The sequence below is a fragment of the Sorex araneus genome, chromosome 5 (genome assembly GCF_027595985.1).
Source record: "Sorex araneus isolate mSorAra2 chromosome 5, mSorAra2.pri, whole genome shotgun sequence".
NCBI lineage: Eukaryota > Metazoa > Chordata > Mammalia > Eulipotyphla > Soricidae > Sorex > Sorex araneus.
Window position 1 is genome coordinate 7,941,532 of NC_073306.1, and position 72,089 is coordinate 8,013,620.

The 72,089-nt window shown below is 40.7% G+C and overlaps 2 protein-coding genes across 4 annotated transcripts in view; both read left to right on the forward strand.

Annotated features, from left to right (window-relative positions):
* DEPDC1 (DEP domain containing 1) overlaps nt 1-3,983 on the forward strand; it is a 21,690-nt gene extending 17,707 nt beyond the window's left edge. Inside the window, exons 10-12 of the mRNA XM_012932456.2 lie at nt 510-686; nt 2,117-2,302; nt 3,843-3,983. Of these exons, the coding sequence (XP_012787910.2) occupies nt 510-686; nt 2,117-2,302; nt 3,843-3,983 (504 nt within the window). The remainder of the gene's footprint in view (nt 1-509; nt 687-2,116; nt 2,303-3,842) is intronic.
* A 13,746-nt stretch (nt 3,984-17,729) lies between these two features.
* On the forward strand, nt 17,730-49,734 carry RPE65 (retinoid isomerohydrolase RPE65). 3 transcript variants are annotated; one of them, XM_055139782.1, is made up of 14 exons: nt 17,730-17,740; nt 21,779-21,861; nt 24,396-24,546; nt 27,163-27,270; nt 27,376-27,517; nt 32,518-32,665; nt 35,038-35,119; nt 35,354-35,486; nt 35,592-35,731; nt 37,318-37,447; nt 46,084-46,198; nt 46,308-46,402; nt 46,508-46,619; nt 49,583-49,734. In XM_055139782.1, the coding sequence occupies exons 1-14, from the start codon at nt 17,730-17,732 to the stop codon at nt 49,732-49,734; spliced, it is 1,602 nt and encodes a 533-aa protein (XP_054995757.1). The 3 variants fall into 3 exon arrangements, with proteins under 3 accessions (XP_054995757.1, XP_054995755.1, XP_054995758.1); XM_055139780.1 differs by lacking the exon at nt 17,730-17,740 and adding an exon at nt 20,639-20,649; XM_055139783.1 differs by lacking the exons at nt 17,730-17,740; nt 27,163-27,270 and adding an exon at nt 20,639-20,649.
* The last annotated feature ends 22,355 nt before the right edge of the window (nt 49,735-72,089 follow it).

Consider the following 72,089-nt stretch of genomic DNA (forward strand, 5'->3'; position numbering starts at 1 on the left):
TGCCAAGCTGAGATAGAATAAAAAGCCGTAGGAGGGAATAGAAAAAAATATTGGAAAGGGTAGGAAAACCTGGAGAAATAAACCAGAATATCTCAATTGTCAATTTGCTGATTATTTATTATGTAAATTAGAATTTTGATATTCAAATTATTTTAGAATGAGGGGTGTTTGTATACACCACTGATGTGTGTATGTTGTATATTTTTCTGTATTAGTATAAAAAGCAACTCTCTAACAGTATTTAAGTGATATTAATGGCAATCCTTGTATTTACTGATAAAATTAAAGAGAAGTTTAGTTATCTTATATTGCTTGGAAATATGTTAAGGAAAATTGAACAGGTTTTTTTTTTAATGACATTCTTTCTTCATTTATAATGTTGCATTTGTATGCTGAAATCCATTTAACGCTTAATCTCAGTACTTTAGCATACAGTTAGCTAGAAATTTCTAATAGTTTAAGTGAAACCTTAGACTTATTTCAAAACACATCCCTTCATATGTTTCTAGATGATACACACGTTTTCTAGGTGTGTGCTATGCTGTGCTGAAGAAGTAGATCTTGATGAGCTTCTTGCTGCAAGACTAGTTTCTTTTTTAATGGATCATCATCAGGAAATTCTTCAAGTACCTTCTTATTTACAGACTGCAGTGGAGAGACATCTTGACTACTTAAAAAGGGGCCAGGTAAGTTTTGTAAGGTTTAAAATATTTCCTACTAGTTGTAAGAGGCAAGCTTACTCAAACTAGGCTCATCAAAGATGGGGGTTGAGCATCTCATATCAGTTGGCAACTCAAAGGAATGTAGACAGACTGCAGATTGAAATAGCAATTCTTCTTCCATCCTTCCATCTTATATTTCTGTGGTGCTCCTGTATTTAACCAATGGCTCCTTCATATGATGAAAATAGAATCACAGGCTTGGGCTGGAGCAATAGTACAGCGGGTAGGATGTTTGCCTTGCACGTGGCCAATGGGGGTTCAATCCCCAGATCCCATATGGTCCCTTTAGCACCAGGAGCGTTTTCTGTTGCAGAGCCAGGAGTAACCCCTGAGCTCACCAGGTGTCACCCAATAGGAAAAAAAAAATATCGCAGACTTAGTTTCCTAAGCAAAGAAAAAAAAATGATCTTGGTATGGACTAAGATTGATCCCATATAAGTTCAAGGCCCAGCCTTTGGGTAGTGGAGGGTGAAGACTGGAGAGGGTCCTATTCTGGCAGGCTCTGTCTAGGTAATAGTCTCTTTCAAAAGATATGGAAAATGAGGGTGAAACAGGAAGAAATTGACACCAAAAGGGGGGAAAAATACCAACTAAGTAGTCCAAAGCAACAGATGCCTGTTTTTTTTAGTATGACTTTTTTTTTTTTTCTTTTGGATTACACCTGGCAATGCACAGGGGTTACTCCTAGCTCTGCACTCAGGAATTACTCCTGGAGGTGCTCAGGGGACCATATGCGATGCTGGGTATTGAACCTGGGTCGGCCGCATGCAAGGCAAACGCCCTACCCGCTGTGCTATCGCTCCAGCCCCACAGATTATTATGTTCAATCTTTGCCTGCTCTCATACACATTGTTTCTTTTCATACTTGCATTCTGCTATTGCCCTGACTTATTGTTGTCACTAGCCACTACGATTTCATTCACTTATCAATAGATATTCGAGACTTTGCCCATGCCTCTTCACCTCAAAAGGATATGATACTTGGATCATTTCCTTGGCAGAACATTAATATTTTACAATGAATCAAAATACTGTTCTTGGCATTGTTTCATAGATAAGAGAACAAAGTCCATGACCAACGGTAATAACAATAACGGGTGTTTTACTTAACACTTCATCGAGTGCTAGGCACATGGTGTACGTTATCTCAGGTAATTCCCTCCTAGAGGTGAGGAAAAACAGACCCAGAGAAGTTAAATTACTTGCCGAAGATTACAAAGCTCATAGGTGGCAGGCCCAGAATTTTGAGACTGCTGTACCAAATTCGCCAGTTTTCTCAAAATGTTTACTGCTTGGAAGCAAAGTACTAGGGACCAAGTCCCACCCAAAAAGCGTATTACTGAGTATGAAGATGAGAATCGTGTCCTTGCCTTCTGCCATTTTTCTCACTGCAGATCAGAAACCCTGGAGATGAACTTGGCGCTCCTTTGCCAACGTATTCTTACTGTCAGCAGATCAGCACGCAGGAGTTCGACGAACAGAAAGTTTCTACCTCGCAAGCTGCAATTTCAGAACTTTTGGAGAATATTATCAAAAACAACAGTTTGCCTCCAAAGGAGAAAAGAAAAAAACTAAAACAGGTAATGGAGGAAACAAGTTCTACAGCATAAATATTTTCTAAATTGTCGTTGTTTATATCGAATATTGGACTGGAGCAATAGCACAGCAGGTCAGGGCATTTGCCTTACACGTGGCCGACCCGGGTTCGATTCCTCCATCCCTCTTGGAGAGCCCGGCAAGCTACGGAGAGTATCCTGCCAGCACGGCAGAGCCTGGCAAGCTACCCGTGGCATATTCGATATGCCAAAAACAGTAACAAGTCTCACAATGGAGACATTCCTGGTTCCCGCTCGAGCAAATCAATGAACAACGGGATGACAGTGACTGTGCTATATCGAATATTATTTAGCTTCTAATTTCTTATTTTGGGTTTTATACCTGGATACGTAGACTAGCCTATCTACTTTTATTCTTTTTTTTTTCTTTTTTTTTCTGGCTTTTTGGGTCACACCTGGTGATGCTCAATGGTTACTCCTGGCTCTGCACTCAGGAATGACTCCTGGCGGTGCTCAGGGGATGGTATGGAAAGCCAGGAATCGAACCCAGGTTGGCTTCATTCAAGGCAAACGCTCTCTCCACTGCACTATTGCTCCAGCCCCTACTTCTGTTCTTCACCCTGAGAGTTAAGTAATAGTTAGAGATGTTATCTTTAACTTGGGACATTTTATATAATTAGAGGTATTTTATATAAACTTGGACTTGAGTGATAGCACAGTGGGTAGAGCGTTTGCCTTGTACGCGGCCGACCCGGGTTTGATTCCCAGCATCCCATAGGGTCCCCTGAGCACCGCCAGGAGTAATTCCTGAGTGCAGAGCCAGGAGTAACCCCTGTGCATCACCTGGTGTGACTCGAAAAGCAAAAAATAATTAAAAAATTAAAAATAAATAAATAAAGGTATTTTATATAAATAAAGATTCACCTGGGAAGACAAATCATTTGAATTTTTCTACATAACTCTTTAGTGATTCATCACTGAAATTCAAAATTTTTTTATAGCACAGCGGTAGGGCATTCGCCTTTCATGCGGCTAACCTGTGTTCGATTCCTCCGCCCTCTCGGAGAGCCTGGCAAGCTACTGAGAGTATCTCATCCACATGGCAGAGCCTGGCAAGCTACCCATGCTGTATTGGATATGCCAAAAACAGTAACAACAAGTCTCACAATGAGAGATGTTACTGGTGCCCGCTCGAACAAATCGATGAGCAACGGGATGACAGTGACAGTGACCGTGTATTAAAACCCATTGGTCAATGAGTTCTGGCAAGTCCAATTCGAGATCTGAAACAAAAATATAAGAAATAATACTGAATCTCTGCATTTCTTAGCATTGAAAAAGAAAAGCAGAGGGTGGAAGAGAATTGACAGCAGAAGAATCTTACGATATTAATGTTAGGTGGGGACTAAGAAATTTTAGTGTCACCTAGACCCTATTTATAGGAGGGCCTAGCAAAAGAAAAATGAAGGGATACTAATCTCTAATGATATGCATGTGGCAACTTCTTATAAAATCTTGAACGCTGACTTCATAAATGCTTTCTAACCCTTGCCTTATTTTTCAGTTTCAGAAGGAATACCCCTTGATATATCAGAAAAGATTTCCAACCACGGAGAGCGAAGCAGCAGTTTTTGGTGATAGACCTCCAATTAAGCAACCAATGTTAATTTTAAAAAAGCCAAAGTTTCGTAGTCTGAGATACTAAATTTAAAAGTTAAGTTATCTTTGTGGAACCACAGTAAAGAAGCCATATCTAGAACTAGAGAGAAAGCTAGTTAATAGTTTTTAATAGCACAAACCCTACAAGATGCTGCCAAAATAATTTTATGAGTTTTTTTTTTTTTGCGCATGTTTTTGTTTTTGTGTTTTTTTTTTTTTTTGCAGGGCGGAGCTGCACCCCTCAGTGTTTGGGGGCTACTTCCAGTGCAGTGCTCAGGGATTGAACCTGAGCCTGCAACATGCAAAACAGATGCTTCAGCCCTTTGAGCTATTTCCTCAGACCGTTAATGGTTTTTGTGGATTGGAACAAGGATTCCCCACACCATGCAGCAGTCCAGGGGGTCCTGTAGTGCTGCACCCCTACAATGACCAGGCAGTGCTAGGGATGAATGACAGTGCTAGGATGGATGTGTGCAAGATATTTGCCTTAACCCATGTACTATCTTGCCAGTCCCCCCAAAATGTGTGTGTGGGGGGGTGTTTGTTTTGTTCTGTTTTAACCAATGTGAGACTATAAGGAAATGAGTGGATCTCCACTGAACAAATAAAGTAGGTTAGACAAGCTATTTTAACTGGGAGCTATCAAGGTATGTGCTTACCTATTACTTGAATTTTGAAAAATGACATTTTCATCAAGAGTAAGCTAGAATTCTGTTTGAAAAGAAGACATTCCTGCCATGTGCTTATGGACATTAGCATGAAGACCTAGTTCTGAGAATGTGAAGAAGTTTTTGAAAACAATTCTCACCTGCTAAATGTTGCACTCTTTTGTATATTATTTTTCTACTTTTGGTCTATTTATATATGTGTGTGTTTGAAATAAGTATATATTTTGGTTTTTCTTAAATACTCATCCCAGCTTTGTCAGATACCCTTTTGTCCCCAACATCTTTTGCTTTCCGGTAGCCCTGAATCCACTAGAAGAGAGTATAAAAGGAGCATAAGGCAATCAAGTATGTCATAGACTCATCCAAAAATACTTGTTAGCAAGTGTTATGTGCTTTTTATTATTTCAGATAAAGAGAGACAGTAATGAAGAAAGCAGAAAAATATATATTTTCCCTAAAGTATTTACTTCCTAATCAGGGAGATACACCTATGAGATAAAAATAATAGATACACTTTGAAATCAGGTCATGGGGATTCCTATAACTGAGGACTGGAGTTTGTCCCAATTAAATCTGAACTTTAACTGAGGAACATACCTGTTGGTTTTGTTTTGTTTTGTTTTTTTCAAACTCTGGGTGATTCCACTTTCTAACCAACTTCAAGAGTCAGAGCTCTCGAGGTTTTTAGAAACATTTAAGTAAATGTCAAGATGATGACACGCTGCTTATTTCATTAGAATAAAATGCCAAATATAAGTTCCTCTCATCTCAATACCAGGCTGTTCTGATTATCCACTTGACTGACTTGGTACAAATTTGAAGTAGTTTTTTTTTTCCACATTTTACTCCAGGGTTACATAAAATCTATTCCTTTAATATAAAGATAATCATGATGTCCAATGACTTCTGTATTTCAGTATCATGGCATGTCGTTTTTCTTTGAAATGGATGCTCCATCTGAAATTGCTATTTTTTATGAAAAATTAGGACAGAAAATGGTAATTATATCCTTTGCCCGAAACCTTAATTATAAAATTATTGGACCTAGGGCCAGAGTGATAATACAGTGGGTAGGGGGCACTTGCCTTACATGGATGTGGGCGACCCATGTTCTGTCCTCAGCACCCCCGATGGTTCCCAACAGGAATTCTTCCTGAGCACAGAGCCAAGAGTGAGCCCCAAGCACAGCTGGCTGCGAGCCCACTCCAACTCCCCCAACCTACCGAGTCAAGTTAGAATCCTTTTCAAGGTATTTGTAAGCTGAAACTTCCCTTGTTTAAAGTGTGTATTCATGTGAATTAAATTAGCATATTGATTAAAATTATTGTTGGTTGTATAACAACATTTGTCTCATTTGTTTTATATTTATTGATATTAAACGTTAAAGTCTTACAAAAGCATTCTAAATTTTTGTCTACATTCCTGTGCGTGCAATTGAGAGTGTAGAACATGCGTTGGCATTTTCATAAGCAAATTCTGAGGTTAGGGTTGAAGCCTAATCTTAGGTTAATATTACGCCTGTGCTATTTACTATGTAAACTCAGACAAGTTACTTTTCTGGTCCTAGTTTCTTTATCATCCGATAACGTTTGATTTAAGATAATTTAGTTATGAGACAGAGATTGGGGGGCTGGAGCAATAGCACAGCGGGTAGGGTGTTTGCTTTGCACATGGGCAGCCCGGGTTCAATTCCCAGCATCCCATAGGGTTCCCCGAGCACCACCAGGAGTAATTCCTGAGTGCCGAGCCAGGAGTAACCCCTGTGTATTGTCAGGTGTGATCCAAAAAAGAAAAAAAAAAAAGACAGGTTTGGGTTTGAAATTTTGTATCTAGTATTAAGGGGAGAAATAATAAGGAAGGAAAAGTATGAATATCTTCAGGAGCAATATTCTAGAGTGACCGGAAGCACGTGGCACACTGGACACAGCTAAAGAGCTTGGCCTTTGTCCAGAGCCCGCACAGATTCCATTAAGGTCAGTTACAGATGGGTCGATGGAATTTATGTTGGCTGCTTATAGAACTTGCCTAATGGGTTTTACTTTCACAGGAAATAAAGTCATCTGGTGAAAGCAAAGCAGATCAGGATTAGGTTGCACCTTTGAAAAGATGTAGGAAATCACGTAGCAAGCTGGGGGGGATGCACCAGATCAGATCATCTCTGTTTGTATTGTAAGTTGCAATTCTGGCACCAGAAGTTACTGCCCTCAATCATCCCTGATAGCTGTGGCTAATTGTTCTATCATGATGATCTGCCCTTGCTAGAGATTATTCAGGTAAGGAAAAATGCATGGAGCGCCATGATTTCCTTTCTGTTGTTGGGAAATTTAAACTCTTGCGTTTGTTCATCTATGGCACATCAGTCATGCCATCTATCGAATGAAATTTTATCATTATTCAGAGAGAATGAAATCCTGAAATTAATAAATCTGTGCTCAGTTTCTCTTTCATTAAGCTGAACAAAATAGACACTGATTCAAATTTCTTTTCTTTCAAACTTCTTGTGGTATAATCGATAGAAATACACAAATTACAGCAGCAGTGGAATTAAGAGACAATTTATATAATATATAACTTCTAGGATATAAAAGATTTGTGAGTAGTGTTAAGGCAGAAGTGTGCAGCAGCCTTGGAGTTAAAAGGAGAGAAACAAAGATTGTTGTAATAGCTGAATTTTAACTGATGAAGACCATAAACTCAAGTAAGCCCTAGAAAAAGAAACCAAGATTACACATCCAAAAAGTTGTAAAATAGATCATTACCATTACCTTTTTAGAGAAGAATAGTATGAAGGAACTGTCTTCCTAGAATAATTATTAGCCATTCTGTCTTCAATCTATTTTGTTGTCTTTTAAATTTTGAATCTGCTGACATATGCATACAATTCTGCAGAAAAATATCCACCTTGGGGAAGTTTATCATCTAAACTGACAATAAGCGCAATTACCTTGATAAATTCCATACCAAGACAAGTTCCATTACCCACCTAACAAAACGTTTAAGACATATTATAGACCTGAATTGTCCTATGATGATCCAGAAACTTCAAGTTTCAGCTAATAAAGTTAAAGTAAGATCAATGCAATTCGGAAGACTGGCTGGCATAAGCAATTACCTACCCTTTGGCAGTGCTCAGGAATCACTCTGCTGGGGGTGGGGGGCAATAGATTGGAAAGAGTCAGGGTAGTCTGGGCTGGAGCGATAGCACAGTGGGTAGGGCGTTTGCCTTGCACGCGGCCGTCCCGGGTTCGATTCCCAGCATCCCATATGGTCCCCTGAGCACCGCCAGGGGCAATTCCTGAGTGCAGAGCCAGGAGTGACTCCTGTGCCTCGCCGGGTGTGAGCAAAAAAGCAAAAAAAAAAAAAAAAGTCAGGGTAGTCTATATGCAAAGCGACAACCCTACACTATTTCTCTGGCCCCTTTTGTCATTTTTATTTATTTTTTTTATTCCTCTCATTGTATTCTTTATTGAATCACCATTACATAGTGACAAAGTTCATGATTGGGTTTCAGTCACACAGGGTTCCAACCCTGGTTCCTTTACCCTCACCCATGAACATTTCTCCCCACCAGTCTCCCCAGCCTTCCTCCTGCCAGCAGTGTCATGATTCTTAGAAGCATCGATTGATTTTGTGAATATATTTTAGCAGGCAGATGAGTTGACAAATATAGAATTGTGTATAGTGGGAACTGACTCTAATTTCTGAGGCTCAGACTATCAGTTCTACTTGGTCTCACTGCAGGAAGCAATAGCACTGTCTTTGTGTCACTTACCCCCAGTCATGATTCATCAATTTTGTGGTCCTTTCTCTTAGAATAATTACACTGAGGCTGGAGCAATAGCACAGCGATCAGGGCGTTTGCCTTGCACGGGGCCAGCCCAGGTTCGATCCCTGGCATCCCATAGGGTCCCCCAAGCACTGCCAGGAGTAATTCCTGAGTGCAGAGCCAGGAGTAACCCCTGAGCATTGCAGGGTGTGACCCAAAAAAAGCAAAAAAAAAAAAAAAGAAGAAGAATAACATTGGAAGCAACACAATCTATGGTCCCATTGAAAGTGAGAACACCTAATTCCATGCTATTGAGAGACTGGGTGATGGGTCAAGAGAGTTTTACTGGCAACAAACCAGCAAGCAGGTTGGAAGGCTGGAAGACAGTGGACTCATGCCCTCAAAGTCACCGTCCTTGCTGCACTGTCACACGAAGTCATTTTTATTTCTAAAGAAGCAGGCAAGGAAACCCAATTTTAGAAAGAGCAGATCACAGGATGCCAGAGTGATCAATGAATACCCTCTCGGACCTGTCCCCAAGTACACTCATAACTGCAAATATAAACAGGTTCCTCAGGCAGTTTGACCTGTCTTTATCTGGGAAAGTCATTTTTCTTTTGTCTTTCTTTGTTTTGGCAGTTTTGTTCATCCCTGAGATTTTATCACCCTCTCTGTTCATCCTTCTTAACGCTGCCGTATTGGGGGCTCTTTCGGTGTCAGGCAAATGAGGCTCATCGTTGTTACTGTTTTCTTTTTGGGTCACACCCGGCGATGCACAGGGGTTACTCCTGGCTCTGCGCTCAGGAATTACTCCTGGCGGTGCTCAGGGGACCATATGGGATGCTGGGATTCGAACCCGGGTCGGCCGTGTGCAAGGCAAATGCCCTACCCGCTGCGCTATTGCTCCAGCCTCGTTGTTACTGTTTTTGGCATATCGAATAAGCCACAGGTAGCTTTCCAGGCTCTGCCATGTGGGTGGGATACTCTCGGTAGCTTGCCGGGCTCTCCGAGAGGGAGGGAGGCTTTTAGGGTGGTCTCCAGTCGCCCTTACAGGTGTTCCCATGGTTCATGCTATATTTGAATCCCATCAAAGGAGGAAATTATGAAACATGGGTATTAAGTGTCTTATGCTGTATCTGGGTTTGATCCCTCGAGTGCCAGAGATTGGAGAAGGCAGACAGAGGATCTTGCTTCTGGGTCTCGTTAAGCCTGGAGTCCAAGGTCGAAAACGTTCTGCTCTACCTGGTTCTGTGGGGCTTCACTCATGTGTGAGGTTCGGCCCGAGTGTCCGGAAAGTGGCCTGGAGCATGGCGGTGGCTGGGTAGTGGAGGTCTGTCTGGGGAAGGACAAGATAAATCCACTGTCCCTGCTCAGCAGAGATGTTATATTTTGTTTGTCTGGGTTGGCAGAAGGGAGGTTATTTGTTTTGGTGTTTTTGCTTGTCTTACTTTGAAGCTATACCCAGTGATGCGCAGGGTTTTCTTTGGACTCTGCTCTCAGAAATTACTCCCTGCAGTGCTCAGGGGACCCTATGGGATGCCAGGGATTGAATCCAGGTGGGGCACGTGCAAAGCAAAGCAGCTTACCCTTGGTGCTCTCATCGCTCTGACCCCAAGCTGTTGTTTTCTTTAAATATTTCATTCGGTTCTTGGTTTCTTTGGGGCCGATAGACCTCTAACATCAGCTGACACAGACAGAGACAAGTAAAAGTGAAGGAAGTAGAAGTTAATTGGGGTGCACTCCTAGATGAATCTCTAGGAACCCCTGATGAGGCTGAGGTAGAGCTGTGCCCTGGGAAAGATTAAGGGGGCTTTTCAATTCTCTTGGGCAGGAAAAGGGGAGACAGGAACAAAGTCCAAGGGAGCCAGTATGCTCGGTCTGGCCTGTTATCTGTAGGGTGTGGAGGTGAGGAAGCAGAGAATGTAGCCTGCTGGTTTCCCATCCAGCAGGGCCACAAGTCCTGTCTTCCGCACTAGGGACGAGATGATCTTTGATCTTGGGAATGTCACGACTTCATGACCAGCCGCCATCCTGAGCAAACCTTCCAGGGACTGGTTTCTCCACGTGTTGTCAAGAAGCTGAGTTAACCCCGTGGGTCTGCCGCCGTGGCTGAGGTCGTGAGCACAGATCTGTTGACTGCACCAACGTCCCATTGTCCTGCATTTCTCGGCTTCCTCCTGTCTCGGCTTGTCTGCCGCATTCTGTTCTCTCCTCTCCCACACGCTGCAGTGTCCTCTCTGCAGCCTCGTTTTCTCCCTCAGCTCTCAGCCACCTGGGAGAGGCCACCTTGGTGAAATGATTTTATTTTGCCACTAGACAAATCGGGCCCTTCTCCAAGACTTCTTCCCACCTTGTATCTGGGGAACCAGAAACTGTGAGTCATTTTGCTTTATACCAGAACTACCTGGGCCATCACACCACAGCGGGGATCAAAGGAGGCACACATCAAAAGGACCCCCGCCGAGAGAGGAGAGAGGAGCAGCCCTGGAGCACTCCGACAGTGCCCCGGCTCTGGTTAGCATCACTGCTTCTGTGTCTTGCATCACTCAGCTTTTCCTGTCTGCTCTCTACCAGTCTCCACAATTCAAGAATGAAACTCCAAAAAATTGATGTCGATATAAACGTTCAGCAGCAAGTATCTAAAAGAGTTAAAACGGGGGCTGGAGCAATAGCACAGCGGGTAGGGCGTTTGCCTTGCACGGGGCCGACCCGGGTTCTAATCCCAGCATCCCATATGGTCCCCTGAGCACCGCCAGGGGTAATTCCTGAGTGAAGAGCCAGGAGTAACCCCTGTGCATCGCTGGATGTGACCCAAAAACCAAAAAAAATAAAATAAAAAAAAATAAAAGAGTTAAAACGGGGGCCGGAGCTATAGCACAGCGGGTAGGGCATTTGCCTTGCACTCGGCTGACCCTGGTTCGATCCCCAGCATCCCATATGGTCCCCCAAGCACCGTCAGGAGTAATTCCTGAGTGCAGAGCCAAGAGTAACCCCTGAGCATCGCTGGGTGTGACCCAAAAAGCAAAAAAAAAAAAAAAAAAAAAAGAGCTAAAAGGATAATGTGTGCTTCTGGTTTATCCCAGAAATGTAGTTTGTTTATTACCGGATCAATGTAATTCCCTATAGAAGCGGACTGAGAGTTACTCGTGTTGATGCAGGCAGGTAGATAGGGAAAGGCCCTTGGCAATGAAAATTGAGATTTAACAGAGTCTCTGGGAAGGAGACTCTTAAGACTTGCAGATTCAAGAAAACAAAAGACCTGGAGGAAACCATCAGCGGACCCTGAGGATAATGGACCCTCCCCAGGAGGTTCCCCAAAGAAGGCCATCACCACTCCCAACCTCCCTGGTAACCTTAGCAACGAACTTTTACCTGGAAAGAAGCCCCACGTGGGGGCAGGTTGGAGAAACCCTATAAAAGACACCTTGAACAAAGGAAGCGCGCGCATATGCTGCCTGAGCCCATGTGCTGCTTGCGCCGACGTGGCCGAGCACATGTGTCGCCTGTATCTCCCCTCTTGAGATGTGTACTTTCATGCTTTGATACTTTTGTGTGCAAAGCTCGGTTATGTGTAGGGGCTTCCTCCCCCCTTGGAGAAGCCCGCGTTCTCCCTTGAGCACGTTATTCTTACTATTTCTCTCTCCCACTTCTCCTTCCCCCAGAAACCTCTGAATAAAATCTATTTACTTCACTGCTTGTCTACTCCTGAAATTCTTTTCCGAGAGCGAGACAAGAACCCAGTAACCCTGGGTCCTGGGTGTTAGAGGCGGTTGGAGAGAAAGTGACCTCTTTCTCCCCGCTTCACATTGTTAAGGCGCGGATCGAAATCTCCCTATAACGACAAAGAGACTCCAGAGACTGCAAACAGCAAGCAGGGTTTATTGTAAGACTGGCTAGCCAGGGTCCAGCCGCCTACGCGGACACACAGGTCCAGCAGGTTGGGCCAAAGACCCTGAGCTTCTCCAAAGGAGATCTTATGTAGGCCTTCCCCGGCCGTTACAGCAGAGCCCGCACATTTCATAGCCAATAGATTTGTAATATTTCAAACTCTCTTAACCAATCCATTTAAAAGGACATCACTCCTTAGCCTATGGTTTTAGAGATCAGTATTCGCGCCAATATTAAGGAATGTCCCGGTTCTGGGGGCAGTCCTGGGTCTTGTGATATGCGTCGTGTGATATGGGTCTTGTTATCTGGTCTGACCACCACCCTTCTTCCGACCCAGGGTGCCTGTATCCAAATTCCTTGCTCCGGGACAGATAGACAAGTTATTCTAGAATGCGGGCTCCTGTAAAAAGAGTCTTAAGAAAGCTAAATAGATTCCTGTGGTCTGTCCTGGGCCAGATCCTCACAACATAAGTCACCAGTGGGGCCCACCGACATCAGTGTGAGTTAAGTCCTATCACATGTGAGAAATAACTAGGGTCAAAAACCTTAACGTTGAAGTGGGGAAGAAATTTTAAAATAATAAATACATTCTTATTAGAGGAACAAAAATGTGTGGATATTCACTTATTATTAACAACATCCTCCTGTTCAGATGCCTATTCTATTGTCTCAGAATGACCCTATTTTAATAATTCCATGACCCAAAACGGAACAGATTGCTCATGCCATTAAAATTATTCTTTGTCTGATGTTCATGTGCCTGGAGTTAAGAAGATAAGTCATTCCTAATCCACATTTGCTGTTCTTTTGTCTAAAATAACAGTTCTTTGACTCAGAGAGGGAGGAAAGGTTTCTGCTAAAAGATTTTAGCTACTTATTCTTCACATTTACGCCAATTAGCAGAAACTAAGAATTTACAAGTGTACTGGGACATTCAAAGAACAGTCATCATTAATCCAACGGGACTTACCCAGAATCCTCTTTTTTGCTTTTTTTTTGTCTATGTATGTGAATTAAGAACTGATTAATTAAAGTAATAGCATAATCAAGATTTTAAGTTAAATAGTTCACATGCTTTAGGAAAAACAAATCCAAATTCTTTTGAACCCATTTATAAACACTCTTTAAAGATTATTCTTGTGATTAGTTCATTAAGGAAGCTTTTCTGGTGGCTTCCAGCAACTTGGTTCAACAAACAACAGGTCAGATTGAATTCTAGTGCTAATGCTTGTGCATAAGGATGCATAAATCAGGGTGGCCAGAGAAATAGCACAGGGGCTAAGGTTCATGTTTTGTATTGTAGCCAGCTGCAGCTAACCCTCAGTTCTACAAAGTCACCAAGTACATCTAGGGATGCCTGGATAATACCCAGCATCACAGGGTCCAAGCAGCACTACATCCTTCACATTGAAGGACCAGTCTGGTTGGCTGAGAACTGTCAGGAGGAGACCCTGGGCTTCTCAGCATCCCTTGGAAGTCCCCCCATCAAAGATTGTGTATGCATCAATATAAACAATAATGATAAGACTTCTGACAACTTGAACTACAAAATTAGATGATCAAAAGGTGAGGTTAAGAGTGGGGAGTATGAAGAGGGAGACTAGAGGTGACAAAGGGGCAATGGTAGAGGGTCTTGGGCAGTTTAATAGGGAATAAGTATGTTCACATGAACTTTTCCATCAGTAATATAAACATTGACACTATTGTAACCATGTTAATATCTAAATCATAGTTTTAAAACTTAAACTATAGCTTTTTTAAAAAAAAAAAAAACTGCTGTCAGACATGCATTGTTAGTGATCTATAAATATCCCCCCACCCCCTAACATGTTTTATTGATGTAGAGAGACAACCTTTTGTTGGTTGTAGGGACCAAAAGTCAAGGATGATTGATTTGCATTCAATTTGGGGGGAGGGGGTGGATAGCTGGAGTAAGTGCAGATTTCTGTTAGTTTATTGGTTTCCACCTTGAGAGGGTAACTGGGATGTCTGCTGGTTTCCATTTTGTTAAGTGCCAAATGATGTGACCAAATGTCATTTTTTTTTCTTTTTGGGTCACACCCGGCGATGCACAGGGGTTACTCCTGGCTCTGCACTCAGGAATTACTCCTGGCGGTGCTCAGGGGACCATATGGAATGCTGGGAATCGAACCCGGGTCGGACGCGTGCAAGGCAAACGCCCTACCCGCTGTGCTATGGCTGCAGCCCCCCAAATGTCATTATTCTTGGGTGATTTGCCTGTATTTTCTGCATTAAGCGAGATGCTTGCGACCTAAAGAGAAAACAGACATGCAGACGAAGGAAACAATATGTGATCAACACAAAATTGTGTGCACAATCACATACACATATTTATTTATTACAGGAGAACATACCAAAGAAGCATTTGCCTCTGTATGAGGCACCCCAGAAGGCTCCTTGCCCTTATCAGGGTTATGGTGACAACTGGGAATTTACCAGGCAGACAAGGGGAAGATACAGCCAAGTAAAGGGGATACAAGGGAGAGGAATTTGAGAGTGTGCTAGCTGGAGCACTGAACAGTTAGCTACCATGGGGCACAAAGGAAAGTGGGAGTGGACAGGACACTGAAAGCTAAGCAGGAGTCAGTCGGGCTGTGACAGATCTTGTACCTATGCTAAAGTACTTGGACTTTATCTAGCACATAATGCAGATGTCTTGAGCCTCAGAAAAGCTCTACCTACAGAGAGGTCATGGTCTGATTTCCTTTTACTGCAGTATGGCTGTAAAAGGCTAACTACAACACTCAGGAGCAAAGCAGCTGGGAAGTTTCTGGGAACATCTGTCCACAAAGACCAGTTAGAATCTTATTGGTCATGTAATGAAATCAAGAAAATGCAATTAAACAGAACTTCCAGATGTGGCTGGAAATATTACTAAATGAGGGCAGACTCTGGAATCACTGTCTTGGTTTGAATACCACCACTCATAAGTTCCTTTCAGGTAAGGTAGATTAGAAGTACTCCAGGCAGGACACAAGGAATAGGGAAGTAAGCTTCATGTCTTACTTTCAAATTTCATTTAGAATTTTTGATATAGCTATTCCCACTCAACCATACCTTCTTACAGAATTGTATGATACTCTTACTTATGTCTAAGCAGTAACCTAGAAATCCTGTTTGGCTTTCCAATGAACCAGCCAGCGAAAATGGCCTCACTTCTTCACTTTCCCTATATCTACGCCGTTTGCCATGTAGCACTATAATTTTTAATGGAAGACAAAAAAGTTAGAGGCTATTTTCACTCCCCTTAAAGTAGAAAATGACCTGATTTCTTTGGGCTAATAGTCAACAGCCAAGCAAACTCCAGTTCTGATAGTAAGTCACTGGGTAAATGCATCAAAATGAAACCATTTATTTGGCAGACCTAGAAACTAGACATAAAAGTCTGATTTGGGGCTGGAGCGATAGCACAGTGGGTAGGGCGTTTGCCTTGCACGCGGCCGACCCGGGTTCGATTCCCAGCATCCCATATGGTCCCCTGAGCACCGCCAGGGGTAATTCCTGAGTGAAGAGCCAGGAGTAACCCCTGTGCATCGCCGGGTGTGACCCAAAAATAAAAAATAAATAAATAAAAATAAAAATAAAAGTCTGATTTTACCAAAATGTCAAAAATTTAAGGTGGAGAATAAGAATGGAAGATGAAAGGAATAGGGACAGTTGGTCAATACACTTCTCTGTCAGTGTAGATTCAATGTATCACAGAGAAATTACAGAAAGCTCTAGTTAGACCTTTAAAAGGAGTTTTACATTGGGTATTAGAAGCAAAAAGATTTTTTATAAAGCTGTGTAATGAATACAGGCTAATTTTCACATCTTAAAATCACACCAACAGAAGAATTTGAGGGAAAGGAGTATCCCTGAAGTAGGAATCCTAAGAGATATAAACTAGAACGTTAGGCATAAAATTAAACTTCCTGACAATGAACGTTGTGAAGTATTAAAAGCACGCTATATAAATAAACTTATTATTTATATTGAGTGCTTTTGGCTAAACACTTTTGCATGTCTCCCTGTTTCATACCCAAATAATGGGAGTAAATATGAGGCTGCAGTGATGTTTTATGCACAATAATTAATTTTCATCCTGACTTTAATCTAGAATGCACATTTCATGTCTCATATAATCTTTGAGTCAGTGTGTTTTCCAGGAATGAATTGTTTTGGTATTTTAAAAAGAAATAGATTTCAAAGAATTAACTTTTAAGCTCAATCTAAGTTAAACATCAGAGCTACTAAAGATAGAAACACAGAGAAAAACTCATCAAAATCAGAACCTGTTCTAAAATGCCTACAAAACCCCAAAATACCAAAGGCCGTGCAGGGATGCCCAAGGAAGACATTTGCCGCAGTTTGGACACTGAAAAAACTTATTTTCACTTCTCAGTAAGTGACTTTCAATATAAAATGCAGTTGTGTCAGAAACTCTGAATTGGCTGAGTGACACATGGCTGCCCTCTGATCCTTTGAAATGAGAGATGGATAAGGAAGGGTCCTAATGTTTCAGCCATTTATCCTAAGTGGAATGACAGCATACGGACAGCCACACATGGCCCATAGCACTCCCCAAGAAGACTTTCAAGTAAATGAAATCCAATTGAAAAGTGTAGGAGACAGACAGTTATTTTAACGTATGTCTCCCAAACTTCCCATTCAGCCTTTTCTTACACTTTACTTTCACCAAAAATGCCTCTCCATCATCTGCGCCCACATGCTGCTTATTCTTCATATTATAACCTACACCACCTCCCTACAGAGCCTTAGAACTGAGTCCCCGGTGAACCTTTTCTATAATGAATAAACCAAAACTTGGCATTCACAAAACCCAACAACTACAAAATTAACAGTCCCATTCAAAGAATGGGGACAGGAGATGAATAGACACTTCCTTAAAGAAGACATGTTAAAAGACGGGACTTATAGTCAATGCAGCCAGTGGCTTCCCTGTAGAATGGGTCTAGTGCAAGCACTAGAAGTGCCTTGGACAGTAGAAATTACATCTGTACCTTTATATTCATTGCAGCACTGTTCACAATAGCCAAAATATGGAAACAAATCAAGTACCCTAAAATAGATGACTGGTTAAAGAAACTTTGGTACATCTACACAATGGAATACTATGCAGCTGTTAGGAGAGATGAAGTCATGAAATTTGCTTATAAATGGATAGACAAGGAGAGTATCATGCTAAGTGAAATGAGTCAGAAAGAGAGGGACAGACATAGAAGGACTGCACTCATTTGTGGAGTATAGAATAACATCACATGAGGCTGACACCCAAGGACAGTAGATACAAGGGCCAGGGGGATTGCCCCCCCATAGCTGGAAGACTGCTTCATGAGCGAGGGGAGAAGGCAGATGGAATAGAGAAGGGATCACTAAGAAAATGATGGCTGGAGGAACCAGTTGGGATAGGAGATGTGTGCTGAAAGTAGATAATAGACCAAACATGATGACCTCTCAGTGTTTGTGGTGCAAGCCATTAATGCCCAAAAGTAGAGAGAGAGTCTGAGAAATATTGTCTGCCTTGGAGGCAGGGGGAGGGTGGGAAAGGCGGGGTATACCCGGGATATTGGTGGTGGGGAATGTGCACTGGTGGAGGGATGGGTGTTTGATCTTTGTGAGATTATAACCCAAACATGAAAGCTTATAACTATCTCACGGTGATTCAGTAAAATTATAAAAAAAAGAAGTGCCTTGGATGGGTAGACAACACCAACACTGTGCCACCATCAGGACCTCTGTCCCTACCTCTGATTGGCAAAGCCTTTGTCACATGTCTATGACTTCACTGCAAAGTAGGTTGGGAAAGGAAGCTCTTCTGCCCTATTTTAGGGGATTTTCAGATTAACCGTTACATAATTTTGCTTAAGATTTCTTTAAATGGGGCCAGAGCAACAGTACGGTGGTTAGTGGTGGTTAGTACCTCTGCAGTGGACCCAGGTTTGGTCCTTGGCATCCCATATGGTCCCAGGAGCACTGCCAGAAGTAATTCCTGAGTGAAGAGCCAGGAGTAAACTCTGAGCACCACCTAGTGTGGCCCCCAAACAAACAAACAAAAAACATACTATTTATCAATAAATTTATTTGCTTGTGTGCCACATTCAACAGTGCTCAGAGGCTTCTCCTGGTTCATGCTCAGGGGACCATGTAGTGAGTGCTGTGGATTGAACTCAGGCCTCCTACATGCAAAGCATACCGCCAGCCCTTTGATTCCTCTCCCCAAACACATTAGCCTTGGGTAGGATCAGTTTGCCACACCTAGCAATGCAAGGCAGGCTGTCAGGGTCATATCCAGGAGTCCTAGGTGAGAAGGCAAGTGGGACCTTGAACATGGCAGGCATATGTTCTACCATTTGAGCTCTCTCTCCAGGCCAAACGCTTATTAATTTAAAAATGGTCGCAGTGCTGGCAAAATATTGAAGCCTAATAAAAAGGTGTGGAAAAGGAGCAAAATAGTTGCATCTACAACATACATACCAATGTACTGGTATAGGAAGGTGAGGCTGAGAGTAAGGAAGCTTTAGAAACATCCTCAGCAAATCAAGACAGAACTGAAGTCCCCAGCCTGGTGAGAAACATGGCACTGAAAGGGTCAATATGGTGACCAAATGGTCACCATGGTCAAGAGGTTCCCTGTGTTTCCAAAATACTCTGTACTTCTTCCGTAGCACTTTAAAAATTATACTGAATAGTTTGTTACTTTCCTGTAATCCATGCAATGACAAGATCTATAAAAGCAGGGACAATGCCCATCCCTGTCATGTTCATAAATGAGGCACAATGTATTTTTAAATCAGCAGGTAAATAAATGAATGAGGGTGAACACGGGGGCTCAGAGATAGTAGAGAGACGGGCAACCAGGGAAAGGGGTCAGGGGTCAATGAGGTAACCCGGATCAGCTCGGCCCCATCCTAGCCACTCTCACAGAGCTGCTTTCTTTCCAATTCACTTCGCTTTCTCCTTGGGAAAAACGAATGTCTCTCAAAAACAGTCAAATATGGGGTGTAGTGCCACCAGCAGGGCCACCTGTACCTGTGGGGAGAGTTCATCCACATCCTGATGGTGCCCTCAGACTTTCTGATGCCCCCAAACTGCCACTCTGCCTTTGGCTGGACCCTAACAACTTGGGGCCAAGTTTGCCAAGAAATTAAACGGCCAAAAGTTAGGTATGTGGGAGCCACACCCACAGACCACCTCTGACTCAGCTACACAAGCTCATTTATTGGCCTTATTTCAGAGACCCATAAATCTCAAAAGAGATCAAAAGCCGCAGTTAGGACCAGTGGCATGGCGCACCCTGCAGGATACGTGCCAATAGTTTATTTCTCCGGAAAAGATGGAAACAAGGGCCATGATCCAGAGACACACAAAAGAATCTCCGAACCAAGCAGCTCGCTGCAGAGATGCCTCTGGACTTTAAGCCAGGCCGACTTTACTAGGGTGCCTCAGACGGGGGCAGGCATTGTCCCTCCACCTGCCCCCTAAAAGCCCCGACAGCTGCCAATTTCCCGAACCCAATGAGAAATGCAGGTACATGGATTCATTGACGACAAACTTCAGGCCTCAAGGGATAAGAGATGGGTCTTATCGGTTCCCTTCCCAATGGGACTCTGCAGCTCATGCCCACAAACTGCCTCTGGCTGCTACTTAAACTCCTTAAGTAGTGGCCATGATCCAGAGACACACAAAAGGATCTCCAAACCGAGCAGCTCTCTGCAGAGATTTCTCCAGACCCAAACTATTTGGAATTTTGGAGTTTCAGGGCCATGAGGCTGCTCTTGTGGCTGCACGACATCTTATGCTACTCATAACAAGCAATACAAAAGAGAGTATAGGGGACACTGTCTGCCATAGAGGCAGGGGGAGGAAAGGGATGAGGGGGATACTGGGCTCTAGGTGGTGAATGATGTGTACTGGTGGAAGGTTGAGTGATCGATCATCATATGACTGAAACTCAAACAGGAAAGCTTTGTAACTGTATCTCACAGTGATGAAAATAATAATAACAAAATAAAATTAACATTCCAAATTGGAAGATAAGGAATGTGGAGTTCATGCCCAATTCAATCAGCTTAATCAATGGTTGAATAAATAGCAGTACTCCTACATTAAAAAAAAAAAAGTCAAGCAACTGCTATGGGAACCACAAGCCCAAATAATGCTCAAGTACCAGAAGGATCTGAAGGATGAAAGCTACTTCTGTTCTCCCTTCCCTGAGCTGAGAGCAGGGAAAGGACTCCCAAAGCCATAATTCCCTTGGGGGTGGGAGAGGATTTAGAAGGCATAAAGAACCCTGGTTGATGACTTGCTTCCTCACTCTGCTGTTGGTGCCAGAACTTTCAATCCTCTACTGAGAAAATGTCCATCCAGTAAGTAACTCCTGGAGATTTTGTTCCCATGCCTCAGTGGGTTGCTGGTAAATGGACTATTTCGGGATCTCCTGAAAAGTACTGATGACCTGTTTAGGATGGCTCTGGCTGTCGTTGTGGGATTTCTTCCTATTTATAAACTGAACTAATGATCCTGATCTGAGGTCTAAATGATAGTGGGATTTGTATGCTGTAGAGGAGGCCTTGGAAATGTCTGTGAGCATGAAGATTTTAATGAGGCAGAACTGGGTTCTCTGCTTATTACCTAACCATTTTCGATTGCGGAGTTTGGACAAATTGTTTAACTCTTTGAAGTCTAGGAGTTTCCATAAATAGAATGAGTGCAAAAGTAGTACTAGCACCATTGTGGTTGAGAAGGAAGGAAGGAAGGAAGGAAGGAAGGAAGGAAGGAAGGAAGGAAGGAAGGAAGGAAGGAAGGAAGGAAGGAAGGAAGGAAGGAAGGAAGGAAGGAAGGGAGAGAGGGAAGGAGGGAGGGAGGGAGGGAGGGAGGAAGGAAGGAAGGAAGGGAGGGAGGAACGGAGGGAGAGAGGGAGGAAGGAAGGAAGGAAGAAAGGAAGGAAGGAAGGAAGGAAGGAAGGAAGGAAGGAAGGAAGGAAGGAAGGAAGGAAGGAAGGAGGGAAGGAGGGAAGAAAAGGAAGGAGGGAGGGAGGCAGGAGGGAGGAAGGGCATGGTGATAAACTGGTGAGTATCAAAGCAATCATCTCCCAACTCATGGGGAGAAAGAAGTAGGACTGGCTAGGCAGGAGAATGCCCTGTGCTGAGAGTGGATGCAGAGCTGAGGAATTCTGCAGGAAGGACTTGGGGTAACAATGTGATCAGAGCAGCATCACTTGATGCCTGATGTTCAGAAACGTGGGGAAACTGCAGAGGGCAGGGTTACGCCAGTGTGACATTAAATGGGAGGTCACTTCCTCCTGACATCAAAGGAGCGCTGACCCACACTTGTCTTGCAGAGCCGAGTAGGGGTCTATCCATGTAACTGCTGTGTGCTCCTGCCCTGGTCAGACAGTGGCAAACACTTGGAGCAGTTTCTCCTGAGCTCTGCTTCTGTCGCTCCCATTTCTCTGTGTCTAACCTGAGCTTTTTCATCTTCATCCTGCCCTTTCAGAGTTGAGCATCCTGCAGGTGGTTACAAGAAGCTGTTCGAAACTGTGGAGGAACTGGCCTCGCCTCTGACTGCTCACGTCACAGGTAAGTCCTGTTTTCTTAACTAGCTACCTCCTTGCTTTTTTTTGCACTCTCTCCTCTGCCTTTGTGGGCATGTCTCGGTGCTGGTTCCTCCTGTGAGCTGCAGAGAAGAGAATCTGGAGGTCTAGGCATTGTACTGCTAGAACACATGTCCTCTTCTCTAGTTTTGTTTGATTTCTCACAAGGCAGAGAAATCTGCCTTGCAAGCTACCCGTGGCGTATTCGTATGTCAAAAAACAGTAACAACAAGTCTCACCATGGAGACATTCCTGGTGCCCGCTCGAGCAAATCGATGAACAACAGGATGACGGTGCTACAGTGCTACTGTAGAAAAAAATATTACCTGTTTGTAAATCCACACTGAATTGTACCTTTGTGATCATTAAACTCTCAGTGTCTGATGAAGAGTAAGTAGTCTGTTAATGTCGTTTCCATCAGCGTCTGGATAAACGAAGTCCCAGAAACAGTATCTGGGAAAATCACGCTAGAGGGCAGCAGATTTCATCTCAATTCCGTTGGAAGAGACTTCTGGAGTCAAGCAGAAGTAGCTGAGAGCAGCTCAGGCAGCTTAGGCACTCTGAATCCTACTTCCCCATCCTCGATGCTATCAACTGCCAAAAAATAAAAACCAAACTTTACCTCCTGGAGATGTAGAGATTAAATTATTAGGAGTGAATATAGGAAGATTTGCCCATATTGTGTCTGATACAAGAGTGATCAGGAGATGATAATTGTTGTTATTGTGATTATCATTATCCAGTGAGAACAAAATTGGTGCAATAGCCCCTTACAGCATCCTTGCTCGCATCTGATGCTATGGAATAGGCCAAAGCTGGGGCAAGTCTATTTTCTCCCTTTTGAAAAAGAAAGAATGAGGCAAACGTTCTTCATTGACTAGATTTTGATGGGAATACTCTGGGTTGTAGCAATTGAAAGAGTGTCCCTTTAATTAATTAAACTGTGCTTTCTTTTTCTTTCTTATTTTTTCTTTTTTGGGTCACACCCAGCGATGCTCAGGGGTTACTCCTGGCTCTTCACTCAGGAATTACTCCTGGCAGTGCTCAGGGGACCATATGGGATGCTGGGAATCGAACCCAGGTTGGCCGCGTGCAAGGCAAATGCCCTACCCGCTGTGCTATTGCTCCAGCCTCTGTGCTTTCTTTTTTAAGATTTGTTTTGGTTTGGGGGCTATACTCAGTGACACTCAGGGGCTACTTCTGACTTTGCACTCAGGACTTACTCCTGGTAGCACACAGGGAATCATAACGGGTGCCAGGGATTACGCCCAGGGTGCCACGTGCAAGGCAACCCTCGTACTATCCCTCCGGCTCATCTAAATAGCCTGTTCTTTAGATCCCTGTTTCTCTGATTTGATCCCTGTTCTCAATCCACCCCTCCTTTCCACATATCATCAAAATATAGCACAGACATTTGAATTTCCTTTCCTGCAGTGCCAGGGGTCAAACCCAGAGCTTCACACAGGTGAGGACTGAGCTTTACCACGGAGCCACATCTTTGACCCTTAAGCTTTTCATCCTCAATAAGGTCTTGCTTAGGAATGTTCCCGGCACATTGCTCAGGAGTCATTTCCTGTTGTGCTCAGGGAACCCAGGATTCCAACACACTGAGCATACACTTCAATCGTTAAGCCATTTCCGTGGTAAAAAGGCAAATACGGGGGCTGGAGCAATAGCACAGAGGGTAGGGCGTTTGCCTTGCACGCAACCAACCCGGGTTCAATTCCCAGCATCCCATTATGGTCTCCTGAGTACTGCCAGGGGTAATTCCTGAGTGCAGAGCCAGGAGTGACCTCTGTACATCGCCAGGTGTGACCCAAAAAAGAAAAAAAAAAGGCAAATATAGAACCGAAGCAATAGTACAGCAGGTAGGGCGTTTGACTTGAGCACGGTCAATCTGGGTTTGATTTCCGGTGTATGGAGTAATCTGTGAGCATCTCCAGGAATGGTATACACACACACACACACACACACACACACACACACACACACACACACACACACACACAAACACACACCAAAAAAAATAAAGCAAATTCACTGGTATGTGGGAAAGCCTGTTAGACGGAAAATTCTAAATTCTATTTTTCTTCGCCTTCCAATGCTTTACCTAAGGGGGCTGGAGTAATAGCACAGCGGGTAGGGCATTTGCCTTGCACCTGGCTGACCGGGGTTCGATTCCCAGCATCCCATATGGTCCCCTGAGCACGGCCAGGGGTAATTCCTGAGTGCAGAGCCAGGAGTGACCCCTGAGCATCGCTGGGTGTGACCCAAAAAGCAAAACAAAACAAAACAAAAACAATGCTTTACCTAAACTCAGTGCCACTGCTGGATTTCTCATTGTTGGTCTCCTGGTGAGCGCAGAGGCAAAGGTCCGAAAGAGAACCTTCCCCAGCGATGACCCAGGCCGAGCGCTGGACCCGATCGCCAGCCGCAGCGTTCTAAAGAAGCAGCTGCCGCATCAGCAGTCACGGGCAGGCAGGTCAGAACAAGGGTCTGTGTCTCGCCTCTTCGTTGCAGGCAGGATCCCCGTCTGGCTCACTGGCAGCCTCCTTCGATGCGGCCCGGGACTCTTTGAAGTTGGATCTGAGCCATTTTATCACCTGTTCGATGGTCAGGCCCTCCTGCACAAGTTCGACTTTAAAGAAGGACACGTGACCTACCACCGAAGGTATGGGCTGCTCGGCTCTCTTCCGCCGCCTAGCGGGGGGACCTAGCTCAGCTCCTCTCTCTAGCTACTGCTCCATCCCCTGAACCCTAGCAACGACCTGCACACGGGATTCCTTTCCGAAGCCCCCTGCGCAGGGGTGTCGCATGGCCTCTGGGAAATAAAGAAGCATCCGAGAGCCCGAGCCTGGGCATCTCACATGCCTGGTTTCAAAGCCAGGGTCATTTGCCATTACAAAAATCATTACAAAACTCAACAGTTTTCTAAAAAACGGATGAATTCTTTTTAGAATTAGAAGACTTTGGGCCTGAAGTTCTATGTCATCATTCCAAGGAGCTGCTTTTAATACTACAATAATAAATAGTTTGCCTTAAAATTTTATATTCAGGGGGCTGGAGTGATAGCACAGCGGGTAGGGCGTTTGCCTTGCACGTGGCCCACCCGGGTTCAAATCCCAGCATCCCATATGGTCCCCCTGAGCACCGCCAGGGTTGATTCCTGACTGCATGAGCCAGGAGTGACCCCTGTGCATTGCTGGGTGTGATCCAAAAAGAAAAAAAAATTATATTCAGGCCTGTGAGATCACTCCCATATTTTGGGCATTCTGAAGAGATGTCATAAAAGAAAAAGAGTAAATGGAGGGTTGGGGTCATTGAGATAACTTAGACAGTAATAAAACAGAAACATACTGGTAAAGTTTGGAAGCCTAAAGCTTAGAAGGCGAACAGAACTTCCACATGCCCTTTAATGACCCTGGTGCCTTTACCTTTTTATAAGAGTACAAAAATCAGACAGTCAGGTCTGAGCTGGTTCTCCATATAAAAATCATCCATGCCCTCTAGTACATGGTCAGTGGAGCAAAAGAGTGGATTCAAAAACACCTACTTTTTCTTACAGGAGGGCTTAATGCCCTTTGGTGAAATACAACAGTCTTCACACACTTTCCTCTAAGGAAAGTTTTTTGGATCATTTATAGCAGTTTATTCATAACAAACAATACAAAATAAATGATCTTGGTTCGCTTTGGGTCAGAGATTGGGGTTCAGGATGGAAACATCCAAAATATGGTTTGTGGGAAGGTGTAATGGTGGGATTGGTGTTCAAATATTAAATGTAATCAAATATTGTGAAATACTTTATAAAAATAAAATAAAAGTTAAAAAATAGAAAAAATGACTTTTTCAAATAAAATATTTTCGATAGAAATATAAATATTTATATGTATTTATATTTATTATATGGATATAAATATTTTCAATATAAATATTTCAATAAAATATTTTAAAATAAAATAGAAAAATTATTTTATTTGTTCATATAAACAAATGGTTTTAGGGTCACACCCAGCAGTCCTCAGGGGTTACTACTGGCTGTGCACTCAGAATTACTCCTGGTGAGTTCAGAGAGATATGTGGGATTTCAAGGATTGAATTCAGGTTGACTGTGTGCAAGGCAAGTGCCCTATTCACAGTACTATCTCTCTGGCTCCTAAAAATAAAAATCTACTTTGAAAACCAGGGGAGGATTTTTAAAAGCGAAGGGGTCAACTAAATTTTTTTTTTTTACAAAACCCCAAGGGAGGGGCATAGGGAGATGCAGAGGAACAGAATTCAGGACATGAAATGTATTTTCCTACGAACTGTATTGATGGATAAAAGGTTCAAGAGGTCAGAAGTCCTATGTGAATGGTACATGGAGGCTGTGTGGTATGTGGAAAATGCATGTTGGAACATCTTTTTTAAATTTTTTAAATTTTTTTAATTGAATCACAGTGAGATACACAGACACAAGGTTGTTCATGAGTGGGTTTCAGTCATATAATGTTCCAACATCCATCTCTCCGCCAATGTACTTTTCCCACTGCCAACATCCCCGGTTTCCCTCCTGCCCCTGTCCTCTCCCCACCCAATCTATGAGACAGGCTCTCTGTCTGTCTCAGTCTCTGTCCCTGTGCCTGTCTCTGTCTCTCTCTCTCTCTCTCTCTCTCTCTCTCTCTCTCTCTCTCTCTCTCTCTCTCTCTCTATCTCCATCTTACCCCTCTCTTCACTTTTGGACATTAAGGTTTGCAACACAGATGCTCAAAGGTATATCCCTTTATCTATTTCTTTCTTTTTTTTTTCTTTTTGGGTCACACCCGGCAATGCACAGGGGTCACTCCTGGCTCATGCACTCAGGAATCACCCCTGGCGGTGCTCAGGGGACCATATGGGATGCTGGGATTTGAACCCGGGTCGGCCGCGTGCACGGCAAACACCCTACCCGCTGTGCTATCGCTCCAGCCCCCCCTTTATCTACTTTCAACTCTCAGTTCTTGTTTGTTCTGGACACCTCGAGTTCTAACTTAGCTGTGCTGTCCATGTGAATTCCTTTACTTCTCTGAGTCTCAGTCTCCTCATCTGTCACGGAGAAGCTTATAGGACATAAATTTAAGTTTATGGTTCATTGTCTCATTCCTCTTGGCTCACCTCAGGAAAGGGACCTGACAATATTCTTTATTTTTCATGGATTGATTTATGATTCCAACTCAAACAGGGGTCATGAAATGACCATTCTAAGCTCCACGTGAATTACACGGTTGCCCCGTTCTATGACCTTCCTCTATTTCTCACTGTTCTTCAGGTTCATCCGCACGGATGCTTATGTTCGCGCCATGACCGAGAAAAGGATCGTCATAACAGAATTTGGCACCTGTGCTTTCCCAGATCCCTGCAAGAACATATTTTCCAGGTCACTGAACCCAAACTGCATATTGTTAGACACTCTATATTAATTATTTTTCCTCTTGTGGCTTGAAAGGAATATAGGAATAAAAAAATCCATTTGCTTCTGCAGGTTTTTTTCTTACTTTCGAGGAGTGGAGGTTACTGACAATGCTCTCGTTAATATCTACCCAGTGGGGGAAGATTACTACGCCTGCACAGAGACCAACTTCATTACAAAGATTAATCCTGAGACCTTGGAGACAATTAAACAGGTAGGACAGAGTGCTCGGCTGACATCGTTCAGGAATTTAGAACGTGCGGCTTCGAATTAAACCCTTAAACCCATTAACGCAATTTAGTGGAAAGAACATGAGAGCCAGATAAATTACATTTCAAAGTCTTGATTTGCCATCAACTAATCTCTGTCTGACATACAGAAATATTTCTTTATCTAACAAGAAGTTTTTCGGATTTCTTATGCAGACTAGAGGATAACCATATTAAATGCCTACAATATTAATTTGTTCCCTTTGTGTCACAAATATTGACTGAATCCCCTCCATGTATCAAAATTTACACAAGATGTAAGAGATATATCCGTGAGTGAGATAACATGGTCCCTGCCTTTCATGGGCTTTGTAAGCTAACAAGCACCTGGCATATGTTGGACATGCAAACAAAATTAGTAACCATTAATATTGAAACCCTGCCATATGGTAAAACTTGCCATCCATGGTGTGTTGCACAAATTTTTCTTTTCTTGTAGACTGCTTTTGATAATAAATATGGCTATACGTTAAATAAAAGAGTATTGAAAAGAATATCAGCAATATTAGAAAGTGTCACATTGTGTTGAGAATTTAGTCAATTCTCAGGCAACATTCAGTAGATGGGTCCATATTTTAAGTATATATATGTATATGTATATATGTAGATATATATGTATATATATCTATATATATGCATATATAGATATATATACCAAGGTGTTCTTATTTTTAAGCCATCACTCCTGTGTTCAGGAAGCATTCAGTATATAGCTGGAAAAATCAAACAAACACACAACTGAACTATAAAAAGCGATCATTACATTAGGAAAAGGAAATTCTTCTACGAAAATACAGAACAAAAAAGAAATTTTTTCTGTCAATAATGGGATATGTAAGAGGGGAAGAGCAAGGAAGGTTTTAAAGTCTTATTTTTGGGCTGGAGATTAAAGGAGGGACCAAACTTCAATGAATTCAGAGGATGGATACTTTAGAAAGATGGAGCTTCTGAAACATGATGTAAGGCTTAAGAGGGAAAATAGAGTATATTTTCATGAAAATGAAAGAATGATGTCTTTGGCTATATTCTCAATGAAGGTACCATTGGTGCAATTAGAAAGTAATTCACTATCATGGGGACTGCCTTAGACATTGTAGAATTTTGGAATATCTGGCCCCATTTATTAAATACTCAATCATTGTAGAAGCCCAAAATGTTGACCATCATTTCCAACTGTCTCTCTAGGGATGATAGAATCACCCAATTGAGAACTTTAGACTGTATTATGTTAATGGTAATACTGGGACACAAGATTGGATGAAAATAGAATTTTGAATAATACACAAAGTATTAGAATAAGTCACTTGTCTAACAGGAAGCTACTAAAACTTTTTGTTCAGAGAAGTTGTACAAACATAACTGTGTTTTGAGATAATTTATTTAAAATCCATGTGTGTTTAGGAAGACAAAAGAGATAATGGTAACTAGGAGACCAATTAGGTGGAATTCAAAACCAGAACAAGAGATCCAGTGTAGTGCAAAAGGAAAGAAAAAGAAGTTCCAACATTGGGTCTCAATATCATAAATAAATTTGGTGATGCTTAATATACTATGTACTTAAGCTTAATTATTTATAATTGTTCTTTCTTGGCTTTGGTGTACATATGTAATGGCATATGTGTATGGATGTGGTGTGTGTGTGTGTGTGTAAATAACTTAGAGAAGAATTGTGAAGCCAAGTTTCCAAACCATTCATTTGACTGCGATAATTAATGAGTATTCAAATTGCCATTATTCTGTAATAGAAAGTCCATGCTAGGGCTTCAGAATGGATCTCTGTTGTACATCAGCTTCCATTCTGAACTCCACTCTACCTGACTTCAATAAAAAATGTACTTTGGAAGTGTTGAAGGATTTTTATGTGTGTGTGTTTGCTATTATAGTTAAATGAGTGCCCCTCCTTGTTGCCTTAAACACAGTGTTCTTAATTCCATTTTCTAAAATACAAATGTAGATGTATTATTTTATTTAGGGCACTCCTTAGTTTCTAGATAATATGCAAAGAAGGGACTTTGGGACTAGCCCACTCTCCATTCCTCTCCTTTATGCATGACCTTCAATGCAGACTGTTAAATGACAAGTAATCCCCAAACAGCATGTGATATTTTAGAGCTCTTCCCCTGTATAGTAGGGGTTCCGTTCCCTGGGGCACACTGTCTTCTGTCTCCAGCTGGCTAGCTTTCCCTCAGCATTCAAGCATCAACTGAAGGCATGCCCTTGGGAAGCTCTGCCTAATCCCCCAGTCTAGGTTGGACGGCCTTTCTCTACAGAGATTTGCCTGTGCTATTCTAGCTGCCAGTTTATTGGCCCAACACAGTGCTCTCAGGTAGAGCTTTCTACAATGATAGAAATGTTCTTTAACTGCATTGTTCAAACGTCATTGAGCCCTTGAAATATGGCTAATGTGGCCAAGAAATTAAATTTCAAGTTTAATTAGAATTAATTTCCATTTAAATCACTGCATATGGCTACCATACTGGAGGATACAAGTCTAGTCTGAAATTTTTGAAAGTGAGAATCATCTCTGTTTTCCTAGGCCCTGGCATAGCTTCTGGTAGCTCCTCACAGAAGCTCAATAAGTACTTATGATGATTAAACGAATTAATGCCTTCCCTATCATTTAAATTTAAATACGGATGCTAAAAATTCTCTGCTTTACAACATATTATTTCAATCAAATAGAAGGAATTTGTGTTAGCAAATATACACTTCATCAATTATTCTTTCAATAAATATTTGTTGAGCGAGACCCAGGTAGAAATCTCAGGACTGAATTTGCCTGTGTATGGCTTTGATTCCTTCAACAAGTCACTTAATTTTTATGAGACTTCAATTTCTCCTCCTGTACATTGAAAGGTTTACCTTAGATTTGTGATTCTGAATTTGTTACAAGACTTCAGACTTATGTATAGCACAAAATTCTCTCTCAAAATTATATAGCCACAATATGGAAAAAACCAGAGTGCCCGAAAACAGATGATTGGCTAAAGAAACTCTGGTATATTTACACAATGGAATACTATGTAGCTGTCAGAAAACATGAAGTCATGAAGTTTGCATATAAGTGGATCAACATGGAAAATATCATGCTGAGTGAAATGAGTCATAAAGAAAGAGATAGACATAGAAAGATCGCACTCATATGTGGAATATAAAGTAGTGAGATATATAAGCTCACAATGTTGCAATTTCTGGCAGATATTTCTCTGGACTTAGTTACTAAAATACTGAAATACAGAAATCCAAAACTGTGCGGCTGCTAGTGCGGCCTCCTGACCTCATATCTCTTCATTCTCAGCAATGGAAAACAAATTACCAAATGCTTTCTTTTCAGCAGGTCGACTTTAGGGGGGAGGAACTCCAAATCAATAATAGTGAATTTTTTGTTGAAATATTGAATGTAATCAAAGTAAAGTAAAAGTAAATTGAAATTTACCAGTTACACATGTGGGGTGGGGGCTGGGTAGGTGGGGGGAAAGGGGGAGGTATACCGTGATTCTTGGTGGTGGAATATGTGCACTGGTGAAGGGATGGGTGTTTGAGCATTGTATAACTGAGACTTAAACCTGAAACTTTTGTAACTTTCCACATGGTGATTCAATAAAAAAATAAAATTAAAAAAAAAAGAAGCAGGCACCCTTAACAGCATTCAGAGCATTTTTCTAAAAAAAAAAAAAATTATTTGCATTAAGTTCCAGGAAACCTGTGTCTACCCCAGTCTTTTTGGGTTAAGACTTCCTGTATTGGGGCTGGAGCAATAGCACAGCGAGTAGGGTAGGGCGTTTGCCTTACACTCAGCCAACCTGGGTTCGATTCCCAGCATCCCATATGAGCACCACCAGTGGTAATTCCTGAGTGTATGAGCCAGGAGTAATCCCTGTGCATCACTGGGTGTGACCCAAAAAGCCAAAAAACAAAAAAAGAGTTCCTGTATTGAATGAATTCATTGTGGTGCTCCTTACAGTTTCAGATTCATACTATGTACAAGACAATGAATTTGGTGGCACAATATGTCATTGTCATTTTTATAAAAGTGGAAATTATTGAATATCAGAAATTTAATACAGAAATTTAAATATCAGAAATTTATATTAACTCAACTAAAAAAAATAAAGAAGTCGAGGGACTGGAACGACAGTGGGTAGGGCATTTGCCTACTCCAAGGACCACCAGGAGTAATTCCTGAGTGCAAAGCCAGGAGTAACCCCTGAGCATCGCTGGGTGTGACTCAAAAAGAACAACAAAAAGAGAAAGAAAGAAAGAAAGAAAGAAAGAAAGAAAGAAAGAAAGAAAGAAAGAAAGAAAGAAAGAAAGAAAGAAAGAAAGAAAGAAAGAAAGGAAGGAAGAAATCCATCTGATTAAAAAATAAGAAAATAAAAATAAGAAACAATCTTATAAAATAAGCAAGCCCCAGGGGGCTGGAGAGATAGCACAGCGGGTAGGGCGTTTGCCTTGCACGCGGCCGACCCGGGTTCAAATCCCAGCATCCCATATGGTCCCCTGAGCACGGCCAGGGGTAATTCCTGAGTGCAGAGCCAGGAGTAACCCTGTGCATCGCCAGGTGTGACCCAAAAAGCAAAAAAAAAAAAAAAAGCAAGCCCCAGAATTTATGTTATCATTGTTTAAGAAAAAGCTGCATATTCTAAAAAAAAAAAGAAGAAAAGACATCTGAATATGTTATGGTATACATCAATTATATGTATACCATATACGTATGAAGATCACAGTCAGAAATAAATCCAAGATTTCAGAGTTACAAGGGTTTAGGAGATTTACAGAAGAGCTTCACACCAAAGATAGGAATTCAAGCTGATCTGAAACAGGGTAGGACCCGGGGAAGTGAAAAGACGAACTGTACTTAAGGTGCGGATGCCAAGAGTGAAGCCAGGCTTAGGGCACAGTAATAATCTTCTCTAACAGAAACAGCATCTGCTTCCTCCCATAGGTTGATCTTTGCAACTACGTCTCTGTTAATGGAGCCACTGCTCACCCCCACATTGAAAACGATGGAACTGTTTACAACATTGGTAACTGCTTTGGGAAAAATTTTTCAATTGCCTACAATATCATAAAAATTCCCCCACTACAAGCAGGTCAGTTTACCAATTTGACTCTCTTTAAAATAAGCATTTATTGGGGCTGGAGTGATAGCACAGAGGGCAGGTTGTTTGTCTTGTATGCGGCCAACCTGGGTTTGAGTCCCAGCATCCCTTATGGTCCCCTGAGCACTGCCAGGGGTAATTCCTGAGTGTAGAGCCAGGAGTGACTCCTGTGAATTGCCAGGTATGACCCAAAAAAGCAAAAACACAAAATAAAGTAAGCATTTATTTTGTAAATATCATCATCATCATAATCATCATCATCATCATCATCACCATCCTGTTGATCGTGGAATTTCTTGAGCAGTCTCAGTAACGTCTCCATTCGTCCTAGCCCTGAGATTTTAGAAGCCTTTCTCTACTCATCCTTTCCAATGATGCTGCATTGGAGGCTCTTTCAGGATCAGGGGAATGAGACCCATTATTGTTACTGGTTTTGGCATATGAATACGCCATGGAGAGTTTGCTGGTCTCTCCCATGTGGGTCGGCAGAGCCTGGCAAGCTACTCGTGCGTATTGGATATGCCAAAAACAGTAACAATAAGTCTCTCAATGAGAGACATTACTGGTGCCTGCTCGAACAAATCGATGAGCAACGGGATGATAGTGACATACTCCCATGTGGGCAGGAAACTCTTGGTAGCTTGCCAAGTTCTCCCAGAGGGAGAAGTAGGCTATAAGATGTTGCACAGCCTCGAAGTGGCTGTGAGCTTCTGGGAGCTTGGTTTTAAGTCTCTGGATGCTGACCTTGGTGGGATTACACGGCATCGGGGGCAGTCTCTGGATGTGACCGCCTAGCCTCTGGAAAATGGGGAATCTGGGCGGAAGAGGCCCAGTCCCGATCCGAGCAGGCTTGGAGGTCTCAGCCCCAGGTCCCACATACCTGGGTTCCTCTGCCGGTTCCTTCATGCCTGAGGCTCATCCAAATGTGTGGAGAGGGACCTTGAGCATGGCTGTGGCTAGGCTACGGAGGTCTTCGGCCACATGATCTCTGCTCAGGGCAGAGTCTATTGCCCGAACACCTGGCTGTCGTCCCCGGGGCCCCTCAGAGGGGGTGTGCTCCAGCTTCCCTCCCTGCTCTGAGCAGAGCTCCCTCGGCCGAAGATTTCCTGAGCCTAGCCACAGCCATACTTTGTTAATACAAAAAGTTAATATTTATATGTATGTATGTTTCATATATATGTTACTGGAAATGTAGTCTGCCAGATCAGATTATCAGGGTAGCACAATATATACTGTATATTTTCATAATATCACAATATAGTATAAATTATCAGAGTTACTTTCACCTCTATTCTACCACAGGACCAGTGCATAAAGTACCATAACAAGAAATGACAACTTGAAAAATATAGGAAGCAAGTGACTAAGTTCAATTCTACACTGGTTTAAAGATGTCTATGTATGTCCATGGCGTATCCATGCAAATTTGAGTATTTATTAAATTTATATTCAAATTAAAGAAACTTTTACAGAGTACTTGCTAGGCAAAATGAAAGTTTGCAACTAAGGCATGTTGTATACATAATAGCACTCCCAAACAACAAATTATTAATTCCACTATTGAAAAGTATATTAAAACAGAAAGCTTTTAATACTCTTTGAAGTTCTCTACTCAATATCAAATATTTTATAATCATCTTCACAGAAGATATTATTTAAATAGGTGTTTTATCTAGCATTATTTCTGAGCAGAGTCCTTGGGCCAGAAGCATTATCCAGGAATTTGTAGGAAATAAAAATCTTAAGCACCACCTGAGGCAGATTGAATGAATAACTTGAAGAAGTGAATCTATAATCAGTCTTTTAAGAACCTGTTATTCTGATGCACACTAAGTTTTGAGGACCCACTGATCTAGGAGCAAACAGACTTTAATGTGCACAAGAATGACTGGTTCACTGGTCGAAGTTACTGGCACAACCGACACGTGATAACACTTCACAGGTATTTTAAGAGAATTGTAAAAGGCACTTGATCATCTTCAAAATAAAATAAAATTTGAAAGTCATCCTCAAGTTTTGCCTTATCCCTTGAGAAGTCACCTCCATTTGTTGTGAAGAGTTAACGCTAACACACTCTAGTTGCCACTAGGCTATTTTGGTGCAGTTTTCCAAATATGCTGCCATTTGGACTTTGCTAGGTGATTGCAGCCTCACATAAAGTTTCACTAAGAAATGTTAAGACTGAAAAAAATGGAAATAAACTCTAGGTAATATGAAGATCTAAACATGCATTTCTTTGCTCATAAATGATTACAAATGATGCATCGTTAAAATGATTTATAATTTAACTGTTATAAATGGTTTGCAATGAAAGCTTTAAAATAGAGGCTATTCCAAAGCCCTTTAAAACCACTTTATTTCAGACAAGGAAGATCCAATAAGCAAGTCAGAGATCGTTGTACAATTTCCCTGCAGTGATCGATTCAAGCCATCTTATGTTCATAGGTAACTTGAATGATTTTCAGAAAAGCTCAAGTTGAAAAATCTGTTTTGCCTACTTTCATCCCAATCCTAATCACGACCTTTTCTTGCAGAAATGTAAATTTAAAAGTAATTTCATGTAGGCACTGTTCATTCCTATAACTGAGCATATTTCATACATATATATTTCTTTGTTCTTTGGTCTGGTTTGAGAATCAGTCCTTTCCAGTTCACAAGTCAACTTGTGTTTCTAAACAGTTTTGGTTTGACTCCCAACTATATTGTGTTTGTGGAGACCCCGGTCAAAATTAACCTGTTCAAGTTCCTTTCTTCATGGAGTCTTTGGGGAGCCAACTACATGGATTGTTTTGAGTCCAATGAAACCATGGGGGTAAGTCTTACATCTGTCAGGTTTGTGATTCTGAGGATGGTGCATTTTTTAAAGTATACTATTTTCTCTTTAAAATGCATAAAAAATTTTCCCACACTTTTCAAGGTTTGGCTTCATATTGCTGACAAAAAAGGAAAAAAGTATCTCAATAATAAATATAGGACCTCTTCTTTTAACCTCTTCCATCATATCAATACCTATGAAGACAACGGATTTCTGATTGTGGATCTCTGCTGCTGGAAAGGGTAAGAAAGACATTGAATAAATATCACATGTCTGATTATTTCTGGAAAAAGGGGAACTTTTCCAGAGCTGCGTATGGTACTTAATTAAAATTACAGCTTTATTTTTTTTCAAAGCTAGAAGCAGGTAGGGCATTTGTCTTGCACACGGCCTACCTGGATTTGATTCCTCCATCCCTCTCGGAGAGCCCAGCAAGCTACCAAGAGTATCCCGCCCGCATGGCAGTGCCTGGCAAGCTCCCCGTGGCATATTCGATATGCCAAAAACAGTCACAACAAGTCTCACAATGGAGATGTTACTGGTGCCCGCTTGAGCAAATTGATGAACAACGGGATGATAGTGCTAAGTGCTAAGTGCTAAGAAGTATATTAATACATAAAATATAATTGAAAAAAGGGGTAAGGAGGGGCCGGAGCGATAGCACAGCGGGTAGGGCGTTTGCCTTGCACACGGCCGACCCTGGTTCGATCCCCGGCATCCCATATGGTCCCCCAAGCACTGCCAGGAGTAATTCCTGAGTGCAGAACCAGGAGTAACCCCTGAGCATCGCTGGGTGTGACCCAAAAAGAAAAAAAAAAGGGGTAAGGAATTTAGATATTCAGAGGCATTTCTAACTCTAACATCAAATTGAAAGTCAACGAAGTCCATGAAACAAACCTGACAATAAAAGGTTCTGTGATCTGGGGCTGAGAGGTAGTACAGGGATTTAGCATTGCCTTGTATGAAGCAAATCCTGGTTCAATCCTCGTGATCCCACATGCTCCCCCAAATACCACCAGGAATGATTTCTAAGGACAGAACCAGGAATAAGGTCTGTGCGTTAGTGGGTGTGGCTCACAAACAAAAAAGTAAAAAGGCTCCTATGACTTGATAAAGTGAATTTAAACATCTTTAAACATCGCTTCATGTAACTCATCAAGATCCCTGAATAGGGCCTTGAACTCCAGGTTCAAGGTTCAAGGTTCAAATCTGGTTCAACATCCAGGCTTGGGGGCGGGGTGGGGAGAAAGGTATGCTTTCTTCAGCAGATGCTAGTTAAGGGACTGGAAATTTATCTCAACTGTAGAACACATGTTTTTCCTATGTGGGTTCCTGGCCTTGAACCACAGCACACACACCCCTTCTCATTCCCCCTAAAATGCCTAAGTCACAAATAAAGAAAAAAAGCCCCTAATGACACATGAAGTGGAGGTAGAGAAACAAAACAGGAAGTATCAAAGTTCTTCGTTCTATAAATGTGACAATTAAAGGGTCAGGTATTACAGGGATCAAGCCACTACCTTTGCATCCTACTGATCGCTTTTCAAATCCAAGTTTATTCCTGAATATAAAACAGGAAATAGTCTTGAGCACCACCAGGTGAACCCCCAAGACCCAAATAGATAAATAAACGTAATCATTGAACAGATTTTTAAATTTCGTTTTTGCCCACACCATGTGGGCAGGAGGAAATGACTAGAACATGCCTGAGTCATTAGCAATTTCTGGTTGTGAAGAAAAGAATAGTCAGGCTTTTAAAAGAAATGAACTGTCTCTCTAAAATAATTTCTACTTCTCTGTGCTTACATGTATCCTCTTGTCTTCACAGATTTGAATTTGTTTATAATTACTTATATTTAGCCAATTTACGTGAGAACTGGGAAGAGGTTAAAAAAAATGCCAGAAAGGCTCCCCAACCGGAAGTAAGGAGATACGTGCTTCCTTTGAATATTGACAAGGTAAACCACCCTTCACCCAAGGTTTTTAAGTTCAGGATCCTCTCAAGTCTAAGGATCTACTTTTCCTACACCCTGTCCCCAGTCCTCATCACTGCCTTTTCTTGCAGAAAAGTGAAATGTAAAAGTAAATTTTTTGTTGGCCCTGTTGATTTATATAACCAGAATGTTTCATCTTCTTCGAGATTTGTTCCCCTACTTGATGTTTATACACAATCACTTGAAATTTCAGATATAGAAGGAATTTTTTTAAATAAAAAAATTCAGCTCCTTTTAGTTTACAAACAAGAAAAACAGTTCAGAAAAGTAGCATGAGTGATCATGAGTTTCTGTAGCAGAGCCAACAGAATCTAAACATATGCAAAACTCTTTCCAGTGGCTGGAGAAATTAATACAGAGGGTAAAGTGCTGGCCATATGGTCAAAATGGGTTCGATTCTAGGCACCCCATATGGTCCTCAGAGCCGCTCCTGGACTGACCCCTGAGGAGAGAGCCAGGAGTCCTGAGCACCACAGGTGTGGTCTCCCAAGAAATAAAACCAACCAAACAAAATCCTTGCATACTTTCTCAATGAATAGCCTAGAGCGCTGGTTCCTAGGACCCTTTGTCAATAGTGTGCATCATTCAATTTATCATTTGAATTCTAGAGCAATGAAGCATTAACAAGTGTCCTTGTGGGATGGAGCAATAGCACAGCAGGTAGGGCATTTGCCTTGCACGCAGACTACCCAGGATTGATTCCCAGCATCCCATATGGTCCTGTGAGCACCGCCAGAAGTAATTCCTGAGTGTGTGAGCCAGGAGTAACCCCTGTGCATCACTGGGTGTGACCCAAAAAGCAAAAACAAAGAAAAGAAAACAAGTGTCTTCATCGGGGAATTTAGGACTTTTTAAAAATTTTCTACAAATCTTCTGAAAGTGTTACTAGAAGATAAAAGCCATCAAGAGTATTAAACAGTATTTATTTTTTGCATTTTCTCCCTTTTACTCAATGATGGTAGTTTTTGAAGATCAGAGCAGCATCAAGAATCTTAGTGTACCGGGTTCGATTCCCATATGGTCCCCTGGGCACCGCCAGGAGCAATTCCTAGTGCAGGGCCAGGAGTAACCCCTGAGCATTGCTGGGTGTGACCCAAAAAGAAAAAGAAAAAAAACTTCGTTCATACAGGACACATGTAATCTGATTGATCATTTCTGCAATGCTTCTTTGCATAGGATGTAACCAATCAAATAGCAGAAAATGCTAAGTGGGGGAGAAGATTAATAGCATATTTAATAAGCTCGGGTCATTGTATAGGACATCAGATCAACAGAGATTCATATGGCAAGATGACATTACAGACAATGCCTATGTAGATAGTACAGGTAGCGCTGCCACACCTGAGTAGCAGAGCAGTACAGCCACCTCAGCTGCAAGAAAGCAGCAAGAAGGGAAAAAGTGATTGAGGTTGCAGTTCAGGAAGAGGAGGTTATTGTTTCTGCTACAGCCTGTAGAGATATACCTACATGAGTTTGTATAAAGGATATTAAATAAAGGAATTATAATACTGAAAAAAAAAGAATCTTAGTGTAACTGGAATATAAGTGAAAATGAAGAAAAATACATTTTTCACCATGGATGCATTAAGATGTACTCTTATCTACTTTTTTGTATGTGATATATGTGCATAAGTGGTTAAGGCAACTACATGGAATGTAAGATATTTTGTCCAAGTCTTAAATTAGACATAGTTAGAAGATTAACCATAGTTAGAACCTTCTACAAAAGCAGAAAAGAATTTGAAAAGCAAAACAATATCGAGGTTAAAGTAGAGGCTGGGACTGCTCGATTAGGAGCTTGGAGATAGGAGCACAGGGATTGAAAAGAAATCTTGGGAAGATATTCTTTGGGACTCTGTAAAACTTTGGCAACTCTATAAATGATAGAGAGCCATAGAAGTATTCTAAGTGTGTGTTGTTATGGGGCTTGAGCATGGATGTGGCTAGGTTCTGGAGGTCTTCGGCTGATGGGAGCTCTGCTTGGGGCGGGGAGGGAAGCTGGAGTCCATCCCTTCCGAGGGGTCCCGGGGAAGACAGCCAGGAACACAGGCAAGAGACTCTCTGTGTTGCTCTCTTCCAGGAGCTTGCTTCTAAGTCTCTGAATGCTGGCTGTGGATGGGATTACACGGTGCTGGGGGCAGTCCCTGGGTGTGACCACCTACCTACTGGGAAGTGGGAAATCTGAGTGGAGGGGCCCCGTCCCGATCCGAGCAGGCTTGGAGGTCTCAGTCCCAGGTCCCACACACCTGGGTTCCTCTGCTGGTACCTTCATGCATGAGGCTCCTCCACCCAGATTTCCCACTTCCCAGTAGCTAGACGGTCACACCCAGGGACTGCCCCTAGCGCCGTGTAATTCCATCCATGGCTAGCATCCAGAGACTTAAAAGCAAGCTCCTGCAAGTGTGCAGCCACTTTGTGATATCTTATAGCCTACTTCTCCTCTGGGAGAACCTGGCAAACTACCGAGAGTATCCTGCCCACATGGGAGAGCCTCACAAGGTTCCCATGGTGTATTAATATGCCAAAACTGTAACAAGCTGAGTCTCATTCTCCTGACCCTGAAAGAGCCTCCAATGCAGCATCGTTGGGAAGGATGAGTAAAGAGAGGCTTCAAAAATCTCAGGGCTAGGACGAATGGAGACGTTACTGAGACCACTCAAGAAATTCGACAATCAACGGGATGATGGTGTTGTTGTGGGAGCTGGATAGGTGGAGGGAGCATGTGTGATGTAATCAAATCTGTGTCTTGAAACGAAACTCTAGTAGTATCATAATGGCAGTCTGAAAAGTGAAGGGTCTAGCAGCTAGATGCTCTGCTAACGCACTAATGCAATAGGCTAAATAAAATAGGACAAATGTCTAAATATTAAAAATGGGAACTTAAAGATACAGGAAAGCACAAAGGTGAGAAACAGTTAAGTACATTAGCAGGTATTTGCACACAGTTGCATGTGAGGAGAGAGGAATTTCCAGATTTTTGTGTGAACAGTTGAATATAGCACTGTAGCACTGTTGTCCCATTGTTCATCGATTTGCTCGAGAGGGCACCAGTAACATCTCCATTGTGAGACTTGTTTGACTGTTTTTGGCATATCGAATACGCCACGGGTAGCTTGCCAGGCTCTGCCATGTGGGCGGGATACTCTCAGTAGCTTGCCAGGCTCTCCGAGAGGGATGGAGGAATCGAACCCTGGTAGGCCACATGCCAGGCAAACACCCTAGCTGCAGTGGTATATGATAGAAAAGAACTGAGTTGGAAACTCAGGAGTAGATTGTGCTAATTTGCAGAATAAAGATAAGATTTTGAGTTTAAGATACTCACTGGTTATCCTGACAGAAGTGTTTAATGCTTAGGGAATAAGTGGTATACAGTATACATAGTATTTGTGGATCTGGAACTCCTAAGAGAAATAATGGAGAAAAATGAGTCTGAGTACCCTAAACATTCTTACTTGTTATCCTTCGGGAAGCATATTTCTATTATGTTGTTGTGTCTGCACCAAAGATTTAATGAAACAATTACTTTTAGTAAAATCTTATTTTGCTAATAATGGTAAAAATCTCAGTTATCTTTATGAGGATGACTTAATATTCCCTACTTCCTCTCTGAATATTTCAAAAATAGTTAACAGAGGGAGGTATTTTCCTAAGAGAATAATCATCAATATCTGAAGACTTTACAGTTACAAAATGGGTAAGTTCAGTAATGATGAAAAATGTCTAATGACTCCTTAGACACTGCCCTTTCTTTCTTGCAAGGGTTATGATGTAAATTCTACAACCTATAAGCTCCAGACTCACTGTTCAGAGGATATACCAATAGAATATGCATGTTCTTGTGGAACTCATTACCTACTGCAGTAGACTGGGAGAAGAAACATGGTTCCAAAATAATTAGAATGTCCACATGGAAATAAGGGAGGGATAAATTGCTTTAGTTGTTGAGGAAATGGACCAGTCATACTCCTTTGGGAATATTGATGTAGCTAAAGAATTTGCAATTATTTTGGAAAATAGGGTAGGATTAAAGCAAAACAAGTGAAGGTGGAAATAGTTGAAAGAATGACAGATATGAGAAGGGACAGAAGAGCAGAGGACACTGATTTCAAGTTGAATGGTTAGGACTTCTTTTAAAGTAGTGGAATAGATGATTAAGAGGTGTGGAGAGACTTAAACATCTAGGTATGTAATCTTCAAAAGGTCTAAAGCCAAACTAAGAGATTAATACATTGAAAGGCAGGCATGGGCAACCAATAAATTTTTTAAGAGAAGAAAACCATATGAATATGGATATCAGGTGTGTGAATTCTAGAGATGTTCCTGCAGCTGTCTTCTTTCCTAAACAATTCACTTCATAGCCTTAAAATTCCTTTACCTGCTGTAAAGTGTAAGAAAATTGAACTGAATAACTAAGATCAGCAGCTATTTGCTACTAAATTCTTTAATCCAAGACTGGGGGTTGCCATTCTACAATACTATTTCCTTTGTTTGGTCGCTCTATATTTCACAGATGAGTAAGATCATCTGGTATTTGTTCTTCTCCCTCTGAATTAATTCATTAAATCTGATATTCTCCAGTCCCGTCCACATTGCAGTGAGCTAAATGATTTCATCTTTTCTTACTCTTCATAATATTCTGTGTGAGTGTGTTTGTGTCTCACAAGTTCTTGACCCACTCGTATGTCGTTAGATACTTGGGTTGCTTCCACTTCCTGGTTATTGTAGTAGGCACTGCAAAGATAGAGGTGCACAAATATCTTTTCAAATTAATGCTTTTGTGTTTGGGATAAATGTCTAAAAGTTGAACCACTGGTTTTACTCGTACTTTTTCAATGAGTCTCCATAATTTTTTCCATACACACTGAACCAGACAACATCCCCACTAACCAAAGAGGGTTTGTTTTCACCGCATCCCCTCCCACAGGGGTTGTTTCTAATCTTTTTGGTGTAGACTATTCTCACCAGTGTAACGTGGTCCACTTTTTCTAAGCAGTGCCATAATTCAGTGCCTTAAGCTGCATTTAATAATATCTATTCCTCTATTTTCTTCTCACCTCCAATCATATCCCACATAGAAAATCTTCCATTGGTTCCTTGTAACTCACTGTACAAGACCACAGAAGCTCTTATCTCAAACAGTTACCTTCTTGGCACCAGACAATAGTACAGTGGGTGGAGCATTTGCCTTGCATGCCGCCAACCTGTGTTTGATCCCTGGCATCTCATGTAGTCCTCTGCCCCCACCCCCAGTACAGCCAGGAATAATTTCTGAGCACAGAGTCATGAGTAATCCCTGAGCATCTCCAGGTGTGCCCCCCAAACAAACCGAAAAGGTTCCCTTCTTTTTTTTCTCTTTGGGTCACACCCGGCAAAGCACAGGGGTTACTCCTGGCTCTGCACTCAGAAATTACCCCTGATGGTGCTCACGGGGCCATATGGGGTGCTGGGAATTGAACCAGGGTCAGCTGTATGCAAGGCAAACGCCCTCCCCGCTGTGCTATTGCTCCAGCCCCAAGGTTCCCTTCTTCTTTTACCAAACTACCTCTCTCCTGAAGACAGTGGTATGTCCTGCAGCAATTTCCAGGGGTGGTGGTTTCTTCTCTACAGCTCTTGAACTTCTGGTCATGGAGCTAGAGCAATGTCCCTTTTATTCCACTCTGCTACTTTGAGACAGTTGTTCCTTCCATCCCCTCTTCTCACCTTCAATTTTTCTGTTTAATTTCAGCTAATTATCTTGCCAAACGGTATATACACATATGCATGGTTGCTCCTTCCATTACAGTCATCTACTACCCATCATTCCCTGTATCTCAGGGCTATGTCACATACTCTAGATCTAGTCCTGACTCTTCCAAAATCCTGGCTTCTCAGTTCCTTGGCATCTTCCACTGATTCTGTTTCTCATGACCATGGCTGCTCACTCTTCGGGAGCATAGTCTGCACTTGTCATCTCCTTTGACTGTGCTCCATCCGTAATCTGTTTCATTCATTTCAAACTCTTACTACCACCTTCGTGTTCCTGGAGCCAGCAGACGCCATTGGGCTACACTAGCATGTGACAGGGACGTTACCGGTGCCCGCTCACGCAAATCAATGAACAACGGGATGACAAGTGATACAAGTGATACTACCACCTCTTACCTTTCAAGATCACTTGCACGTGTTTGGTTTTTTTTTTTTTTGGCTTTTTGAGTCATACTGGTGATGCTCAGGGATTAGTCCTGGCTCTGCAATCAGGAATTACTCCTGGCAGTGCTTGGGGGACCATATGGGATGCTGGGACCCGAATCAGGGTCAGCCTGGCAAATGCCCGGCCTGCTGTACTACCACTCCAACCCCCTCTTGCACTTTTATGATCGTACCAAGATCCTACAATTCATTGAATTTACTAACTTCTCACTATCTCTTTCCTAAGGATTTTCTTTCCGTTATTTTTCAAATAAAATCCCACTGTTAATAATTATAATTATCCCCTTCTTTATATATGTCTTCTTTCTTTTGCCTCTTTATTTTATAGAACTCACAGTTCGAAATCTCAATCCTTGTTAAATCCTGCTCTCCACCTACTCAATGATTGCACCTTTGGAAGCTGAAATTAAGTGCTGAAAGACACAATCATGTTAATTGTCTCATTTAAAAATATCATACATTTTACTGCTACATTCCCAATCTCATTTACTTTCCATTTTCCTAATTAAACATTTCAAACTCTTAACACCTCCCACCTCTGTACTCATTCTCAGCTTACTCCTCTGCTACCCAATTCAATGAAACAAATCAAAGAAATCAGTAAAGAACAGAGACTCCTGCCACCAGACCCACCCACCGGCATCTGTACTCAGACGGAATTATCTGTCATCCCTCCCTCTTCCCTCTTCCCTCTTCTGTGACCCACTCAAGGACTTCATTCTAACAATTCTCAACCTCTCATATTTCATCACTATCCTTCCATTTATCATTGATGACTCATCATGCTATTATTTACCTTCTAAGAAAACAATGCCTTGCCTTCTCTTGCTCCCCCTCCAGCTAGCCCTCTTTCATCCCTCTTCTTGCAGACCTCGTAGAGGTTAGAGAGCACCAAACTTAGTCCTCAATTCTACCATTAATCTGTATACTCACTCAATTTGTAAAGATCGTTTGCATGAACTTTAAAGCAAAACTTTAAAAGTTTTCAACTTTTTTTTTTAACTCAAGGCTTTTTTATGCTGTGGCCAACTCCATGTCTTTGTTTGGAGGTGCAATAGATGAGTCTTAGCAAGATAAAATTAAGTTTAATATCTTCCCTACCCACAAGTATTCCCTATTGACAGTAGTCTCATCTCTGTCATGATGATGCCAACTTTTCATTGTTCAGACTTTGGAGTCATCTTGGAGACATCTTGGACCCCCATTTAACTTCATGTCTCTTCCTCAGCCATTTTCTATATATCAGGATCTTCTTGTCATCTCCTTTCCTTCTCTTTAACTATTATATGTAGCATTTATGACCCCAAACTAAACTGTATGCTTCCTGGATACAGAAACTTCAGTTTTAGAAATATGCCAATGAATAGCACAGAGTCAAATCTAAAAGACGCACTCAAGTTCTTGGAAAAAAATCTGACTAAATGAATATATTCTTAGAAAGAGTTCATTTTCTCCATTCCTTTTCTAAAAGAATATGAAAAATTATGAGTCTTGGGGTAGGGATAGATAACAATGATCTTAGAAAATACCTAGATCCAGTACTTTTTCTAATATTTATTTTCTTTTTGAAAGTATTAGTGATTTTTTTCAAGCAAAATTAATGTATATCTTAAGTATTAAAGAATTAAACATTAGGGGCTGGAGCGATAGCACGGTGGGTAGGGCATTTGCCTTGCACGCAGCCGACCTGGGTTCGATTCCCAGCATCCCATATGGTCCCCTGAGCACCGCCAGGAGTGATTCCTGAGTGCATGAGCCAGGAGTAACCCCTGTGCATTGCCAGGTGTGACCCAAAAAGAAAAAAAAAGAATTAAACATTAAAATAGATCCCAGGATTGAGGGAGAAGGTGGCAATCTTTTGTTGTTCTGTAGAAACCAGTAATATTTTTCCAGAGACCCTCTTCACTCTTCTATGTTACTGGACAACAGATTGATTTTGCAGATAGATAAGATTGAAGTCTGTAGAGGTATGTGACTGTCCGTGATCCCCTACCAATGAATAACAGAGATCACTTCCTCAGTGATCCTTTATGCAACTGCTCCGTCACTGTACCACTGTATCACTTGAGCAACATTCAGTTGCTCAAGCGGGCACCAGTAATGTCTCCATTGTGAGACTTGTTATTACTGTTTTTGGCATATCCAATACGCCACAGGTAGCTTGCCAGGCTCTGGCGTGCGGACGGGATACTCTCCGTAGCTTTCCGGGCTCTCTTAGAGGGACAGAAGAATTGAACTGGGGTCGGCCATGTGCAATGCAAATGCCCTACCTGCTGTGCTATTGCTCCAGTCCCTCACATCCACTAAAGAAACAAAGAACCCAAGAAACAAGACTGCAATCTCTGAATTAACGCATTAATGATTTCTTAAATTTTCTCTCTGCTCACTGAGATTTCCATCTCCTTTCTTAGGCGAACACAGGCAAGAATCTGGTGACACTTCCCAACACAACAGCCACTGCAATTCTGTGCAGTGATGAAACCATCTGGCTGGAACCTGAAGTTCTCTTCTCTGGGCCTCGCCAAGGTGAGACTTCTTAGAGGAAAACCTCTTAAGAGAGGGGACAAAATGTCTTGTGTCCAGAACCGTCCTGAATTTTCCTAAGCAACTATTCTATGTTGTTCTGTTCTTGTAGCCTTTGAGTTTCCTCAAATCAACTACCGAACGTATGGTGGGAAACCTTATACGTATGCGTACGGACTTGGCTTGAATCACTTTGTTCCCGACAGGGTAGGGAATCTATCTTCTAGATATTAGAACATAATGTTGAGCATATGACAAGTCCCATAAAATATATGGGTTAATTTTCTTTCTTTCTTTCTTTCTTACAATCAGCTCTGCAAGCTGAATGTCAAAACTAAAGAAACTTGGGTATGGCAAGAGGCCGACTCCTACCCATCAGAACCCATCTTTGTTGCTCACCCAGATGCCTTGGAAGAAGATGATGGTAATAGCTATGTGCAAGTAATTAAAGTGGCAAATGTGTCTAAATGGTCTCTTTTTCTTTTTATCAGATCTCTCTCTATATTAATTTGTTAAGACTTACAGGGACCAGAGCAATAACAAAGTGGGTAGGGAGCTTGTCTTCCACTTGGACAACTTGGATTTGATCCTCAGAATCTCATATAATCCCCCACACACTACCAGGAGTGACTTCTTTTTTGGGGGGGGGTCACACCCGGTGATGTACAAGGGCTACTCCTGGTTCTGCACTCAGGAATTACCCCTGGCGGTGCTCAGGGGACCATGTGGGATGCTGGGAATCGAACCCGGGTCGGTCGCATGCAAGGCAAACACCCTACCCGCTGTGCTATTGCTCCAGCCTCCAGGAGTGACTTCTGAGTGCAGAGCAGAAGTAACCCTTGAACATCACCAGGTGTGGCACAAAAGTAAAGACAAAAGAGAAAACAACACCCCCGAAAGAGTTATACCAACTATTCCCAAATGTTCACACATGATCCTTAATACAACTACTACACACACAAAACACACACACACACACACACACACACACACACACTAAAGAATTTAAACTTATTTGCAAAAGAAGTTCCATTTGTGGTGAGATCTTTTTTTTCATGACATGTGGAAAAATTACTAAAGATCGTCATTTTCTGGGGGTCACCATCCTGTGGTGACCTGGGGGTCCTCCCAGGTGCATTCGGAGATGATTATTGGTCAGCCAATGGATGGATGAAGGAACAGGGGCCACCATGCTTGTTGGTAATCAGTGGCCGTTTATTCAAGTCTCACAGCATTAGTTATAGAGAAATCAACCGTGAAGGGTTGGTGGGTACCAATTATCCATAGGTGTGGCTGAACACTATCATAAATAATGAACAGTTGTAAAGCCCTTTTTTCAGGGGAAGCTCTTTTAGGAGATCTACCCAGGGACAGAACCTCATCTAGGGGCTCCAACTCTCTAGATTCCTACTAAGAGATTCACCCAAGGGTGGAGTGAAATTCCATCTAAGGGCATATTGCTTTCTCCTTTCTTTTGCTAGCAATCCATTTAAACAATCATATTAAATTTGTTCCTTAATAATAGTTCTAGTTCTTTTGTATAAACACAGTAAGAGATATATTAAACTCAAAGGGTGACTCTTCCTGGGAACATCTCACTACATAGACCAGACTACAGGTCAGGTTAGTCTTTCCTAACCCCAGAAGGGTCCTTATGTATCACTTCTTTATGGGTCATGTAAGAGTTTGTTCCATGACTAACTGTTATCTTAACTATTATACTTTTTATAGTGTTTAACCTGTATCTTTCCAATGCCAGGGTAGCTTATGGCTTGCCCTGGTTGTATCCTTGTCCCTCAGTGAGAATCCCCTTTAGGAGTATTAGAAACTAAGGGCAACTGAGGCTTAAGTCAAGCCTCATCCTAAATATGATGGATGCACAGGAGTAAATATTATTTAGAGTCAATTAACTCTCATGCTATAGAAGCATAATATTAACTGTTTTCCTGTATCTATACAAAAAGGACAATGCTCTAAAGTAAACTATGCAAAGTACAGAAAGGAAACAGAAAAGCAATATTTGGTTTATATGTGCAAAATCCAGAGCCCTCAGAAGATTTGACCTTCAGGTTACAGGGTCTGATTTGGGGATATTTGTGATTATCAGATAGGGGAAGAAGAGCACATAGGAGAGGTTAAAGATAAACACAGAAAATAGAGAATGCTGGATGGAATTGGGTATGCCTCAGGAGCACTGTTGTGGGTGTAACTCAATAAACCTAAGATCCCAGCGGGGAAGAAAGGACAAACCAATGTTACTTCTTAAAATACTTAGAACTATAATCCAATGAAAGCTTTACTGGTATTATGACTGAATGTTCATGAGTGTTCTGAATGAGGAAGGGAGTAAGTAAGAAACAGAAGCAGAAACTCTGGATTTTTCACTTCCTTCATTTTTTTTTTTTTACTCTCTTATCCAAAGTACATGAATGGGGAATAGCACAGATTTCTAAGGTGGAAAATTAAGTACTTAACGGATCAGAGAGTGTGGGAATGTATTGAGACCCCTTTTGGGTTTTTATACTCAGCTAGGACTAGAAAGGAATCCAGAAGTACAGCCTACACAATAACTCATTTATAAAGCATCAGGTTTTTGTTCTTTTTTTTTTACGAGTGAATCACCGTGAGGTACAGCCAGAGACCCACAAATCTCCGCACCTGCATTCCAGTCACAAAATGATGGAGCATCCATCCCCCCACCAGTGCCCACCCTCCACCACTAATGGTCCCAGCATCCCTCCTACCATCCCCACCCTGCTCCCCCCACCCCACCTCTGTGGCAGGCACTCCCTTTTTAAATTATCAGTTTTTTCTAAGCTATTGTCCAGCTGCTTAAAACCTCTAGGGTTAAAAATATAGAAAATAACAGAGACATTAAAAAATGAAGAATTATAGAGGCATTTCATGCTCAATAATTTCACACATGCAGCATATCCAGTCAAAACAGCCAAAGATTTGTTAACATTTCACTTGAAGGAAGTAAACCAATAATATCGCTATTGCTTTTCGTAGTCCTTTAGTACACATTTTTATTATTTGATGGTCACACTTTTTATAGTTTGTAGAACAGCTATTCAGTCTTAAGTTTACAGATAAGAACGCATATCTATTCACTTAGTAAACATTTTAATGACCACCTTCTATGTTCTAATCATTGAGATCAGCAATTGGAATACAACAAAGAGCAAGATACGTAAGCATTCCCTGTAACTTATAGTCCAGAGAATGGAAAGGAAAAGTTAATCACACAACCACATGATAGAAAAGCCCAAACAATGTTGATAAGTCATATGATTTTTTTAACTTGCCATAAAATACAATATAAATTACTTCAATGGGTCCTACCTTTGTGCTCTGAACATTTTCTTATTTCCTTCTGATTACCAGGTGTGATTCTGAGTGTGGTGGTGAGCCCTGGAGCAGGACAGAAGCCCGCTTATCTCCTGATTCTGAATGCCAAGGACCTGAGTGAAGTTGCCAGGGCTGAAGTGGAGATTAATATCCCTGTCACATTCCATGGGCTGTTCAAAGAATCCTGAGCATGGTCTATCAAGATTATTCTCTCTCGGTGAAACCAAGAAAAGCATAGTCAGGTCTGCAATCAAATTCTGCTCAACTTTAGGGGCTGTATCACATGATTTTAAATTGTAGATGCATTCAATTTTTGCAATGTTTTACAGGAAGTAGTTGAGCAAGCAATTCTCTCTTAAAATGCATATCTAGAGCAGCATACTTTCTCTGTGAGACAGACTATAACTGAAATCTACAAATTTTCATTTAGAAAATTGACATGAATTTATCAAACTTATTTATTCTTAATATAAAAATACATCTTATGTAATGATATGCTTCAATTATTTTTTAACATTTAAAATCCAAATCCCTCTGTATCTGAACCTGATTTGCAGGATCAAGGCAAAAAAGTTTAATTACTAAATGTCAACCCCAACATCAAATCAGTGAGTATCATCTAGAAGCAATTATGTAATTTTGTGTATATATATTATATATAAGTGCTCAAAGATTTTCAAGCTTTATGAACTTAAGCATTCCCATTTAATATAGGAAATTACTATGATTTCTGATTTTACTGTGGGGAATTTATCTATAATCAACTGAGGGCTCTCAAAAACTAACACTTTAGAGATTAAAATATCTATTAAAAGCTTATGTGACACCAAAGCAATTACATATCATGGTAACTATAATTTTTTGTAAAAAGCAGAATATATATACAAATATAATTTCTGCTTAAAATTGGAGCATAGAATTATCATAGGGAGTTATACTTTGTTTCCTCTTCTGTTTAATTATGTTCAAGCATTGTATAATATAAGAGATAAATTAAATAATTAATATCCATATATTAATGAATTTTATTGATTTTATGTTTTGTTTTACCTTTGTGTTACATTTTGTTAAAAATAATACTAAAAAAATTATCCTATATGTTAATCCTGACATGTTTATGCTCAAAAGCAATTATAAATGATTATGTTCAAGATCACCAGCATTATGTCTAAGAAAAATAGTTTAAACAACATATTAACCAGGGGACTTGATGCAGCCATTTAATCTTTTTGTTTGGATGAAGCACAAGTTCATTGAAACATAAATACTCACAAAAAGCATTCTCTTCAATGTAAATATAAAGTCACAGAAAAGTGGAAAATATAAAGTAGGAATGTACAGAATTATTCTAAGCTTAACCACAATCAAGATTCAGGCACCAAACTTTCCTGGTTTCCCCCCTTCCTGTGCGAATTTTCTTAGTCTGTTTTGGGCTCACACCCAGCAATGCTCAGAGTTTACTTGTGACTTTGCATTCAGGAATCACTTCTGAAGAGGCTCGGGGACACCGCATAGGATGCCAGAGATTGAACCCAGATTGGCCACGTGCAAGGCAAGCACCTTGCCCTATACTATCTCTCTGGCCCCACCCCTGTGGATTTTAATGTAATCTTGATCGCAGATGACCCAGGTTTGATTCTTTCATCCTTCTCGGAGAGCCTGGTAAGCTATCGAGAGTATCCCACCTGCACGGCGGAGCCTGGCAAGCTATCTGTGATGAATTCAATATGCCAAAAATAGTAACAACAAGTCTCACAATGGAGACATTACTGGTGCCCGCTCAAGCAAATCGATGAACAACAGGACGATAGTGCATATAGTGCAATGCTATGAGCCAATAACAGAAAACTTGTCCCAGAAAAACCTGAGACAGACATACCTATATCAGACCAAATAGCATTCAACCTAAAGAACGCAAGTATAGACAGAAATGAACATAACTTATTGATAAATAACACACATTGACAGAAAGGCAATAGTGGGAGACTTCACTTTCACCACTAGACAGATCAACTAGACAGTAGATCTAAGAGTCTTAAATGAGGATCTAGAAGAACTTGGATTAATGGACATATATAGCGCCCTCCACTCTCCAAAAGCCACGTGCTCATTGTTCTCTAGTGCACATGGAACATTCTCCAGGATAACTATCATACTAGGGCATAATTCCAACATACATAAATTTTAAAATATAGAAATCATACAACATACCCTCTCAGTTCACAATGCTATAAAAGCAAAAATTAATCACAAAAATAAGGGGTAAAATTCCAGCACTTGGAAGCTAAACAAAGCACAGCTAAATAACAAGTGGATCAAAGACAAAATCAATGAAGAAATAAAAATATTCTTTGAAACTAATAAAAATGAAATCACAACCTATCAGAAACATAGGATACAGCAAAAGCTATACTAAGGGGTTGGGGCTGGAGTGATAGCACAGCGGGTAGGGTGTTTGCCTTGCACGAGGCCGACCCGGGTTCGAATCCCAGCATCCCATATGGTCCCCTGAGCACTGCCAGGAGTAATTCCTGAGTGCATGAGCCAGGAATAACCCCTGTGCATTGCCGGGTGTGACCCAAAAAAGCTATACTAAGGGGTAAACACATAGCAGTGCAGGTCAACATTAAAAAAGAAAGAAGAAAAAACACAAAACAATAACCTAAGCAAACATCTCAAAAATCTGGAGAAGAAGCAATAAGTGATCCTAAAAAGTGGAAGTAATAAAATATTGAAAACTAGAGAATAACTCAATAATATAGAAGCCAAGAGAGTTTTACAAAGAACTAATGAAACCAGGAGCTGGTTCTTCAAAAGAATAAACAAGATGGTCAACCCTTTATCTAGATTCACAAGGAAAAAAAGATAAAATGTCCAAATAAATAAGATCAAAGCCAAAATGACAACAAAAAATTATAATGAAACCCTCAAAAATTTAATAATTAAGAGCAGTGTTAAACTGTAGAACCTAGAAGAAATGAACTGATTTATAAAATCATGTAATCTCCTAAAATTGAAAAGGAGGAATTATAAAGTCTAAATAGGCCAATTACAAGCAAGGAAATGGAAACAGCAATTAAGAATCTCCCCAAGAACAAAAGTCTGGTCTAAATGGGTGTACAGATGAGTTATTTCAAAAGTTCAAACAAGACTTACTGCTGTTACTCCCTAAGCTCTTACAAAATATTGAAGAAACAAGAATCCTTCTTAATACCATCTGTGAAACTGTATCCAAACTAAATAGAAGAAAGTTGACAGTAGTGGTGGGATTGGTACTGGAACTTTCTGTCTAAAACTCAACTATGAATAACTTGTTCATAGATTCAACTAAGAATCGCAGTGCTTTAATTTTTAAGAGTACAGAAAAATAGGAGAGAAAAAAATCACAGTCAAGGTGGATGTGGTGGAAACAAAGTGTTTTTAAAAATAAATAAGTTATCGGGGCTAGAGCAATAGCATAGTGGGTAGGGCATTTGCTTTGCATGCGGCCCACCTGGGTTCAATTCCCAGCAACCTATATGGTCCCTGACCACTGCCAGGAGTAATTCCTGAGTGTAGAGCCAGGAGTAACCCCTGTGCATTGCCAGGTGTGACCCAAAGAGCAAAAATAAATAAGTAAATAAATAAATAAATAAATAAGTTGTCAAGCAGACATAGTAGATGAATCAAGAATTGTGTTCATCATCTCACTTATTAGTCATTATATTAATATGTCATTGGCTGAGTTAGTGAAAAGCAGTTTAAGCAGAGGAAAGACACTTCACAGGTAGAGTTACAGAAAAAAGAGACAGTTCACAGAAAAGATTGATGATAAAGAGGATTTTGTTGATGATTTGCATAGAATTCTGGCATATTAAATGGGGACTGATGGATATGAAGACCAAAAGAAAATACCCAGAATCTCGTAGAATTAGAGTCAACAATACAAAAACTGAGTAGAATCAGGGACCTTAAAATTCATAAAAGTAGCAGAGAACAGAAACACACTGATTCTGGTGTGCTGAAAGCATTGCTTAAATGGATGAGAGGTTGTATCAGAAGAGAGGGAAAAAAGGAGTCCTGGGTGTCATCCCTGGTACCCATCACTTGGTTCCCCAAGCAGAGGTGATGCTAGAGCACCACCTGGTGTGGACCAAACCAAACAAAACTGTACCATTGATGGCCTTAGCACCATCGCCTTCTCCCAGGGCAGAAGCTGAAATTAGCATTTCTATCATCTTCCTTGAATGGTTCATGAAATCAAGGTATGCTTTAGGATCACTTCTGTTCTAATTTTATTTTTAGGACTTGAGAAAAAAGAAAAGTCAACTTTCTCAGAATTTAAATTATCTCCTATTATTTACCATGGCTTAGCTTTCACTGCCAAAACAACAACCAATGACCAGAGTGATCCTGGGTGCCACTGCACAGGAAACTGTGGCCATCATGGAAGCCTGGGCTCTCAGCTTTCTTGCAAAATCTTCTCCCTGCGAGGAAGACTCATTTTTAAAAGAAATCATACTGTAAGACCTATTTTTCTAGGATCTCATGGCTCACCACTGGGTTAAAGACATTTTTAAAAAATCTAAACAACAGCAAGAACAACAAAAGTACCACTGTCTACAATAAAAACAAAAAATATTTTGGTTTTTATCATAGTAATAGGAGATGAGCATGAGGGGATTATAAGAGTAGCACCTATCAGTGTCTGGAGTGAAAGTACAGTGGGAAGAGAGCTTGCCTTGCACACATTCTACTTGGGAATGATTCTGCATCCCATGTAGATCTGAGCTCCATGAGGAGTGGTCCCATGATCCCTGAGCACAGACCTAGGAGTAAGCCTGAGCACAGCTGGGTATGGCCCCAAAATCAAAAATAAGAGAATAATAATAAAAGTAGTAGCATATATATAAATAAATATGTGCATATATACATATATATAACACAGAGAGTCACTTAAAGATTAAGTAAGGGTCTCTCCTGAAATATGTAACAGATGACCAATTATGATGTGTAGTGCCAAAAATAAAAATAACATCAGGAACTTGAAATTGCCACCATTTGCTGCACTCTATGTGCCATTGCAAGTATTTACATGGTTTGCATATTAAGTCCTACAGTTGGGTTTGAAAGCTTTGCGTTTTTATTTTCCAGTGGAAGAAAAATAATCTCAAAAGGGCTATGTACCTTTCTAGTGATAAAGCTTTGTTTTGCATCTAAGTTTACCTTGATTTAAATCCTAGATAGTAACCACCATAGAGACCAAAAAAAAACATTTTTCAGAAGGAAAAGAATTCTTTTCTAATCTTTTTATTTTTTTTTTTTTTGCTTTTTGAGTCACACCCGATAATTCTTAGAGCTTACTAGGGACACTGTGCTCAGGTATCACTCCTGGCAGACTTCAGGGACCATTTGTAGCTCCAAGGATAAAACCTGGATCTGCAAGGACAGCACCTTATATCCTGCACATCTCTCTGGCACCAGGGGACAAATATTTTAAATCTAAATGTAATCGTTTAGATGATGTAATAGCTACCATGTTTTCCCTTTTTCCAAGTAGTAGAGAAAATATTTCACTCTGCCAGAGTCAAAATAACAAGCCAACTTAGAAACTATTTTGTTCCTGGAGCTAATAAAAAAAAAAGAAGAGAGACCTAAATATAAATATTAACTCTGTTTTTGATAACAAGTCCACTGAGGACTTTATACTGCCGTACACTCTACATTCTCAAGAAAGATGTGCCTGAGCCTCAGGCAGGAATGGAAATGTCTACTCTACTCCCTGCCTCCTACTCCCATCTCAAAGCCGGGTACTCTGAAAGCATGCAATAAATATATCAGTTGAAGGAACAAACGCTAGAGAAATATGTGAATGCCAAGGCAAAAATTTCAGCAACAATTAGCATGCTGCATTTTGAAGAGTGAATACAGGAATCCCATGGACTGGCACACCAAGTCTTTGTGACTGCATTTTGGAAGCCCTGTGACATACCCGTGGGAGATCAGTTACATCTTGGTGCCGTGAGACTGTGTTCACGAGAAACAGAATTGGGATGGTTCTGTGACTACATATATTGACAAAATGGCTCCCTTTCAGAGCTGCCTGGTATGTGAATTCACCATCATTGGCCACAATTCCAATGAGATGTCTGACAAAAAGGAAAAGACACCTTTAAGATTGCAGAATTATTAGGATAACCAAGACATAGAAACAACCCAAGTACCCAACAACAGATGGGCGAATAACAAAATCATGTTATTAACAATGGATTATTACATAACTATGAGAAAAGATAGTCACGCAGTCTGTCGTAGATGGATGAAACTGGACGGAGTAGTGTAAAGTAAGTGAGTTAGAAAAAGATAAATACTAGATGGTCTTAGGCAATTCCTAATAGAAGCAATACTGAAATACAGCTAAGAGAACTGAGATCCGAAGGTGAGGTGGGGGTGGGGATGGAGTGGGGGAAGAGGTAGAGATCTTGGGATAACGGTGGAAGGATCCAAACTCTGTGATGGTGGGTACGGTATAGCAGCACCCTGAGAATGTAATAATAATATTGATTAAAACAATAAACAAAAAAGAAATACACAAAATCATCACATAGTCTTACACATTTCCTCCTCTGGTTTTAACAATTCTGGCTTTGTTTTGCCTTTTTCACCATTTTCATTGAGTGCCATGACTTCTACAACTTTAATTATACTTTCGTGCACACATTATTTAGCATCACACCCACCCCCAGAGACCGCATTTCCCTCTGCCATTGTTCCAAGGACCCTTTCCAACCCGCCCACCATATAAACTCAGTTCTATAGGCAAAATCCTTACTTCTCATGACTTAGACTATTTATTGTTCACTTACAATGTTTCTGTTTCTTTTTTTTCCCATTTATGAGAAATCTTATTTTCTAAAAAAATTTATTGTGGAGGCAGTGAAACACACACATATAGATGAGTAGAGCTAATCTAAAATTTCATGAAGTTGTAAATCAAGGGTATGCTGATAAAGCAATTTTTTCTTTTTTTAAAAAATTTTATTGAATTACCATGAGAGAGTTACAAGCTTTCATGTTTGGGTTACAATCACACAATAATCAAACACCCATCCCTCTACCAGTGCACATTCCCCACCACCAATATCCCCGGTATATCCCCCCTTTCCCACCCTCCCCCTGCCTCCATGGCAGACAATATTCCCCATACTCTCTACTTTGGGGCATTATGGCTCGCAACAGTGTGAAATCTGATGAGTAGAGCTGATGTGTAGCTGCTTATGTGACCATATCATTCAGGATAAGCGTAGTCAGGCCCTTTGATATGACTCATTGTCAATAATATTGAAAGTATGGATACATCATTTATGAACAAGGTTGAGAAAATTATATTTTCCTCCCATAAACCATAGAAGAGCAACCAGACAATAAATAAAAATTTACATGTCATTTGAAGTAAAATCTATAAACTGAAAATTCCAAAATAATAAGCACAAATCAGAGCGAAAATCTGGACCAAGTCTTTCGGCAGTTCCTCCTCCTCCCTTCCATCCTATTACAACATCGGATCAGGTGACAGTATTGTGACTATTACGTCCTATTATATCCTATTACAACATCATATCAGGTGACAGTACCGTGACTGCTACCAGGTTGTTCTTGTTTAAAGTCCATTGTCTGGAATACTTCTCGGCTATAAGAAAAGGCAAAATTGTGCAATATTCAGCTATGTGGGTGCATCTTAAAATCATCATGCAGAGGAAAGTTAGTCAGAGGAGAGAGACAGACATGAATGATTCCCCTCATATGTGTGATAGAGAGTAGCATGGTCAAGAAACCACAAATTCTCAAAAGCAACAGAAACAGAACTAGTCCTGAAGAGGAAGCATATCCTATTTAGGGAGGTGGAGGGAATTAACTGGGAGTGGAGGAATGCTGGGACATGATGGAAGGAAGCCGACACTCAGTGTGATGTTGAAATATATTTTTGTATGAAACCCTGCAATATTACAAGTCATAATACCTTAAATATAAAATTTAATAATAATAAATTATTATCATTAATTTAAAAATTTAATAATAATAATGTAGCACTGTAGCACTGTTGTCCTGTTGTTCATCATTTTGCTTGAGCAGGTACCAGTAATGTCTCCATTATGAGACTTGTTGTTACTGTTTTTTGCTGTTTTACTGTTTTTTGCTGTTGTTACTGTTTTTTACTGTTTTGCTCGAGCAGGCACCAGTATTGTCTCTATTGTGATACTTGTTATTACCGTTTCTGGCATATCGAATACACCACAGGTTGCTTGCCAGGCTCTGCCATGCGGGTGGGATACTCTTGGTAGCTTGCTGGGCTCTCCGAGAGGGATGAAGGAATCGAACCTGGGTTGGTCACATGCAAGGCAAACGCCCTACCTGCTGTTCTATCGCTCCAGTCCAATAATAATAATAATAATAATAATAATTTTTAAAAGTATGTTGCCAACACTCAGTACTAGCCTGCCTAAAATACCTAAATACCTAAATACCTAAAATATCTAAATCTTCTATTCCTTAATCCTACCCATGAAATGGGGATGATTGGGGTATCTACTTCAACAAGTTTTTCTGACTATTAAATATGATAACTACATAATATACATAAAACATTTAGAAAAGGCCCTGGTACATAATTAAAGCTCAGTATATGGTATTTTATTACTATTTCAACTTAGCTGGCAGTTCATATAGTCATCTGAAAGCTTGTTTCCAGTTTGTTTTAATGCATTGGTTTCAACTATTTCCTAGAGCAACATGTAAGGAAACTCATTAACTCCAATCAACATATTACTTCAAAATAAAGATACGTTTGGATAAGAACACTGTTTTTATTAAGCCAGCTGTTTTCACACTTCTCTAGAAATCATGATGTACCCTGCACATTTAAATATACCCGTGAATATTCATTAAATATCTGTGATGATGATACATAGTACAGTATAATTTGCCTCTTAATTACCATGAAAACTTGTAACTCAAGCACTAAACAATAAATTCCCCCTGGAGAAAATAAATTCGCCTGCTGTGAGCAAAGTACTTTACAGCAAGTGACATGTTCGTCAGTGCAGCCTAATTTTTTGCTTTGAGCTGTTAAAGATTTGGATGTCAACACAAGTCTCCTAGCTCAGAATCCTCTGTCACTGGGAATGGCACTAATATTCACAGGATGCCAGTCTCTCTAAGGGAACATAACCTAAATTCTGCTTCGTCCTTAAAGATATTTAGTTCTTGGGCCCCAGCCAGAAAAGGGTGGAGCACTTTAAAAAGAAGCTACAGAAGAATCTAAAGGTCTTGATTCGAATATGAAAGGACCTTCAATGGTGCAAGACTTTCCCTGTGACAATGCCCTCAATTTAACTCTTTTTTTGGGGGGGGGCGGGGGAGGGTCACACCTGGCAATGCACAGGAGTCATTCCTGGCTCATGCACTCAGGAATTATCCCTGGCGGTGCTCAATGGACCATATGGGATGCTGGGATTTGAACCCGGGTCAGCCGCGTGCAAGGCAAACGCCCTACCCATTGTGCTATCACTCCAGCCCCTCAATTTAACTCTTATATGCCAAGAACTCCAGGCCAAGAAAGACCATTGGAAAAAAAAAGAAAAGAAAAGAAAGATCATTGGAGGAATTGGGATATCCACTTCAATATAATCTCCTCCCAAAAGAGTCGTTTTAGGCCTGCTTACTTTGAAATATCTCTCTCTCTCTCTCTCTCTCTCTCTCTCTCTCTCTCTCTCTCTCTCTCTCTCTCTCTCTCTCATCTCTTCACGTATCTCTACATGTTCCATAAACTATATAAAATAGTAAACTATTTTGCTTTATCAGAGAGAAGAAAGAGAATAGGTCTCTCATGTTGATAAAAATAGGGTCTAGAGCTAGATCTAGGCACCCAATAAAATTACTGGGAAGGAAGAAAGCTTTTCAGGTCATTCGCTTGCTTCAAAAAGAAGGTCCCCCGGATGTAAACCTTACCCTCCCAGATGAGCGAAACCTGTTACAAGAGTTGTTCCATATTCTGCTTTGAATTCATGGAACCGACTTCCATCTGTCAACCGGCTCAAAATCTAAAAAAAGCAACATGATAATATGCATGACTCAGTTAATTCAAGTAGACTTAGATCTACTTAAGAGAAATTCATTAGTAATAGTTTTAAATTTATGTGTAAGCTGACTTAATCGATGCTTGTCTCTTCAATTGCCAAATAAATTCATCTGCTACATAGCAGATACTCAGTGACTATTTGCTGGATAAATTAATGAATTTAAAATTAATTTTATTTAGATGTTAATTCATTTTTTCAATAAACAAAATGTTCTAATCACTCCAAAGATACAAATCTTAGTAAAGCACTAATTATTTGACCTTTTACTTCTTGCTTTGTTGAACAATAACAATTTTCTGACAGAAGTTTTGGCACTGACACAGTCACCAAAAATAATAGCTATATTTTTAAATCATGGTGTCAGCAATGTATATGAATATTTGGTAAAATTCTTACAGTAACTCTATGAACTAGGTGTTATCTCTACATCTGTTTCATGGATAATAAAATAGACCTGAAGAACTTTGCTAAAATTCACATGATTTCAAATCATTGGTTGGGAGGGAATTTACAATTGGAATCTTTGAATTTCAAAGACTATTGGATACCATGTTTTTTGTTTCATTAGAATAAACCCCAATTTTATAGTTCCTGTAGAACCTCTATAAGTTAAATATCTCTTTCCGGCCACTAATTACTTTTTCTCCCTTTGATCCTAGGATTAGACTATCACAAATTCTGAACTTCACTAACTATTTTCTTGTGCATAGGTATTTAAAATATACTAGCAACGTTTGAAGAAAATGGTTAGAACAACATCACATTTAAAATTCAAGTTAGTCACTGGATGATTAATCAAGTACAAAACTTTCTTTATATCATGTCCTTATAAAAAAAAAGATAATTATTCCCTGTCACTAAATTTTGCCATCTGCTGTCATTCATTATAATTCATCTAAATACTTGACATAAGTGCACCATAATTTTCAGTAGAAATGACTTATCACTTGCCCAGGCAATTCATTTGAAAAAAATATCACATTTTTTTCTCACCAATTTAATATTTAAATAAGACTCAAAATCTTGAGGAGCTAGTTCATTTAGCTCTTCTGTACTATATAAAGGATCATCATATTCCGCAGGATTTTCAGGTTCATAGCTCTCACTTAATGTGAGCATAGAATTTTTAATCTGACTGTAGGCTTCCTCTTCAGTGGATGCAAAGTGGTCAACAACACCACTGACTCTAAATGAAAACAAAATAAGGTTAAAATATGAAAAATAGGGGCTGGAGAGACAGTGTAGGTGGTAGACCTTGGCCTTGACTGTGCTTGACTTGGGTTTAATCCCCAGTACCCTGTATGGTCCCCTGAGACCAACCAGGAGTGATCCCTGAGCACAGAGCCAGGGGTAAGCCCTTAGCACAGTCAGATGTTGCCCCAAAACAAAAAACAGACACAGAAGAAGAAATAGAGAGAAAGGAAGGAAGGAAGGAAGGAAGGAAGGAAGGAAGGAAGGAAGGAAGGAAGGAAGGAAGGAAGGAAGGAAGGAAGGAAGGAAGGAAGGAAGGAAGGAAGGAAGGAAGGAAGGAAGATATGAAGTGTCAAGTTTAGGTAAAATTTTAAGTACATACTTTAGTAAGTAATTATGTTATCACAAAGCCCATATATATTTATTGTGTTTTTATCTAATGTTTATATAAAAACATTAGAAAACATTTTATCTAATGTTTTTATCAAGGGAAAAAACCTACCTGATCTTAGAATTGAAAAGAATTATGTTTCTTTTGAACAAGTACAACTTATATAACTTCTAAAGTTGATTGGAATTCCATTTGCTGCAAAATGCTAGAGAGATTAGAATCAAATTTGCATCTGGTGATTAGGAATAGGTTTCCTAATCCAGTTTGCATCTGGCGGCTAGGGCATTTGCCTTGCACTTGGCCAACCTGGGTTCGATTCCTCTGCCCCTCTCAGAGAGCACGGCAAGCTACTGAGAGCATCTCGCCCGCACAGCAGAGCCTGGCAAGGTACCCGTGGTGTATTCAATATGCCAAAAACGATAATAACAAGTATCACAATAGAGATGATACTGGTGCCCACTCGAGCAAATGATGAGCAGTGGGATGACAGTGACAGTGTGTTATACATTTTTTCATAATCACATTAGTGTTTTTATAAAAATTTTTATAATTTTATGCCTCTACCTGAATCACTTCATCTTCTTTTTCTCTTTCTTTTTTTTTTTCCAATAGGAACCAAATTCACTAAGCTTGAAAAGCAGGGTCTCTCTGGGGGCTGTTGGGGGATGCTGGGGGATGCTCTGGCAATGCAAATTTAGTGGTACTTAAGCAAAGGCACTTAGTAGGTCAAGAGTTTCTTTCGCAGGGCCTTGCACATGATAGACTAGTGCTCTATAAACAACTATCTCACCAATTCAGGCCATATTTTTCATTTGCTTTTCATTTTCATTATTCCTTATACTTCCAACACCTTAGTAACCTGTTATATAGTAATGGGCCAGAGAGAAAATACAGGAAGTGCTTCCCTTGCAAGTGAATGACCCCCCATTCAACCCCTGGCACTACCAGGAGTGTCTCCTGAATTTAAGGCTCTTGCCTTGAACACTGTTAATCTCTTTTAAATCCCCAGAACCACATAAACTTGCTTGAACGCCAACAGAAAGATCCCTAAAACACCCAGAAGTGTGCCCTGAGCACTGCTACGTATGATCTGTCACTGTCATCCCGTTGTTTATTGATTTGCTGGAGCGGGCGCCAGTAACGTCTCCATTGTGAGACTTGTTATTACTGTTTTTGGCATATTAATTACACCACGGGGAGCTTGCCAGGCTCTGCCGTGCAGGTGAGATACTCTCGGTAGCTTGCTGGGCTCTCTGAGAGGGATGGAGGAATTGAACTCAGGTCAGCCGCATGCAAGGCAAACACCCTACCCGCTGTGCTATCACTCCAGCCCAGGTATGATCTAAAGACAATAATAGTGGTATTAATAATAATAGAAACATTATAGAATTAGATTCAAATAAGAGACAAAAAGTAATTCTTTGCACTATTTTTCTAACATTTTTATAGGCCTAATATTTTTCAAGTGAAAATTTTGAGACTCCAAACTAAAAAGACTAAGAAAGATTGAAAGCACACAGAAGGAATAAAGAATTCATTGGCAATGCTATTTGAACTTGTATTTTCTGAAGGTATATTTAATTGCACTTTAAATTTCTATATTTCAAGAAATCAAGAATTCATTGATTTTATATGCATTTTTCTTTAACATTTGATATTTTACTCTGCTAAACCTTTAGTTTATTATCAACTTTTTAAAGTTATGGACATATATTTGTATGATATTTTTATGGGATTTTTAATGCTTCCTTTTTCATTTCTTTCCAATTTTAATAACTTCCTACCTTTCCTTTTGAGAATGTTCATCAGATAAGTATTGATTTTATTTATCTTGTCAAAAAGACAGAATTAGACTGTTGACTTTTTTTATACATAGCATTTGTAAGCCGGAGAGGTAATACAAGAGGTAAGGCAATTGCCTTGCATGCTGCTGAGTCAGATTTGATCCCTGACAGCACAAATGTTCTCCTGAGCACTGCAAGGAGGGATCCCTGATCACAGACCCAGCATGAAACTCAGAGCACCAGCCAGTGTGGGTCCCCCCAAAATACAAACTATAAACTTCTTTTCCTGTTCAGTATTTTCTTTCATTACTCATCATATCCTTCCTCTGGTTTACTCTTTTTTTTTTTTTTTTTTGCTTTTTGGGTCACACCCAGCAATGCTCAGGGGTTACTCCTGGTTTTGCACTCAGGAATTACTCCTGGCGGTGCTTGGGGGACCATATGGGATGCCGGGGATTGAACCCGGGTCGGCCGCGTGCAAGGCAAACGCCCTACCCGCTGTGCTATCGCTCTGGCCCCTCTGGTTTACTCTTGAGGCTGGTAGGTAGATCAGGGATCCTTGACAATGGGTTTTGGGAAATTATAAAAACGAAGATAAGATCTAAACAAGCAAGTCTGTCACCAGTCGAAAAGCAGCCCCAAAGCTTGAGGGTCAGAGCCCCTTTGGAGAAGTGGCCACTGAGGCGGATAATACTCGCAATGGTGCCAAGACTAGTTCCTGAGTAGGCTGGAGACCCTCAAGAGAGGAGAAGTTTCAGCAGGAACAAACAGCCATAATAAAAACAGGAAAGGAGACCACCAGGAGTACAAAGTTCTCTTCTCTTCACAAACTCTTACGTGGAAAGTCCCAAGACAGAAATTAGGGAAATCCCTATAAAACCAACGTTGCCAACACACAGCCGACTTTTGGACTCACACACTTTCCTTTCTTTTACTTCCTAGAGTTCCTGTAGAATTCTCTCTTTCCCTCTCCTCTCCTCATATGTCCTAGATAAAACTACTTTACCTCCTTATTCTTCTCCTGAAATTCTTTCCTGCAAGCTCTACAAGGAACCGAGGAAACTGGCCAGAGGCCAAGGCCAACTTTCCTTTTCCTGTAAAGGCCAATCCCTTGCTCCTGACTGAGGTCATGGCTTCCTGAAATTCCAGTGGTGGGACCAGTTTCCATTATCATGTAAATCAAATGAACCTCAGGTGCAGTTTGTTGATGCTCTGTGGAGCTCAAGGACTCTATCATCCAAGTGTCCATGACCGGCCTTATCATTCTTATCCAAGCCTCCACCCTCAACCAGACACTTTCCTAGAAATCTGAGGAGTGTCCAACAGAAAGGCAGTAGAGCTCTCTTTACCAAGTCCCTCCTTCCTCACACCCTACCTTCCCACTAAATTCACTTTGCTTTTAATTTGTTGTTCTCTAACAGCTTGAGCAGACCCCTTAAACCATTGATCTGCTCTTTGTAAATGATTTAATCTTTTGGATTTTGCATGAAAAGCTGAGTCTCAGTCCTAAGTCCTCAATGGATTATGCCCATAGCATCCTCAACAATGATTAGAAGAGGGGCCGGAGCGATAGCACAGCGGGTAGGGCTTTTGCCTTGCACGCGGCCGACCTGGGTTCAATCCCCGGCATCCCATATGGTCCCCCAAGCACCGCCAGGAGTAATTCCTGAGTGCAAAATCCAGGAATAACCCCTGAGCAATGCTAGGTGTGACCCAAAAAGAAAAAAAAATGATTAGAAGAACTCTTCTTTCAGTACTGGCATTGGATTTCACTCAGTCTTCACTCAGACTAGCTGTAGCTTCCCAGTGTTTAGAATACCACTTTTTGAGAACAATTCCTTTGTGATCCATCTCTTTTTCCTACCGAGAACGCAGAATAGCTCCACCTAGGTCTTCAACTGAGGAATCTTCATTTGTAGCAGCTTTTACCAAAGCTGGCCCACCTAGGAACGTGGACCCAATTTTATTTACAATTATGCATTCTTCAGGGAGGCAAGACATGACCTGTACAAGAACCACATACCACTGCTACCTAGAGAGAGTGAGAGAAACAAACAAAGTATATTATATTTTAGAATTTATGATGGTACTGTTATTTATACCTGAAGTAAAGTGTGGAAAAAAATCATCTTATGAAACAATAACACTTAAAACTTTAAAAAAAATGGTAATATTCAGTGCTGGTAAGGTTGTCGTGAAAAGTTTCTTTTCATATATTTTTAGTAAAATTGCAAGTAGGTATGTTCCTCAATGAAATTATTTGGCACCTTGTATCAAGTTAGCATGTTAACTGGAATAAAGATTCTAGAAACAATTTGTAAAATTATATCAGGATAAATAAGAAAATTGATAACCCTTTTATTCAATATTCCCACTACAACTATATAATCCACTCTTCAAAAATTATCAAATGAAAAGAATTATCAAGTGAGATCAGAGAGTTAATGCAGCAGGTAAGGAGCTTGCCTTGTATGCTGCCAGCCCTGATTTAGTTCCTGGACACCACACAGCATTTGGTGCCCCAGTCTCCACACAGTGACCCCTGAGCAAGACCCAGGACTAAGGCCTGAGCACCATTGGGTACAGCCCAATGCACTCAAACCCCCTCAAAAAATATCGAATGACTTTTATCATAGTAGAAGAAATTAAATTTTAAAATGAGATGAAGGACTTATATATTATAATTCACCTATTAAATTTAACATTATGTAGCCATTGATGATGGCCATGAAGATGACATAGCAACTGAGGAAAACATATAGAATATGGTTATAAACGTTGAACCACATAGTTTAAAAGATAGCATAACAGAACAATCTCAGGACCCTAGAAAGAGGAGTTACCAAATAAGTATCAAATCACATGCCAGAGAACCATATGGATTTCATCATAACTGACTGATTTGAGCCTTGCAGATACAATTTTTTTTAAAAGCTAATATTATAGTTTTGGGGGCTGGAGCAATAGCTCAGCAGGTAAGGCATTTGCCTTGTACATGGCTGATCCCCGATTCAATCCCAGGCATCCTATATGATCTCCCAAGTACTGCCAGGAGTAATACCTGAGTACAGAACCAGGAGTAACTCATGAGCATCTCCTGGTGTGACCCCAAACTCCCTCCAAATAAATAAATTAAAATAAAGAATTGTTTTAATTGGTCCAATTGTGGGATTTTACTCCTTTTCCATTTTCCAGTAATTTTTTTTCTGTTTTTGCTTTTTGGGTCACACCTGGCGATGCACAGGGGTTACTCCTGGCTCTGCACTCAGGAATTACCCCTGGCCGTGCTCAGGGGACCATATGGGATGCTGGGATTTGAACCCGGGTCGGCTGCGTGCAAGGCAAACGCCCTACCCTCTGTGCTATCTCTCCAGCCCCTCCAGGAATTTTTTTTTTCAGAGTGCAAATCAGGTGTCATTAGCCAGCTAAAAACCCCTGTCTGGTTTCAGACTACACACTAATCTCAACATGATGGCCTCTCAGTGTCTGTATTGCAAACCATAATGCCAAAAAGGAGAGAGAGAGTAAGAAGGAAAGTGTCTACCTTAGAGGCAGGGGGAGGGATGGGATGGGAGAGGAGGGAAACTGGGGACATTGGTGGTGGACAATGTGCACTGGTGGAGGGTGGATGTTTGATCATTGTATGACTGAAATCCAATCATGAAAGCTTTGTAACTGTATCTCATGGTGAATCAATCAATATAATTTTTTTAAAGAGTAACCTCAACCTTATTAGCTTGCTTTGAGACCTGAGGCATGGAGGTGCACTTCGCCAGTCCACAGTCTGTCAGAACATTAAAGTTTTATATATGTTCAAGAAACGGAACGAAGACTCTAGTAGATAGTGCTTTGAGACAAGAATTTCGCTGTCTTCATTACTTGTAGCAAGTAATAAGCTTTTCCCTGTAACATAACTATGCCAGGTTGTGTCTGCTAGCTCAATACATACCAAGAAGTAGTAACCAAAATTCAGGATTTCCATTCCCTGCTTATAATTGTGTAGATTGATGTGTAGAAAGGAACGTAACTGAATAATATTTTTTCAGTGTTGTGGGTGGTTGTTTCCTTTTCCTTGAATTATGATTTTAACTTTTCAAAGCCACACGATGATTTAAGTAGTAAAATACATATCTTGGAAAATTAAAATTGTATTTAACTTTTATAGATAAACTATCATTTATTAAACGTAGAATTTAAAATTTTCTATATAACTATATATTACATATATATGGTTATATAGAACCATATATTATATGTAATATAACCATATTTTATACATATAATCTTTATAAAGACCCTGCATCACCTGTGAGATTTTCATTGAAGACATTAATGCTATGTTATATATCACTCTGTCACCATGCTTTTCATCTGCAAAACCATCTGCCTGGGAGGAGAATCAAACAGACATAAACTAAGAAGTTTAACAGAAGGCTTCAATAAGATTTTTATTTTTTCTTTATTTTTATTTTATTTTTTTGCTTTTTTTTGGTCACACCCAGCGATGTTCAGGGGTTATTCCTGGCTTGCAGTCAGGAATTACTCCTGGCGTGCTTGGGGGACCATATGGGATGCCGGGGATTGAACCCGGGTTGGCCGTGTGCAAGGCAAACGCCCTATCCGCTGTGCTATCACTCCGGCCCCTCAATAAGACTTTTAAAACAAGAATCAGTTTTTACAAAAATTTTACAAGTTGAAAGACATACTATTGTAAAGAGAAAAGGAAGTGAAATTTATCAGTTATGCAGGGGGGTGGGGGTGGGGGTAGGGGAGTGGGAGGTATACTGGGTTTTTTTTTGGTGGTGGTGGAATATGGGCACTGGTGAAAGGATGGGTGTTTGAGCATTGTATAACTGAGACATAAGCCTGAGAACTTTGTAACTTTCCACATGGTGATTCAATAAAATAAATTTAAAAAAAAGAAAAACATACTATTAAACATTTGATATACATTAAATTTATACTCTACACCAAGAAATGTGAACATAGGGAGGAACAATAGTTTGTCCTGCAGTCTCAACAGTAAGAACAAATTGTTGCATAGATCATAGAATCAGTGAAAGTGAACTGCCTCAGAGTATTCAGTGAACAAGTACCAAAATAAATAGAAGACAACAAAAATCCTGTAAGGTCCACAAGTATTCAGGGCTTATATAACCTCTTAGATGAAGACTTCAAACAATATTTGCACTGTTCAACAAATGGAGTTGCACAGATATTTTTATATTTGCAGAAGTTTTATTGTGAGACAATGTCTCACAATGAGAGACATTACTGTTGCCCACTCGAGCAAATCGATGAGCAACGGGATGACAGTGACAGTGACAGTTCAACAAATGGAAGGAAGTGATAAGGCAGGCCCCCAACCAAGAAAGAGAAAGCATGAGAGAGGGCAGGAGAAAACTACAACTAGAATGAAGAATGAAATGAAGAGCATGGCTGGTGAAATAGAAAACTCTGGAATGTTTCAGCAACAGAGTTGTGGGAATTGAAGAGCTAATCAGTGTTAAGGGATATGGTACCAAAAAAATTAATAACTAACCAAAGAAGGAGAAAAGATTCCATAACCAAAATGATTCTATCAAACAAGATGAAACAGGAAGTCTGAAAAGGATGCAATGGTCCACAAGTCTGGGTGTTATTTCCTCCAAAAAGATGTCATATTCAACAAACCACAATCACAGGAGCTTGAATGAAGTGTGCATTTTTCCAAGCCTAGCAAGAGAAAGGAGAGTGGGGTGGTCTCACAAGCACCAACCTAATATAAAATAAAAATAAAAACAAAAACAAAGGAAAAGACAATTCCCTGTGATGCCATCCTCTCCAAACATAGCAACTGCAAAAGATGCAGAGATAATTTTTCACTAGCTAATAAAGGGAAGCAGAATGTCACTACAAATATGCCACTTTATCACATTAGTTATTTTAATCTGCAGGTATTTGAAAAACAGTAATGGTAGAGAGAGGCTTTTATAAAAAAAAAAAATCTGCCTAAAGACAGATCTCCCAAAAGAATCTCAATTTCTCTAAAGCCAGGCTCTGGGAGATTACTTATTCAGGAAAGATCAAATCCTACCACAAGAGAGGAGATTAGAAGTTGACACCACAGCCAGAAAAACTTTGCCATCAATTATTACACCTCATAGCATTTATCTAAGGGTTCATTTATCGTTACCTTTTACTTAGAAACCTATACCCACTTTCATTTTTCCCTGTTAAAAATTTATTTAAGTTCAAGTTCTAAACCACTTCAGAGTTACTCATTTTTTCTTAGGTATCCCAATGCATACAATAGATATTACATCTTGATAAACTTCTCGTTGTTTTTTTTTTAAAAGAAAAACCTTTATTTATTTATTTATTTATTTATTTATTTGCTTTTTGGGTCACCCCCGGCGATGCACAGGGGTTACTCCTGGCTTTACACTCAGGAATCACCCTTGGCGGTGCTCAGGAGACCATATGGGATGCTGGGAATCAAACCCGGGTCGGCCGCGTGCAAGGCAAACGCCCTACCCGCTGTGCTATCACTCCAGCCCCCACTTTTTAATGTGTCTTTTCTTATACAGATCTCCACCAAGAACTCAGATGGATGAAGGGAAAATTATTTTTCCTCCCTGCACTAGCAAACTAAGTTCACTTGGGTGGATGATGATAGTTCAACTCCTTTCTCTAAGAACAACATTGAAGAATACACAATAAAATAACCTTCTGCAGGGCCCAGAGATAGCTCAAAGGACTAGAGAGCATGATGTATATGCAAGAACCTCAAGTTCAATTCGAGCACTGAATAATCTGATTAGCACTGGGAGCACCAAAAGTAAACTGAATGAGCACTTAAAGTATATATATTCAATCCCAACATCCTGTATAGTCTCCTAGGCACAACCAGAAGTAAGCCCTGAGTAGAGCCTAGTGAGTTGTACACTACATTTTATGTAGTGTCTTTATAGTACTGTGTTATGCAACTATTCCTACTTATCTCAGAGACTTTGCTCTTATTTACTCTTATAATATGATTTATCACTAGTCAACTTTTAGGGATAAGTTTCTTCTATTTCCTTAATCATCCTTCATTTTATTTATTAAGTAAATACTTATTATATTTAAGTTCATCTACTCTGCTAGACTATAGTATCTACTGGAAGAGTGGTCAGAATAACCTTTATCATCCCATGCATTCACATTGACCAGAACACCCTGCAAATGCATGTAGAGTAAAGTTAATCAACACTGTTTTTTAGCCTTTTTCTGACCATGGCCCACTTGCAAGCTAATTTCCTTTCTGTGGTCCCTCTGTCATACTGGTTACCTGCCTAGATTTGTGCTGTAAACCTCATTCATATGATTTTCCATCTGTGACCCCTTTGGAGTACCAATATGGCCCCAACTGAGAAATGAAAATTAACAACATGGGAGATAGTTGTTGATTAAGTTTGGTTCCTCCATCAAGAAATGCAATCAATGTAATTGTATCCCCTCATTCTCTGCCATCTGTAGTAATTGATCAGATTGCAAACATGTAATCCATCATTCTCTTATCTTATAATCTTTCCATACTGTCTTATACTCTTTCTTTCTTTTTTTTTTTCTTTTTGGGTCACACCCAGCAATGCACAGGGGTCATTCCTGGCTCATGCACTCAGGAATCACCCCTGGCGGTGCTCAGGGGACCATATGGGATGCTGGGATTTGAACCCAGGTCAGCCGAGTGCAAGGCAAACGCCCTACCCGCTGTGCTATCACTCCAGCCCTGCCTATACTCTTTCTTTACAACTCTGATTCTCCTTTTTAGAACTCAATGCTCTGTTGAACTATTGATTTCAATGAAACAAGGCTTTTTCTCTCCCAAACCAAAAGATTGCTTCTTACCTTCTGTTTTTCCAGAAATCTCACGCCTCTCATGAACTTTTTCTCCACTAAATTCTCTCAAAGTTGCCTATTTCCTCAAACTTCTAGTACTATGAGGTCCAGGCGGTACAGATAAAAATGGTTCTCCGCTCTCCACCGTGACGTGACCCGAGTGGCCACATGTGTGCGGCCTCTCCGTTGCTGGATGACCATGATCCCAGAGACCAGCTAAACTACTTTTGGTACCAGCAGCTTTTTGCAGAAATGTCTCTAGACTGTGAACTAAGCCACGGCCCCATACCGCCCCAGGAGGGGAAAGGTTTTTCTCTCTCTGCTTTTCATTTTTTGGGGGGGGGAGGCGTGGCGACCGCCATCCTATAGGGACCACTAAAGAGAGGTACGAGCTTGCACTGGTGAAAGGATGAGTGTTCGACCACTGTATAATTGAGACTTAAGTCTGAATGCTTTGTAACTTTCCACATAGTGATTCAATAAAATTTTTTTAAAAAATTGTTTTTCTATCAACTTTTCTGCCTCATTACTTTTTGATACTCAGGTCAAATCATTTACTGCTTTGAAATCTGACTATGCTGCACTCTGAAATTCTTAACTACCCCTAAGTACTCTCCCTCATTCACTCAGCTCTAGGATATTTGGCTTTCTTCTTCCTTTTATTTATTTATTTTTTGAAACTTCTCCCTCTATAGGTTCAAATTCCCATTTAAGGAAAATCCAAAAAGCCACTGATAAAGTTGGGTACCATCTCAACATACACCTTCCATTCCAGAGAATCATCCCTGGATTTAACAGATAGTCTTTCATGTCTAGGTGCTAGGATGAAAACAAGATATGTAATAGCTATGCTCTCGAGAACCTTTATATCCTTGTATCAGAAATCAATAACAAGAAAATAGACGATTCTCTTTTCATATTGAAATAAGAATTGACATGGTTCAGAATGGTCTCTCTTATATGCAAGATATAAAAAGACAATGGTAGAATAACAAATACCCAAAGACAATGGAAACAAAGAACATGAAAATTGGTATTCAGTAGGAAACATGCCACTCACAGGGGTTGGGGAGTAGGATAGGGAGGGGAAATAGCTATGGTGGAGGGAAGCACTCAACTGGGAGGAGAAGGTGATGCTGAAAGGTGGTAAAGTGTTAGATAGGAAACCCCATCAGCAACAGGACTGTCAACTACAG

Bases quoted from the DNA above. Each gene is read 5' to 3' on its own strand.
- RPE65 (XM_055139782.1), top strand. The intron at 24,547-27,162 runs GTATGGGCTGCT...ACTGTTCTTCAG, and splicing joins CACGTGACCTACCACCGAAG to GTTCATCCGCACGGATGCTT. The intron at 46,199-46,307 runs GTGAGACTTCTT...CTGTTCTTGTAG, and splicing joins CTTCTCTGGGCCTCGCCAAG to CCTTTGAGTTTCCTCAAATC.